The 72089-nt window shown below is 39.9% G+C and overlaps 2 protein-coding genes across 4 annotated transcripts in view; both read left to right on the forward strand.

Annotated features, from left to right (window-relative positions):
• The first annotated feature begins 3090 nt into the window (after nt 1–3090).
• si:ch211-248a14.8 (uncharacterized) lies at nt 3091–32177 on the forward strand. The gene is made up of 5 exons (XM_062059096.1): nt 3091–3156; nt 4040–4081; nt 6502–6688; nt 22257–22557; nt 28339–32177. Exons 2-5 carry the CDS (start codon nt 4056–4058, stop codon nt 28725–28727), a joined length of 903 nt encoding a protein of 300 aa, XP_061915080.1. The 5' UTR covers nt 3091–3156; nt 4040–4055; the 3' UTR covers nt 28728–32177.
• A 23276-nt stretch (nt 32178–55453) lies between these two features.
• Nucleotides 55454–72089, forward strand: part of LOC133657600 (prolyl 4-hydroxylase subunit alpha-1-like) — a 28447-nt gene continuing 11811 nt past the window's right edge. For 2 of the 3 annotated variants that reach the window (XM_062059103.1, XM_062059102.1), the window contains exons 1-8: nt 55454–55812; nt 65127–65206; nt 66274–66370; nt 66436–66587; nt 66658–66795; nt 68239–68478; nt 68840–69060; nt 69127–69303. In XM_062059103.1, coding sequence (XP_061915087.1) covers nt 55799–55812; nt 65127–65206; nt 66274–66370; nt 66436–66587; nt 66658–66795; nt 68239–68478; nt 68840–69060; nt 69127–69303 — 1119 coding nt within the window. In that variant the 5' untranslated portion in view covers nt 55454–55798. The remainder of the gene's footprint in view (nt 55813–65126; nt 65207–66273; nt 66371–66435; nt 66588–66657; nt 66796–68238; nt 68479–68839; nt 69061–69126; nt 69304–72089) is intronic. The other variant, XM_062059101.1, reaches the window with a different exon arrangement.

Here is a 72089-nt window from a genome sequence, read left to right on the forward strand (position 1 = left end):
CCGTAACACAACATAAACACAACAGAACAAATACCCAGAACCCCTTGCAGCACTAACTTTTCCGGGACGCTACAATATACCGCTACCACCAAACCCTCCCCCATCTCCCGAATTCGGAGGTCTCAAGGTTGGCAAGTATGCTCTAGCTTACGGACTGTATCCCTGCAGACTGTATTGATCTATATTGATGTATAATATATATATTGTGTTTTTTATGTTGATTTATTAAAAAAACAAAACAAAAACAAAAAATGTTTTCCATTGTTTTTGTAGCTGTTGTTTGGAGGCATGTTTAAAAATTTTTTTTAAATAATGCACTTTGTGAAAGTCAAAGTATAGTATTTCCCATAGTTGTAGTGGGTATTAGGATTATCTCAGGGTGAGCATGTCCCAAATTCCAAGCTGCTGTTTTGAGGCATGTTAAAAAAAATAATGCACTTTGTGACTTCAATAATAAATATGGCAGTGCCATGTTGGCATTTTTTTCCATAACTGGAGCTGAAGTGGTCCCTTGTTTTTGATTGATTGATTGAAACTTGTATTAGTAGATTGCACAGTACAGTACATATTCCGTACAATTGACCGCTAAATGGTAACACCCGAATAAGTTTTTCAACTTGTTTAAGTCGTGGTCCACGTTAATCAATTCATAAAATATTTTCTGATACAGAATAAAAAAACAATGCAAATAAAATTAACCTTTGTTATAAGTTGATCTATATTTTGCAGAAAGGGAGTTGACGGCTCAGACACCAGGGGGCAGTAATGTTCAATAATTTATATATCCATCCATCCATCCATTTTCTACCACTTATTCCCTTCGGGGTCGCCGGGGCCGCTGGAGCCTATCTCAGCTACAATCGGGCGGAAGGCGGGGTACACCCTGGACAAGTCGCCACCTCATCACAGGGCCAACACAGATGGACAAAAAACATTCACACTCACATTCACACACTAAGGACCATTTAGTGTTGCCAATCAACCTATCCCCAGGTGCATGCTGGCCGAAGAAGTGGGGGAGGAGCCATGAACATGCTGGCCAAAGAAGTGGGGGAGGAGCCATGAACATGCTGGCCGAAGAAGTGGGGGAGGAGCCATGAACATGCTGGCCAAAGAAGTGGGGGAGGAGCCATGAACATGCTGGCCGAAGAAGTGGGGGAGGAGCCATGAACATGCTGGCCAAAGAAGTGGGGGAGGAGCCATGAACATGCTGGCCAAAGAAGTGGGGGAGGAGCCATGAACATGCTGGCCGAAGAAGTGGGGGAGGAGCCATGAACATGCTGGCCAAAGAAGTGGGGGAGGAGTCATGAACATGCTGGCCAAAGAAGTGGGGGAGGAGCCATGAACATGCTGGCCGAAGAAGTGGGGGAGGAGCCATGAACATGCTGGCCAAAGAAGTGGGGGAGGAGTCATGAACATGCTGGCCGAAGAAGTGGGGGAGGAGTCATGAACATGCTGGCCGAAGAAGTGGGGGAGGAGCCATGAACATGCTGGCCAAAGAAGTGGGGGAGGAGCCATGAACATGCTGGCCAAAGAAGTGGGGGAGGAGTCATGAACATGCTGGCCAAAGAAGTGGGGGAGGAGCCATGAACATGCTGGCCAAAGAAGTGGGGGAGGAGCCATGAACATGCTGGCCGAAAAGTGGGGGAGGAGCCATGAACATGCTGGCCAAAGAAGTGGGGGAGGAGCCATGAACATGCTGGCCGAAGAAGTGGGGGAGGAGCCATGAACATGCTGGCCAAAGAAGTGGGGGAGGAGCCATGAACATGCTGGCCGAAGAAGTGGGGGAGGAGCCATGAACATGCTGGCCGAAGAAGTGGGGGAGGAGCCATGAACATGCTGGCCAAAGAAGTGGGGGAGGAGCCATGAACATGCTGGCCAAAGAAGTGGGGGAGGAGCCATGAACATGCTGGCCGAAGAAGTGGGGGAGGAGCCATGAACATGCTGGCCAAAGAAGTGGGGGAGGAGCCATGAACATGCTGGCCAAAGAAGTGGGGGAGGAGTCATGAACATGCTGGCCGAAAAGTGGGGGAGGAGCCATGAACATGCTGGCCAAAGAAGTGGGGGAGGAGCCATGAACATGCTGGCCAAAGAAGTGGGGGAGGAGCCATGAACATGCTGGCCAAAGAAGTGGGGGAGGAGCCATGAACATGCTGGCCGAAGAAGTGGGGGAGGAGCCATGAACATGCTGGCCAAAGAAGTGGGGGAGGAGCCATGAACATGCTGGCCGAAGAAGTGGGGGAGGAGCCATGAACATGCTGGCCGGAGAAGTGGGGGAGGAGCCATGAACATGCTGGCCAAAGAAGTGGGGGAGGAGCCATGAACATGCTGGCCGAAGAAGTGGGGGAGGAGCCATGAACATGCTGGCCGGAGAAGTGGGGGAGGAGCCATGAACATGCTGGCCGAAGAAGTGGGGGAGGAGCCATGAACATGCTGGCCGAAGAAGTGGGGGAGGAGCCATGAACATGCTGGCCGGAGAAGTGGGGGAGGAGCCATGAACATGCTGGCCAAAGAAGTGGGGGAGGAGCCATGAACATGCTGGCCGAAGAAGTGGGGGAGGAGTCATGAACATGCTGGCCAAAGAAGTGGGGGAGGAGTCATGAACATGCTGGCCGAAAAGTGGGGGAGGAGCCATGAACATGCTGGCCAAAGAAGTGGGGGAGGAGCCATGAACATGCTGGCCAAAGAAGTGGGGGAGGAGCCATGAACATGCTGGCCAAAGAAGTGGGGGAGGAGCCATGAACATGCTGGCCAAAGAAGTGGGGGAGGAGCCATGAACATGCTGGCCAAAGAAATGGGGGAGGTGTCATGAACATGCTGGCCGAAGAAGTGGGGGAGGAGCCATGAACATGCTGGCCGAAGAAGTGGGGGAGGAGTCATGAACATGCTGGCCGAAGAAGTGGGGGAGGAGCCATGAACATGCTGGCCAAAGAAGTGGGGGAGGAGCCATGAACATGCTGGCCAAAGAAGTGGGGGAGGAGTCATGAACATGCTGGCCAAAGAAGTGGGGGAGGAGCCATGAACATGCTGGCCAAAGAAGTGGGGGAGGAGCCATGAACATGCTGGCCAAAGTCCATCTGGACAATTGAAGAGTGCAAACGTGCCCTTGGCAGCAGAGCATGTGAGCGGGGAGGAACATTCTGGACCCACATTCAGGTTTTTCATCATTATATACAGGATTTATTTTCAATATGTCCAGTACATGATTTCTTATCATTAATATGCATGATTTCTTATTATATACATGATTTCTTATTATATACATGATTTTTTATCATCATATGCATGATTTCTTATCATTATATGCATTATTTCTTATAATATTCATTATTACTTATCATTAATACATGACTTTGATTTCTTATCATAATATGCATGATTTTTTATCATTATATAGATGATTTCTTATCATTATGTGCATCATTTATTTTCATAAAATACACGATTTCTTATTATATACATGATGTATCATCATTAATTTTTAATTTTCCTGAGGGAACTCTCCTGAAGGAATAAATAAAGTACTATCTATCTAGCTATCTATTATATACAGTACATGATTTCTTATCATTATATACATGATTTCTTATAATATACATGATTTCTTATCATTATATGCATGATTTCTTATCATAATATACATAATTTATTATTATATACATGATTCATCATCGTTACATACAGTACATGATTGTTATCATTATATACATGACATCTTATCATTACATAGATGATTTCTTATCGTTACATACATCATTTCTTATCATAATACTACGACCAGACAAACTGTCGGTGAACTGCCTTAAAAGAGACCGATTGATTTCACTGTATTGATCTTCTGCCTTCTCCTTTTCATGCCAGCAACAGTTTATTCCACGTGTGAGTTCAATGAAAGCCAAAGTTAATCAATGACAGCTGAGCACAAGGAGAGGACAGAATATGCCTCACATGGCGGAGGTACTTGTACACGCCAAATGCTTTCAACCAGCGTGTTTCTTTGTTTTCCTGCTCTGAGATGATTATCTTTTTACACCTGCAGAGAACAAAAGGACAGAATGACAGCACGTCTCTGGGCTGAAAGGTAAACATTGCACGCTTTCTTTTATTCCTGCTTCCTGGCCTGACGGCGCTAGCGCACGCATGTAGTACAGTATGTGTTGAGTACACAGCTGCCGGGTGCACAACCTGCATGCAGTACAGTATGTGTTGAGTACACAGCTGCCAGGTGCACAACCTGCATACAGTACAGTATGTGTTGAGTACACAGCTGCCGGGTGCACAACCTGCATGCAGTACAGTATGTGTTGAGTACACAGTTGCCGGGTGCACAACCTGCATGCAGTACAGTATGTGTTGAGTACACAGCTGCCGGGTGCACAACCTGCATGCAGTACAGTATGTGTTGAGTACACAGCTGCCGGGTGCACAACCTGCATGCAGTACAGTATGTGTTGAGTACACAGCTGCCGGGTGCACAACCTGCATGCAGTACAGTATGTGTTGAGTACACAGCTGCCGGGTGCACAACCTGCATGCAGTACAGTATGTGTTGAGTACACAGCTGCCGGGTGCACAACCTGCATACAGTACAGTATGTGTTGAGTACACAGCTGCCGGGTGCACAACCTGCATACAGTACAGTATGTGTTGAGTACACAGCTGCCGGGTGCACAACCTGCATGCAGTACAGTATGTGTTGAGTACACAGCTGCCGGGTGCACAACCTGCATGCAGTACAGTATGTGTTGAGTACACAGCTGCCGGGTGCACAACCTGCATGCAGTACAGTATGTGTTGAGTACACAGCTGCCGGGTGCACAACCTGCATACAGTACAGTATGTGTTGAGTACACAGCTGCCGGGTGCACAACCTGCATACAGTACAGTATGTGTTGAGTACACAGCTGCCGGGTGCACAACCTGCATGCAGTACAGTATGTGTTGAGTACACAGCTGCCGGGTGCACAACCTGCATACAGTACAGTATGTGTTGAGTACACAGCTGCCGGGTGCACAACCTGCATACAGTACAGTATGTGTTGAGTACACAGCTGCCGGGTGCACAACCTGCATGCAGTACAGTATGTGTTGAGTACACAGCTGCCGGGTGCACAACATGCATACAGTACAGTATGTGTTGAGTACACAGCTGCCGGGTGCACAATCTGTGGACTAAATAAGCTAAATATGTTGACCTGCACCTCAGTAATGACATCATAGTCAGTGAGACACTACATTGCAGTCAGTAATGACATCATAGTCAGTGAGACACTACATTGCAGTCAGTAATGACATCATAGTCAGTGAGACACTACATTGCAGTCAGTAATGACATCGTAGTCAGTGAGACACTACATTGCAGTCAGTAATGACATCATAGTCAGTGAGACACTACATTGCACCTCAGTAATGACATCATAGTCAGTGAGACACTACATTGCAGTCAGTAATGACATCATAGTCAGTGAGACACTACATTGCAGTCAGTAATGACATCATAGTCAGTGAGACACTACATTGCAGTCAGTAATGACATCATAGTCAGTGAGACACTACATTGCACCTCAGTAATGACATCATAGTCAGTGAGACACTACATTGCAGTCAGTAATGACATCATAGTCAGTGAGACACTACATTGCACCTCAGTAATGACATCATAGTCAGTGAGACACTACATTGCAGTCAGTAATGACATCATAGTCAGTGAGACACTACATTGCAGTCAGTAATGACATCATAGTCAGTGAGACACTACATTGCACCTCAGTAATGACATCATAGTCAGTGAGACACTACATTGCAGTCAGTAATGACATCATAGTCAGTGAGACACTACATTGCAGTCAGTAATGACATCATAGTCAGTGAGACACTACATTGCAGTCAGTAATGACATCATAGTCAGGGAGACACTACATTGCAGTCAGTAATGACATCATAGTCAGTGAGACACTACATTGCAGTCAGTAATGACATCATAGTCAGTGAGACACTACATTGCAGTCAGTAATGACATCATAGTCAGTGAGACACTACATTGCACCTCAGTAATGACATCATAGTCAGTGAGACACTACATTGCAGTCAGTAATGACATCATAGTCAGTGAGACACTACATTGCAGTCAGTAATGACATCATAGTCAGTGAGACACTACATTGCAGTCAGTAATGACATCATAGTCAGTGAGACACTACATTGCAGTCAGTAATGACATCATAGTCAGTGAGACACTACATTGCAGTCAGTAATGACATCGTAGTCAGTGAGACACTACATTGCAGTCAGTAATGACATCGTAGTCAGTGAGACACTACATTGCACCTCAGTAATGACATCATAGTCAGTGAGACACTACATTGCACCTCAGTAATGACATCATAGTCAGTGAGACACTGGCCATGAGGTCCATCTGATATTTGCAGTATGTACAGTAAATATGTAGTGTATGCTGCAGTGTGAAGAAGTTTTAATCTGCGTTCAATCTCGTCCTGGAAGGCCTTGGACACGCAGATGCTGCGCCTCGAGTCTCGCCTGGAACCACACCTTGAAGCCGCTGATGCCCACCCTCTGCCTGGTGGTGGTCTTTGTGTATGGCCTGGCCGACAAGCTCCGCGCCTTTGTGGCCGGCATCTTCATCCCCCAGTACCACTACCCGTACGTTGTGGGTCTCTGCTTCGGACAGGTGTGTGCTGATGTCAGCTCCTTCTTCAGACAAAAATGTTGACTTCGTAGCTGCCAGGTGAGGCGTATTGAAGGCCATTGTCCATGAGGGTGGGGCTTGTATGTTTAAGCAAGTACGTCCAAAGGTTGACTTGTGTGAAGGAAGAACATTGGAGCAGACCTTGAATGATGTAGCGCAGGGGTCACCAACGCGGTGCCCGCGGGCACCAGGTAGCCCGTAAGGACCAGATGAGTAGCCCGCTGGCCTGTTCTAAAAATAGCTCAAATAGCAGCACTTACCAGTGAGCTGCCTCTATTTTTTTAAATTGTATTTATTTACTAGCAAGCTGGTCTCGCTTTGCTCGACATTTTTAATTCTAAGAGAGACAAAACTCAAATAGAATTTGAAAATCCAACAAAATATTTTAAAGACTTGGTCTTCACTTGTTTAAATAAATTCATTATTTTTGTACTTTGCTTCTTATCACTTTCAGAAAGACAATTTTAGAGAAAAAATACAACCTTAAAAATGATTTTAGGATTTTTAAACACATATACCTTTTTACCTTTTAAATTCCTTCCTCTTCTTTCCTGACAATTTAAATCAATGTTCAAGTAAATTTATTTTTTATTGTAAAGAATAATAAATACATTTTAATTTAATTCTTCATTTTAGCTTCTGTTTTTTCGACGAAGAATATTTGTGAAATATTTCTTCAAACTTATTATGATTAAAATTCAAAAAAAAATTATTCTGGCAAATCTAGAAAATCTTTGGAATCAAATTTAAATCTTATTTCAAAGTCTTTTGAATTTCTTTGAAAAAATTTTGTTCTGGAAAATCTCGAAGAAATAATGATTTGTCTTTGTTAGAAATATAGCTTGGTCCAATTTGTTATATATTCTAACAAAGCGCAGATTGGATTTTAACCTATTTAAAACATGTCATCAAAATTCTAAAATTAATCTTAATCAGGAAAAATTACTAATGATGTTCCATAAATTATTTTTTTTTATTTTTTCAAAAAGATTCGAATTAGCTAGTTTTTCTCTTCTTTTTTTCGGTTGAATTTTGAATTTTAAAGAGTCGAAATTGAAGATAAACTATGTTTCAAAATGTAATTGTCATTTTTTTGTGTTTTCTCCTCTTTTAAACCATTCAATTAAGTGTAAATATCATTAATTATTAATAATAACATAGAGTTAAAGGTAAATTGAGCAAATTGGCTATTTCTGGCAATTTATTTAAGTGTGTATCAAACTGGTAGCCCTTCGCATTAATCAGTACCCAAGAAGTAGCTCTTGGTTTCAAAAAGGTTGGTGACCCCTGATGTAGCGCTTCATGTAGCCTTGAGCACGCAGTGGAACATTGGACATGAAGGTCACTTCTTCAACCACACAGGATGTTGGGGCGCCACATTTGGAGTGAAGGAAATGATTGTATTGTACACAACATTGTGGAGCTGATTGTTTTACGTGCGACTGTTAGCTGGCAGGCTAACTTTTGAAAAAACCAAAAGGTGTCATTTCTGCTTCCGCGGTGAGCCGCTAGTGTTTTCTACGGCGTTCTGGCGAGAAGTTACAACTCATGCACCTCCTGAATCCTTGGAATGCAGGAATGTCATTGTGCATTGGAGGACTCTTTCACGCGAGTACAATCGTTACACTAATTTACGCTATATTTTTGTATTTCCTCCTTCAATATAATGTCTGACTTACCATATTTTTTTGGACTGTAGATATAGTATATAAGCCACACTCACAATATTTGATTAAAAAAATACTAGAAATTCTATATTCAAGCCGAATATATATACGTTGTGAAATGAGTTATTTACACAAAAATACTTTGTAAATATATTTTTTACATACCTTAATTGTTTCCAAATGGTGTCTGTTACACGGCAGTAAAACGGTTGGACAAACAAAACAGAAGTCACGGTCATGGACCTACTAGCTGCGCAAGCTAGCTCTCCAATCAGCTAAACAGACTTAATAACTCCACGCTGACGTTTTGGTGAATTTACTGAGGAATTTGTGAAAGTGAAACAACACAAAAAGAACGTCATTGTAAGTTAATAATACTAACACAGACACTCGTAAACATGTTAGCATATTAGCTAACGACGCTAGCTTAATTACATTACAATAGCAGGTAAGAATATGCATGAAAACACAACTATCAAACATGTGACGGTTTAGTACATTAGCACGGTTTAGTTATGTTGTCTTATAATCTTCAAATATTGCTTTGAGTGATGAATGAAGAAACCATAGGAGTGGGACCGCTATGGATGACGAGTACGGTAGATGGTATGGCACTCAACAGAAGGAAATACTGGAGACGTTCAACTCGCAGCACCCGCAGTGAGCCAACTCATCTAAAAGATGGCACCATAGCACAAACAATAACACACCCTTTAGAATGTATCTGTGGGTGTTTTATGGAAACTTTTTGTTGAATACAAAACATTATGGTCGTTAGCAAAGAAAAATCCAGTAATTAGCCACACCGTATTATAGGCTGCAGAGATCAAAGTGTTGAAAAAAAATGAGCGGTTTATAGTCCAGAATATACGATATAGTTGGGTTGCAGTCACATGACCTAGAGCAGGGGTGTCAAACTCAAATACAGAGTGGGCCAAAATGTCAAACTGAACAAAGCTGCGGGCCAAGATTGAACAAATGAACCTTTTAATAGGGACCCAAACAAGTTTTAATAGGGACCCAAACAAGTTTTAATAGGGACCCAAACCAGTTTTAATAGGGACCCAAACAAGTTTTAATAGGGACCCAAACAAGTTTTAATAGGGACCCAAACAAGTTTTAATAGGGACCCAAACCTGTTTTAATAGGGACCCAAACAAGTTTTAATAGGGACCCAAACAAGTTTTAATAGGGACCCAAACCAGTTTTAATAGGGATCCAAACAAGTTTTAATAGGGACCCAAACAAGTTTTAATAGGGACCCAAACAAGTTTTAATAGGGACCCAAACCAGTTTTAATAGGGACACAAACAAGTTTTAATAGGGACCCAAACAAGTTTTAATAGGGACCCAAACCAGTTTTAATAGGGACCCAAACCAGTTTTAATAGGGACCCAAACCAGTTTTAATAGGGACCCAAACAAGTTTTAATAGGGACCCAAACAAGTTTTAATAGGGACCCAAACCAGTTTTAATAGGGACCCAAACAAGTTTTAATAGGGACCGAAACCAGTTTTAATAGGGACCCAAACAAGTTTTAATAGGGACCCAAACCAGTTTTAATAGGGACCCGAACAAGTTTTAATAGGGACCCAAACAAGTTTTAATAGGGACCCAAACAAGTTTTAATAGGGACCCAAACCAGTTTTAATAGGGACCCAAACCAGTTTTAATAGGGACCCAAACAAGTTTTAATAGGGACCCAAACAAGTTTTAATAGGGACCCAAACAAGTTTTAATAGGGACCCAAACCAGTTTTAATAGGGACCCAAACAAGTTTTAATAGGGACCCAAACAAGTTTTAATAGGGACCCAAACCAGTTTTAATAGGGACCCAAACAAGTTTTAATAGGGACCCAAACCAGTTTTAATAGGGACCCAAACAAGTTTTAATAGGGACCCAAACAAGTTTTAATAGGGACCCAAACCAGTTTTAATAGGGACCCAAACAAGTTTTAATAGGGACCCAAACCAGTTTTAATAGGGACCCAAACAAGTTTTAATAGGGACCCAAACAAGTTTTAATAGGGACCCAAACCAGTTTTAATAGGGACCCAGACAAGTTTTGATACGGACCCAAACAAGTTTTAATAGGGACCCAAACCAGTTTTAATAGGTACCCAAACAAGTTTTAATAGGGACCCAAACCAGTTTTAATAGGGACCCAAACAAGTTTTAATAGGGACCCAAACAAGTTTTAATAGGGACCCAAACCAGTTTTAATAGGGACACAAACAAGTTTTAATAGGGACCAAACCAGTTTTAATAGGGACCCAAACAAGTTTTAATAGGGACCCAAACCAGTTTTAATAGGGACCCAAACAAGTTTTAATAGGGACCCAAACAAGTTTTAATAGGGACCCAAACCAGTTTTAATAGGGACCCAAACAAGTTTTAATAGGGACCCAAACAAGTTTTAATAGGGACCCAAACCAGTTTTAATAGGGACCCAAACCAGTTTTAATAGGGACCCAAACAAGTTTTAATAGGGACCCAGACAAGTTTTGATACGGACCCAAACAAGTTTTAATAGGGACCCAAACCAGTTTTAATAGGGACCCAAACCAGTTTTAATAGGGACCCAAACAAGTTTTAATAGGGACCCAAACCAGTTTTAATAGGGACCCAAACAAGTTTTAATAGGGACCCAAACCAGTTTTAATAGGGACCCAAACAAGTTTTAATAGGGACCCAAACCAGTTTTAATAGGGACCAAACCAGTTTTAATAGGGACCCAAACAAGTTTTAATAGGGACCCAAACAAGTTTTAATAGGGACCCAAACCAGTTTTAATAGGGACCCAAACAAGTTTTAATAGGGACCCAAACAAGTTTTAATAGGGACCCAAACAAGTTTTAATAGGGACCCAAACAAGTTTTAATAGTGACCCAAACAAGTTTTAATAGGGACCCAAACCTGTTTTAATAGGGACCCAAACAAGTTTTAATAGGGACCCAAACCAGTTTTAATAGGGACCCAAACAAGTTTTAATAGGGACCCAAACAAGTTTTAATAGGGACCCAAACCAGTTTTAATAGGGACCCAAACAAGTTTTAATAGGGACCCAAACCAGTTTTAATAGGGACCCAAACAAGTTTTAATAGGGACCCAAACAAGTTTTAATAGGGACCCAAACAAGTTTTAATAGGGACCCAAACCAGTTTTAATAGGGACCCAAACAAGTTTTAATAGGAACCCAAACCAGTTTTAATAGGGACCCAGACAAGTTTTGATACGGACCCAAACAAGTTTTAATAGGGACCCAGACAAGTTTTAATAGGGACCCAAACAAGTTTTAATAGGGACCCAGACAAGTTTTGATACGGACCCAAACAAGTTTTAATAGGGACCCAGCCAAGTTTTAATAGGGACCCAGACAAGTTTTAATAGGGACCCAAACAAGTTTTAATAGGGACCCAAACCAGTTTTAATAGGGACCCAAACAAGTTTTAATAGGGACCCAAACAAGTTTTAATAGGGACCCAAACCAGTTTTAATAGGGACCCAAACCAGTTTTGCATTGAATATTGAACAAGCAAGGCTTATATAACTTTATAGTGACATGCAAAATCCAGTTTCAAATAATAATAATAATCATTAGAAAATATCAATGGCATATCAAATAAAATTTAAATACAAATTGTAGCCTTCTGAGGTAAATATCAAAATAAACTTTTTCCACAAGCTAATAATATATTTGAAAGTAAAATAACAATAACGAATGAATCAAACATTCAAGCCTTGAAGTAGCAAGAGAAAGTGCATGAATAAAATGTTAATTATTGCTCAGTTTGCTACACTGATTTGCTTTGACACTGAATATGAAACAAGCAACGCTTATATAACTTAATACTGCAAAATCATCTTTCAAAAAACAAACGAAAACACATCAATGGCATATTAAATTAAATTTAAATACAAATGGAATGCCTCTTTTCTATTTGCAGCTGTCTGAGGTAAATATCAACATGAACTTTTTCCACAGGCTAATACATTTAAAATAAAATAATGAATAAATCAACCATTCAGGCCTTTTCACCGCTCAGTTTGCAACACACTGATCTAATCTGATGTGCCCAAGCCAGATAGCTGCCATCTTTTCTTGGATGCTAGTTCATTCATGTCGGGGCTCAGGCTTTGAGCTGAGGCAACCTTCATTATCCAACCAAGGTGTTCATCAGTCAGACGTATCCTGGGAGACCTTTTCCTCATCTTCATTGGGGAGAAAAGTTGCTGACATAGATAAGTGCTGGCGAACATGGAGAGCAATTGAGCAGCTTGGGTGCGCAGCTGAGGCAGTGTGCTAGGGATGAGGCAGTGTGCTAGGGATGAGGCAGTGTGCTAGGGATGAGGCAGTGTGCTAGGGATGAGGCAGTGTGCTAGGGATGAGGCAGTGTGCTAGGGATGAGTCATTGTGCTAGGGATGAATTGTGGCGCCAACAGCATCATACTTTGACTTCAGCGTGTCATCACACTGGACTTCAATCAGCTCCATTTGGAGGTTACTTGCGCTCAGCTATTGTGTTCCTGCTCAGGCTTACCTTTGAAAAGGCCTGCTTTTTCTCTGGGCACACTTGGTCACAAACTTTCAGCATTCACTTTTGAACTAACTCTCCCTCATTCAAGGGTCGGCTCGATTTGGCCATTTCTTCTGCCACGATATAACTTACCTTTACAGCAGCCTCATTTGGTCAACATATTCTGTTGTGAAAGCAGACCTCTTTTCATCTCCTCTGTTTCTGGCTCCTTTGAGTCGTGTCCGGGTCCTTGTACTTGTCCCGCTGTTTCCTTGCATAGTGTCGCCTAATGTTGTACTCCTTACTTACCGACACGTTGGCTCCACAAACAGGTCTGTCTTTTACATATATCAACAGATATTCTGTCCCCCACCTGTCCAGAAAACTTCTGTTTTCTCCCTTCCTTTTCGCCATTTTTGGTAGGGTTAGGGCAGGGGTCGGCAACCCAAAATGTTGAAAGAGCCATATTGGACCAAAAATACAAAAACAAATCTGTCTGGAGCCGCAAAAAATTAAAAGCCATATTACATACAGATAGTGTCATGAGATATACATTGAATTAAGAGGACTTAAAGGAAACTAATTGAACTCAAATATAGCTAGAAATGAGGCATAATGATGCAATATGTACATACAGCTAGCCTAAATAGCATGTTAGCATTGATTAGCTTGCAGTCATGCAGTGACCAAATATGTCTGATTAGCACTCCACACAAGTCAATAACATCAACAAAACTCACCTTTGTGCATTCATGCCCAACGTTAAAAGTTTGGTGGACAAAATGAGACGGAAAAAGAAGTGGCATAAAACACGTCCTAGAAAGTCGGAGAAAGTTATACATGTAAACAAACTACGGTGAGTTCAAGGACCGCCAAAATTAGTAGGACAAAACAGCGCTCGCCAAATACTCGAATCAGTGAAGCATGTTTAATATAAACAGTGTGCTTTATAACAATTAGGGAGGTTTGCGTCATGTTTGTCCTCATACACAAACCATATTAACACTAAAAATAGATTTTTTTCCCCTCATCTTTTTCCATTTTTCATACATTTTTGAGAGCCACTAGGGCGGCGCTAAAGAGCCGCATGCGGTTGCCGACCCCTGGGTTTTATGGTAACACAGTGACACTGACAGTTGTAGTATGACGTCTGGGAGAGGCACGGGGAGGTTAGGGTTAGGGTAACACAGTGACACTGACAGTTGTAGTATGACGTCTGGGAGAGGCACGGGGAGGTTAGGGTTAGGGTTAGGGTAACACAGTGACACTGACAGTTGTAGTATGACGTCTGGGAGAGGCACGGGGAGGTTAGGGTTAGGGTTAGGGTAACACAGTGACACTGACAGTTGTAGTATGACGTCTGGGAGAGGCACGGGGAGGTTAGGGTTAGGGTAACACAGTGACACTGACAGTTGTAGTATGACGTCTGGGAGAGGCACGGGGAGGTTAGGGTTAGGGTTAGGGTAACACCGTGACACTGACAGTTGTAGTATGACGTCTGGGAGAGGCACGGGGAGGTTAGGGTTAGGGTTAGGGTAACACAGTGACACTGACAGTTGTAGTATGACGTCTGGGAGAGGCACGGGGAGGTTAGGGTTAGGGTAACACAGTGACACTGACAGTTGTAGTATGACGTCTGGGAGAGGCACGGGGAGGTTAGGGTTAGGGTTAGGGTAACACAGTGACACTGACAGTTGTAGTATGACGTCTGGGAGAGGCACGGGGAGGTTAGGGTTAGGGTTAGGGTAACACAGTGACACTGACAGTTGTAGTATGACGTCTGGGAGAGGCACGGGGAGGTTAGGGTTAGGGTTAGGGTAACACAGTGACACTGACAGTTGTAGTATGACGTCTGGGAGAGGCACGGGGAGGTTAGGGTTAGGGTTAGGGTAACACAGTGACACTGACAGTTGTAGGATAATGTCTGGGAGAGGCACGGGGAGGTTAGGGTTAGGGTAACACAGTGACACTGACAGTTGTAGTATGACGTCTGGGAGAGGCACGGGGAGGTTAGGGTTAGGGTTAGGGTAACACAGTGACACTGACAGTTGTAGTATGACGTCTGGGAGAGGCACGGGGAGGTTAGGGTTAGGGTAACACAGTGACACTGACAGTTGTAGTATGACGTCTGGGAGAGGCACGGGGAGGTTAGGGTTAGGGTAACACAGTGACACTGACAGTTGTAGTATGACGTCTGGGAGAGGCACGGGGAGGTTAGGGTTAGGGTTAGGGTAACACAGTGACACTGACAGTTGTAGTATGACGTCTGGGAGAGGCACGGGGAGGTTAGGGTTAGGGTAACACAGTGACACTGACAGTTGTAGTATGACGTCTGGGAGAGGCACGGGGAGGTTAGGGTTAGGGTAACACAGTGACACTGACAGTTGTAGTATGACGTCTGGGAGAGGCACGGGGAGGCTAGGGTTAGGGTTAGGGTAACAGTGACACTGACAGTTGTAGTATGACGTCTGGGAGAGGCACGGGGAGGTTAGGGTTAGGGTAACACAGTGACACTGACAGTTGTAGTATGACGTCTGGGAGAGGCACGGGGAGGTTAGGGTTAGGGTAACACAGTGACACTGACAGTTGTAGTATGACGTCTGGGAGAGGCACGGGGAGGTTAGGGTTAGGGTAACACAGTGACACTGACAGTTGTAGTATGACGTCTGGGAGAGGCACGGGGAGGTTAGGGTTAGGGTAACACAGTGACACTGACAGTTGTAGTATGACGTCTGGGAGAGGCACGGGGAGGTTAGGGTTAGGGTAACACAGTGACACTGACAGTTGTAGTATGACGTCTGGGAGAGGCACGGGGAGGTTAGGGTTAGGGTAACACAGTGACACTGACAGTTGTAGTATGACGTCTGGGAGAGGCACGGGGAGGTTAGGGTTAGGGTAACACAGTGACACTGACAGTTGTAGTATGACGTCTGGGAGAGGCACGGGGAGGTTAGGGTTAGGGTAACACAGTGACACTGACAGTTGTAGTATGACGTCTGGGAGAGGCACGGGGAGGTTAGGGTTAGGGTAACACAGTGACACTGACAGTTGTAGTATGACGTCTGGGAGAGGCACGGGGAGGTTAGGGTTAGGGTAACACAGTGACACTGACAGTTGTAGTATGACGTCTGGGAGAGGCACGGGGAGGTTAGGGTTAGGGTAACACAGTGACACTGACAGTTGTAGTATGACGTCTGGGAGAGGCACGGGGAGGTTAGGGTTAGGGTTAGGGTAACACAGTGACACTGACAGTTGTAGTATGACGTCTGGGAGAGGCACGGGGAGGTTAGGGTTAGGGTTAGGGTAACACAGTGACACTGACAGTTGTAGTATGACGTCTGGGAGAGGCACGGGGAGGTTAGGGTTAGGGTTAGGGTAACACAGTGACACTGACAGTTGTAGGATAATGTCTGGGAGAGGCACGGGGAGGTTAGGGTTAGGGTAACACAGTGACACTGACAGTTGTAGTATGACGTCTGGGAGAGGCACGGGGAGGTTAGGGTTAGGGTTAGGGTAACACAGTGACACTGACAGTTGTAGTATGACGTCTGGGAGAGGCACGGGGAGGTTAGGGTTAGGGTAACACAGTGACACTGACAGTTGTAGTATGACGTCTGGGAGAGGCACGGGGAGGTTAGGGTTAGGGTAACACAGTGACACTGACAGTTGTAGTATGACGTCTGGGAGAGGCACGGGGAGGTTAGGGTTAGGGTTAGGGTAACACAGTGACACTGACAGTTGTAGTATGACGTCTGGGAGAGGCACGGGGAGGTTAGGGTTAGGGTAACACAGTGACACTGACAGTTGTAGTATGACGTCTGGGAGAGGCACGGGGAGGTTAGGGTTAGGGTAACACAGTGACACTGACAGTTGTAGTATGACGTCTGGGAGAGGCACGGGGAGGCTAGGGTTAGGGTTAGGGTAACAGTGACACTGACAGTTGTAGTATGACGTCTGGGAGAGGCACGGGGAGGTTAGGGTTAGGGTAACACAGTGACACTGACAGTTGTAGTATGACGTCTGGGAGAGGCACGGGGAGGTTAGGGTTAGGGTAACACAGTGACACTGACAGTTGTAGTATGACGTCTGGGAGAGGCACGGGGAGGTTAGGGTTAGGGTAACACAGTGACACTGACAGTTGTAGTATGACGTCTGGGAGAGGCACGGGGAGGTTAGGGTTAGGGTAACACAGTGACACTGACAGTTGTAGTATGACGTCTGGGAGAGGCACGGGGAGGTTAGGGTTAGGGTTAGGGTAACACAGTGACACTGAAAGTTGTAGTATGACGTCTGGGAGAGGCACGGGGAGGTTAGGGTTAGGGTAACACAGTGACACTGACAGTTGTAGTATGACGTCTGGGAGAGGCACGGGGAGGTTAGGGTTAGGGTTAGGGTAACACAGTGACACTGAAAGTTGTAGTATGACGTCTGGGAGAGGCACGGGGAGGTTAGGGTTAGGGTAACACAGTGACACTGACAGTTGTAGTATGACGTCTGGGAGAGGCACGGGGAGGTTAGGGTTAGGGTTAGGGTAACACAGTGACACTGAAAGTTGTAGTATGACGTCTGGGAGAGGCACGGGGAGGTTAGGGTTAGGGTAACACAGTGACACTGACAGTTGTAGTATGACGTCTGGGAGAGGCACGGGGAGGTTAGGGTTAGGGTTAGGGTAACACAGTGACACTGAAAGTTGTAGTATGACGTCTGGGAGAGGCACGGGGAGGTTAGGGTTAGGGTAACACAGTGACACTGACAGTTGTAGTATGACGTCTGGGAGAGGCACGGGGAGGTTAGGGTTAGGGTAACACAGTGACACTGACAGTTGTAGTATGACGTCTGGGAGAGGCACGGGGAGGTTAGGGTTAGGGTTAGGGTAACACAGTGACACTGACAGTTGTAGTATGACGTCTGGGAGAGGCACGGGGAGGTTAGGGTTAGGGTTAGGGTAACACAGTGACACTGACAGTTGTAGTATGACGTCTGGGAGAGGCACGGGGAGGTTAGGGTTAGGGTTAGGGTAACAGTGACACTGACAGTTGTAGTATGACGTCTGGGAGAGGCACGGGGAGGTTAGGGTTAGGGTTAGGGTAACACAGTGACACTGACAGTTGTAGTATGACGTCTGGGAGAGGCACGGGGAGGTTAGGGTTAGGGTTAGGGTAACACAGTGACACTGACAGTTGTAGTATGACGTCTGGGAGAGGCACGGGGAGGTTAGGGTTAGGGTAACACAGTGACACTGACAGTTGTAGTATGACATCTGGGAGAGGCACGGGGAGGTTAGGGTTAGGGTAACACAGTGACACTGACAGTTGTAGTATGACGTCTGGGAGAGGCACGGGGAGGTTAGGGTTAGGGTTAGGGTAACACAGTGACACTGACAGTTGTAGTATGACGTCTGGGAGAGGCACGGGGAGGTTAGGGTTAGGGTAACACAGTGACACTGACAGTTGTAGTATGACGTCTGGGAGAGGCACGGGGAGGTTAGGGTTAGGGTAACACAGTGACACTGACAGTTGTAGTATGACATCTGGGAGAGGCACGGGGAGGTTAGGGTTAGGGTAACACAGTGACACTGACAGTTGTAGTATGAGGTCTGGGAGAGGCACGGGGAGGTTAGGGTTAGGGTAACACAGTGACACTGACAGTTGTAGTATGAGGTCTGGGAGAGGCACGGGGAGGCGGGGTGAGACAAGTGTTGTGCAAGAACACTACTGACCCAGAGGAGAGAGCATGGCTGGCCCGCCAAAACAACAGCAGAGCATTATGGGATTTGTAGTATTAGCGGTGAATAATACCGGCGGGCCAGCTCTAATGTTACTTTGATATTGCCTCAGGGGCCAAATGAAATGACACGGCGGGCCAGAGTTTGACACCCATGACGTAGAGCAGGGGTGCCCACACTTTGTCAGCAGGCGGGCTACTTTTTAAATGACCAAGTCGAGGTGATCTGCCTCATATATACACACACACACACACACACACACACACACACACACACACACACACACACACACACACACACACACACACACACATATATATATATATATATATATATATATATATATATATATATATATATATAATTTATATTTATTTATTTTGCCGTTTTTGTTGACATGTTAAAGGTGTTTTAATGAATATACATGCATGTTTAACATGTAGATTCCTTTCTTTCATGAAGACAAGAATATAAGTTGGTGTGATTGTGATGACTAGGAATCAGACAGCAGTGATGAGAACGTCCACATTTTCAAACAGAGGAGAAAAAAAGTTCCTCCTTTCTGTCTAATACCACATGAAAGTGGTTGCTTTTTGCCATCTTATTTGTCCAGCTTCCAGAATCGTTTTTGTACACTTTACAAGAAATACATTGGCGGCAAACTCCGTAGCTTGCTAGCTTGTTTGCGCTGGCTTTCGGAGACTCTTATTTTGTTAGCGCAGGCGCGATGGAGCGGCACTTTTATTGTGAAGACAGGAACTGTGCGGTCAGTCTTTAGGCTTTTGACGGGAGGTACGGTTGAAATAAAAAATGTTTCTGGCCTTCCTGACGGTCTTTTTTCCTTCCCACTGAGCTGGCAGCAGCCGGCATCATCTCACAAGACCCTCGGGTGCCTTGAATGTCAATCAAGTGACCAAAGTCACGTCGTAGTGAAGATTTAGGATCGCTCATTTTTAGCTCTATTTTTTGTCATGCCTGGCTGGCGTTCGACTGACACACCCTCCGCGATGGACCGGTAGCTCGCGATGGACGTGATGGGCACCCCTGACCTGGAGGCACTTCTGGGTTTCAGGCCACGGTCTAAGCCCCACTAGACTAGACTACTGCTTATTTACATCAATCGCTGCAGATTTAGGCTTATTTTCAAATGTTTGGAGGCAAATATAAAAGCGATTATAAAAAAATATTTGAAATGGGATGGAGTGGATTTTTACACCCTTAAGAAGAATATTATCAAACATTTTTAAAGCATCACCAAGATGTTACTGCTACCTCGCTGCACTTAACACTCACAAGTATTTACAGAAGAAAAGTTTGGAGGCACATCACGTCTTTCTGCTCCACACCTTCAAGGCCCACTGAAAGCCACTACTAGCGACCACGCAGTCTGATAGTTTATATAACAATGATGACATCTTAACATTGCAACACATGCCAATACGGCCGGGTTAACTTATAAAGTGACATTTTACATTTCCCGCTAAACTTCCGCTTGAAAAAGCCTTTGGAGGATGACGTATGCGCGTGACGTAGCCCGGAGAACAGAGGTATGGCTTCCCCATAGAATACAAAACAAAAAAGCTCTGTTTTCATCTCAAAATTCCACAGTATTCTGGACATCTGTGTTGGTGAATCTTTTGCAATTTGTTTAATGAACAATGGAGACTGCAAAGAAGAAAGTTGTAGGTGGGATCGGTGTATTAGCGGCTGGCTGTAGCAACACAACAAGAAGGACTTTGAGGATAGCAGACGCGCTAGCCGAACGACCTCACCTTGACTTCCTCCGTCTCCGGGCCGCCAAACGCATCGGTGATCGGGTGAAGTCCTTCGTCGTACCGTTGATCACTGGATAAGAATAGACTAAGAGGAGAAGTATTGCGGAAAGAGATTATTCTAGATTGTACCTAATGTCATGACTGTTTTTATTGACTATTTTATTGATTATGGGATAAGCAGTAGAAAATGGTGGATGAAACTTTTTTCGTCACTTATTGTTTGTCTTTGGTACACTAATGTATATATTTTAGGCCATTGGTTCTTTGTTTTATTTTTTTTTTGCAAAAATATATATATATCTATTTTTATATTGCTCTTTTTATCTTTGTTATGAACAATATTATGTAAACTCGAAGTTATTATTATTATTTTTGGTTCTTTGTTGTTGCTATTTTTGTATTACAACATTTTATTATTTGATCATGTTGTACTGCATTTTAATCTTTTGTTTTGTGATTGTGTGATGTTTTTGCCTGGACCCCAGGAAGAATAGTCTCCACTGCGGTGTAGACTAATGGGGATCCTTAATAAACTAAACTAAACTAAACTGGAACGCAGGTGAGCACGGGTGTTGATGAGCTGGGCAGATGAGGGCTGGCTGGCGTAGGTGGATAGCTAATGTTTTTATCATAGCTCTGTGAGGTCCGGTTGCTAAGTTGCTAAGTTAGCCTTAGCGTCGTTAGCAACAGCATTGTTAAGCTTTGCCAGGCTGAAAATTATTAAGCGTGTAGTTACATGTCCATGGTTTAATAGTATTGTTGATCTTCTATCTATCCTTCCAGTCAGGGATTTATTTATTTTGTTTCTATCTGCATTTGAAACAGATGCTATCACGTTAGCTCATGCTAATTAGCATGAGCTTCGCCGATGTATTGTCGTGGAGATAAAAGTCACTGTGAATGTCCATTTCGCGTTCTGGACTCTCATTTTCAAGAGGATATAGTACCCCAGGTGGTTTAAAATACAAATCCGTGATCCACAATAGAAAAAGGAGAGAGTGTGGAATCCAATGAGCCAACTTGTACCTAAGTTACGGTCAGAGCGAAAAAAGATATGTCTTGCACTGCATTCTAGTCCGTCACTCTAACGTTCCTCATCCACGAATCTTTCATCCTCGCTCAAATTAATGGGGTAATCGTCGCTTTCTCGGTCCGAATAGCTCTAGCTGCGTTGAAAACAATAGGACAATATGAGGAAGTGAACAACTGACTACGTCACGCTACTTCCGGTACAGGCAAGGCTTTTCTTTATCAGAGACCAAAACTTGCGAACTTTATCGACGTTGTTCTCTACTAAATCCTTTCAGCAAAAATATGGCAATATCGCAAAATGATCAAGTATGACACATAGAATGGATCTGCTATCCCCGTTTGAATAAATAAAATTCATTTCAGTAGGCCTTTAAACATTCATCGCTGAAAGACAAAGTAAATAGGTGATAAAAAGTATCAATAATTATGGATATTGATGGATATAAAAAAAAAGGACAGCACAGGCCTTCTCTTTATTTGCACGACTGTTTACATTGTAGATTGTCACATGGAAACTAGGAATGAACACATGTGGAGTTATGTACTTCACAAAAAAAGGTGAAATAACTGAAAAGATGTTTTATATTCTAGTTTCTTCAAATTTGTGGAAACAGAAAAGTGAAAACAAAGAAAAGAAACACCCTTGAAAAGTGAAAACAAAGAAAAGAAACACCCTTGAAAAGTGAAAACACCCTAGAGATGGAGACGGGGTTGTTCTCATCTCTTTTCTCGCGCAGTAAAGCATTAAAGACTCCATCTGTGATTAGAGATCTCTAATTAGGCAAGGTATGTGCAACAATAACCCTAACCTTCTACAATGGCTTCTTTTTGCAGGCTCTATTGTCCGTGTCCTTCTGCAATCTGCTGCACGTCCTGGGTGTGGCGCCGCTGAGGCGGTACAGTCGACCCCTGGGCGAGCGACTCCTGGTGTCCTCCATCTGCAGCAGCGTCCACGCCGTGCTGACCACGTGGGCCCAGGTCAGCAGCTCGCACGGCGTCCTCTTCCCCCTCGCCCGGCGACTGCTGCCCGTAGTCACCGTGGGCCTGAGCTTTGCGCTGAAGGTAACGGCGCCACCTTCAGGCCACGCCTCCGTGCCGCTCTCCATCCTGACCGGGTGCTCGCTTGTCCTCACTGGTAAGCCCCACTGCCATACGAGTGTGACAAGAACACTTTGGGTTACGTCAAAGATGAATGAAAACCAGTTGCTCTGAACGTTAGGCTTTTCAAGTGTAAAAAGAAGTTAACCCCCGTAAAAACACAACTTTTTCCCCCCCTAAAAGCGCAATGAAGTGATTGTCAAACTGGGCTCCAGCTAGTGCACGGGTGTCCAACTCAGGGCCCGGGGGCCAGATGAGGTCCGTCCCTTCATTTGATGTGGCCCTGGAAAGAACATGTATCAATAAAGTACCCTAACTTTTATTACTAAATGTCATCTTTTTCTATTTTGGGAGAAATATATATATATATATATATATGTACTCCATGTAATCACAAATGATGTTCACTTAAATATGATCTAATTATGCAAAAATATACAATCAAACATTTAAAGCATTTTTAAATGGAAATAAATACTAATGCTCAAAGCAAGTTGTCCATCAAAGTAAGAGTAGTAATAGATTTCATGCTCAATTGGGAAATTTACTGTACTTTTTACAGCATTTTTCTCGAAATGAAAAAAAACCTACTTTATTTTACTGTAATAAACTGTGGTACTGTTTCGACATTTACAGTAATACACCAACAAATCTACACTTGTTGATTTGCGGTAAAAAAAAACAAAAACAAACTGGCAGCTCAGGTGCCAAAATTTTACTGTGAAATTGCATGTTTTCTTATTTACAGTAAAAAAAAACAAATGTACATTTTACAGTAACATTCTGGCAACTGAGCTGCCTTTTTTTCTACCATAAAAACAGCAGTACTGTTTTTCCATTTACAGTAATATACACCACATTTACAGTAATATACACCACATTTACAGTAGTATACACTACATTTACAGTAATATACACCACATTTACAGTAATATACACTACATTTACAGTAATATACACCACATTTACAGTAATTTAAACTACATTTACAGTAATATACACCACATTTACAGTAATATACACCACATTTACAGTAATTTAAACTACATTTACAGTAATATACACCACATTTACACTAATTTAAACTACATTTACAGTAATATACACTACATTTACACTAATTTAAACTACATTTACAGTAATATACACTACATTTACAGTAATATACACCACATTTACACTAATTTAAACTACATTTACAGTAATATACACTACATTTACAGTAATATACACCACATTTACAATAATATACACCACATTTACAGTAATATACACTACATTTAAAGTAATATACACTACATTTACAGTAATTTAAACTACATTTACAGTAATATACACTACATTTACAGTAATGTACACTACATTTACAGTAATATACCACACATTTACAATAATATACACTACATTTACAGTAATATACACCATATTTACAGTAATATACACTACATTTACAGTAATATACACTACATTTACAGTAATTTAAACTACATTTACAGTAATATACACTACATTTACAGTAATATACACCACATTTACAGTAATATACACTACAGTATTGCACTAAGAAAATATCCTAGTTTGTGAACCCGTTGTCAAACAATGGCAATAAAACTATTCTGATTCTGATTCTGAGTTTCAAGTGAAATAATGGCAACTTACCATGTTTTTTTTTACATTTTAGTTTTTTAAAATATCTGCTCCTAAAATGCATAATAAAATAGTGTAATAATAGTATTCACTGTTAGACGCGGCCCTCTGGGGACAAACATAACTGCCATGTGGCCCTCGGTGAAAAGCACTTTGACACCTCTGATCTAGTGGTACGCCAATGAATCTCTTGGTTAAAGTACACTGTTTTATTTTCCTATATTACAACAGTGTTACTGTGGCCAAAAATATTGAATACGCTTGATAAGTAAAACCTCTGCCTTGTTTTTAAAGAATACTTACACCTACTACATTACTGTATATTAATGTTACTCATTATTGTGGTACTTAAAGAATACTTAGGTCTACTACACTACTGTATTTAATGATGTCATTATGGTGGTACTTAATGAATACTTAGGTCTACTACACTACTGTATTTAATGTTGTCATTATGGTGGTACTTAATGAATACTTAGGTCTACTACGCTACTGTATTTAATGTTGTCATTATGGTGGTACTTAATGAATACTTAGGTCTACTACACTACTGTATTTAATGATGTCATTATGGTGGTACTTAATGAATACTTAGGTCTACTACACTACTGTATTTAATGATGTCATTATGGTGGTACTTAATGAATACTTAGGTCTACTACACTACTGTATTTAATGTTGTCATGATGGTGGTACTTAATGAATACTTAGGTCTACTACACTACTGTATTTAATGTTGTCATTATGGTGGTACTTAATGAATACTTAGGTCTACTACACTACTGTATTTAATGTTGTCATTATGGTGGTACTTAATGAATACTTAGGTCTACTACACTACTGTATTTAATGTTGTCATGGTGGTACTTAATGAATACTTAGGTCTACTACACTACTGTATTTAATGATGTCATTATGGTGGTACTTAATGAATACTTAGGTCTACTACACTACTGTATTTAATGTTGTCATTATGGTGGTACTTAATGAATACTTAGGTCTACTACACTACTGTATTTAATGTTGTCATGATGGTGGTACTTAATGAATACTTAGGTCTACTACACTACTGTATTTAATGTTGTCATTATGGTGGTACTTAATGAATACTTAGGTCTACTACACTACTGTATTTAATGTTGTCATTATGGTGGTACTTAATGAATACTTAGGTCTACTACACTACTGTATTTAATGTTGTCATTATGGTGGTACTTAATGAATACTTAGGTCTACTACGCTACTGTATTTAATGATGTCATTATGGTGGTACTTAATGAATACTTAGGTCTACTACACTACTGTATTTAATGTTGTCATTATGGTGGTACTTAATGAATACTTAGGTCTACTACACTACTGTATTTAATGTTGTCATTATGGTGGTACTTAATGAATACTTAGGTCTACTACACTACTGTATTTAATGTTGTCATGGTGGTACTTAATGAATACTTAGGTCTACTACACTACTGTATTTAATGATGTCATTATGGTGGTACTTAATGAATACTTAGGTCTACTACACTACTGTATTTAATGTTGTCATTATGGTGGTACTTAATGAATACTTAGGTCTACTACACTACTGTATTTAATGTTGTCATGATGGTGGTACTTAATGAATACTTAGGTCTACTACACTACTGTATTTAATGATGTCATTATGGTGGTACTTAATGAATACTTAGGTCTACTACACTACTGTATTTAATGTTGTCATTATGGTGGTACTTAATGAATACTTAGGTCTACTACACTACTGTATTTAATGTTGTCATTATGGTGGTACTTAATGAATACTTAGGTCTACTACACTACTGTATTTAATGATGTCATTATGGTGGTACTTAATGAATACTTAGGTCTACTACACTACTGTATTTAATGTTGTCATTATGGTGGTACTTAATGAATACTTAGGTCTACTACACTACTGTATTTAATGTTGTCATTATGGTGGTACTTAATGAATACTTAGGTCTACTACACTACTGTATTTAATGTTGTCATTATGGTGGTACTTAATGAATACTTAGGTCTACTACACTACTGTATTTAATGTTGTCATGGTGGTACTTAATGAATACTTAGGTCTACTACACTACTGTATTTAATGTTGTCATGGTGGTACTTAATGAATACTTAGGTCTACTACACTACTGTATTTAATGTTGTCATGGTGGTACTTAATGAATACTTAGGTCTACTACACTACTGTATTTAATGTTGTCATGGTGGTACTTAATGAATACTTAGGTCTACTACACTACTGTATTTAATGTTGTCATTATGGTGGTACTTAATGAATACTTAGGTCTACTACACTACTGTATTTAATGTTGTCATTATGGTGGTACTTAATGAATACTTAGGTCTACTACACTACTGTATTTAATGTTGTCATTATGGTGGTACTTAATGAATACTTAGGTCTACTACACTACTGTATTTAATGTTGTCATTATGGTGGTACTTAATGAATACTTAGGTCTACTACACTACTGTATTTAATGTTGTCATTATGGTGGTACTTAATGAATACTTAGGTCTACTACGCTACTGTATTTAATGATGTCATTATGGTGGTACTTAATGAATACTTAGGTCTACTACACTACTGTATTTAATGATGTCATTATGGTGGTACTTAAGGAATACTTAGGTCTACTACACTACTGTATTTAATGTTGTCATTATGGTGGTACTTAATGAATACTTAGGTCTACTACACTACTGTATTTAATGTTGTCATGGTGGTACTTAATGAATACTTAGGTCTACTACACTACTGTATTTAATGTTGTCATTATGGTGGTACTTAATGAATACTTAGGTCTACTACACTACTGTATTTAATGTTGTCATGGTGGTACTTAATGAATACTTAGGTCTACTACACTACTGTATTTAATGATGTCATTATGGTGGTACTTAATGAATACTTAGGTCTACTACACTACTGTATTTAATGTTGTCATTATGGTGGTACTTAATGAATACTTAGGTCTACTACACTACTGTATTTAATGTTGTCATTATGGTGGTACTTAATGAATACTTAGGTCTACTACACTACTGTATTTAATGATGTCATTATGGTGGTACTTAATGAATACTTAGGTCTACTACACTACTGTATTTAATGTTGTCATTATGGTGGTACTTAATGAATACTTAGGTCTACTACACTACTTTATTTAATGTTGTCATTATGGTGGTACTTAATGAATACTTAGGTCTACTACACTACTGTATTTAATGTTGTCATTATGGTGGTACTTAATGAATACTTAGGTCTACTACACTACTGTATTTAATGTTGTCATGGTGGTACTTAATGAATACTTAGGTCTACTACACTACTGTATTTAATGTTGTCATGGTGGTACTTAATGAATACTTAGGTCTACTACACTACTGTATTTAATGTTGTCATTATGGTGGTACTTAATGAATACTTAGGTCTACTACACTACTGTATTTAATGTTGTCATTATGGTGGTACTTAATGAATACTTAGGTCTACTACACTACTGTATTTAATGTTGTCATTATGGTGGTACTTAATGAATACTTAGGTCTACTACACTACTGTATTTAATGTTGTCATGATGGTGGTCAGATTGAAGGGTGCTGGGTTTGAATCCCAGTCTGTTTGACAGTACTTTGTTCCACTTCCATCATACTTTACTGAGCCCGGAGTCCTGGATTACATTTGTGTATAGAACATAATCCTTCTTCACAAGACTCAGGATAGCTCAGTGTTTAGGACTGTTGAAGAGGAATGAAGGGTGCTGCTTTTAAATTCCGGAAGGGTTGATATGTAACTTATAAAAGTGTGGCTGCAGGCATCAAGGTGACATTTATTGTGTTTGTGTTATGTTTTTGAAATACAATTCCAATTAACCTATCTTATTTTAATGTAACCCAGTAGAGTTCATTGGTCGACGCTCTTTATCATCAACTTTGTAAATGTGCTGAAACTCGTTAGAAAGCAAACCTAAAGACATTCCTGTGTATTTTGGGGGGAATTGAACCTGTAGACATGATAGTTGGGTCTGGAACTATGAAGTACGTTTTGATTAAAAAGTGACGCTGATGTCTCATATTCCGCCGTATGTGTGGAATGCTATGATTTGCTATGATGTGTTGAAATGTCTCCTCGCAGCCCGCCATGGTCCATTGATTGAGGAAGCCCTGGAGTACATGTACGCCCCTCTGGCCGTCATCGTCCTCAGCCTTTCCCTCACCTGGCTGTCCAAAGTGTCCCACTGTGAGCGCCGGGCGTCCTCTCTGGACATCTACTACACCCAGCTGGTCAACCAGTGCTGGCTGCTGGGCCTCCTGTGGACGCTGCACCCGGACGGCCCCCTGCTGGTGCTAAGTCGGGCCAGCTGGCACAGCCTCCTCTTCCACGGGTACCTGCTCGCTATCCTCCTGTTGGGGACGCTGCTCAACTTGGCGCTCGCCATGACGGCGCTGTGCAAGTCGCCTCTGGCTGCAGGTGTGTTACATGCAGCTGCAGAACTGATGCATCCTCTGGTGGAGCTACTCTGACCTCATATAGTGATGGTAAATACCTTAGGTCAGGGGTCACCAACCTTTTTGAAAGCAAGAGCTACTTCTTGGGTACTGATTAATGCGAAGGGCTACCAGTTTGATACACACTTAAATAAATTGCCAGAAATAGCCAATTTGCTCAATTTACCTTTAACTCTATGTTATTATTAATAATGAATGATATTTACACTTAATTGAACGGTTTAAAAGAGGAGGAAACACGAAAAAAATGACAAATTTTGAAACATAGTTTATCTTCAATTTCGACTCTTTAAAATTCTAAATTCAACCGAAAAAAAAAGAAAAGAAAAACTAGCTAATTCGAATCTTTTTGAAAAAAAATTTAAAATAATTTATGGAACATCATTAGTAATTTTTCCTGATTAAGATTAATTTTAGAATGTTGATGACATGTTTTAAATAGGTTAAAATCCAATCTGCACTTTGTTAGAATATATAACAAATTGGACCAAGCTATATTTCTAACAAAGACAAATCATTATTTCTTCTAGATTTTCCAGAACAAAAATTTTAAAAGAAATTCAAAAGACTTTGAAATAAGATTTAAATTTGATTCTACAGATTTTCTAGATTTGCCAGAATAATTTTTTTGCATTTTAATCATGATAAGTTTGAAGAAATATTTCACAAATATTCTTCCGCGAAAAAACAGAAGCTAAAATGAAGAATTAAATTAAAATTGATTTATTTTTCTTTACAATTAAAAACGTTTTTTACTTGAACATTGATTTAAATTGTCAGGAAATAAGAGGAAGGAATTTAAAAGGTAAAAAGGTATATGTGTTTAAAAATCCTGAAATCATTTTTAAGGTTGTATTTTTTTCTCTAAAATTGTCTTTCTGAAAGTTATAAGAAGCAAAGTAAAAAAAATAATGAATTTATTTAAACAAGTGAAGACCAAGTCTTTAAAATATTTTCTTGGATTTTCAAATTCTATTTGAGTTTTGTCTCTCTTAGAATTAAAAATGTCGGGCAAAGCGAGACCAGCTTGCTAGTAAAGAAATAACATTTAAAAAATAGAGGCAGCTCACTGGTAAGTGCTGCTATTTGAGCTATTTTTAGAACAGGCCAGCGGGCTACTCATCTGGTCCTTACGGGCTACCTGGTGCCCGCGGGCACCGCGTTGGTGACCCCTGCCTTAGGTGGTGCTGCAAACGCTTTGTAATGATGGCATATATGTACTGTAAAGTTGCATCATGTTTTTTTTACATCAAGTACCACCTCAGGAAACATAATGACAACTTTAAAATACAAGAATGTCGTACGCCCAAGCTGAGGTTTTAATTAACAAGTATATTTATTTATTTTGGGCCACTGTAACAATACAGACCGTTTGAACAGTAACACTGTTTAAATATAGGAAAATGAAACGCTGTCCTTTAATCAAGTGATACTTTGACGTGCCACCAGATGGCGCCTGTTCCACGGTTTAGGACAGACCTGGGCATTCTGCGGCCCGCGGGCCGCATCCGGCCCTTTGTGCGTCCCTGTCCGGCCCGCGTGAGGCCAATCATAAATTACAAAATACATTTAAAAAAGTATCTATGTCGAGTGTGCAATACAACGGTGCTGCTTTTGTTTTGAAAAGCGTTATTTGTATTACTTCCGTGTGGACGTATGCTCGTGCGCGATTGTGAGTGAATGTGAACAGCGGCAATCACAAAGAGGGGCACATTTGAGAACGTGTCACTCTCCCGACGCACTGTAACGAGGCGGGTTGAGACCATCGCTGGAAACTTGGAGCTTCAGCTGAAGAGCAGAACGGCCGACTTTGACTGTTTTTCGCCGGCTTTGGATGAGAGCTGCGATGTACGTGACACCGCCCAGCTGCTCATCTTCTTAGTTGGGATAACTGCAGACTTTCAAATCACGGAGTAGTTGGCAGCCAAACAGTCAATTAAAGAGACAACCGCAGGTAATGACTTGTTCACATAGGTAAATGGGTGTTTGGACATGTTAGGACTGAAATGGGACAAGCTGGCAGGTGTGACAACAGGTGGTTGTCCAAATCTGACGGGGAAAAATGTTGGACTTTTAAAGACGATGCAGTATAAAGTGACAGAAATTGACATTTTTGCATTGTATTATACATCAGGAAGTGTCGTGTAAGACAGTGTTAAAATAAAACCATCAAAAGCAATCTGCTTTTGTATAAAGTTAAGTTAGGTTAAATGAAATTATTATTATTATTATTTATCTTACGGTATATCAAAAATAATTTGATCAAAATTTAATTGAAATATTGTCGGTGTGGCCCTCCAGCAGGGCTCGGGTTGCTCATGCGGCCCCCGGTAAAAATTAATTGCCCACCCCTGGTTTAGGACTGCGTGTACACTGCTGGTCAAGTGGCCCAAATCAGACTTTTTTAAACCAGATTTTTTCCAGCTGACTTTTTATATTGCAAGTTGTTGTTGTTTTTTTAAAATCAAACTCCAGTGTAAAAGTGCACGTCAGAAACAAGACAAGATGTACTTGATGAAATAGTTCAGGCAATCTGCAGAATAAATAAAGCGGGAGGTGTGGTAACATTTCTTTGAGTTCCTGTTCATGTAGGAGTTGAGGGGAACCAATTAGCTGATAAGTACGCAAAACAAGCAAGCACTAAAACAGAAGTAAACATGGAGATGAAGCACAGTAAAGAAGAAGTGAAGAACATCATTCAGATAGAAGACAATAAAAAGATAATTGGAATAAGGAAAGAAAAGGTAGAGAGTATTACAAAGTCCAGAGGAGAGTAGGTGTAATGAGAGGAGGAATAAGAATAGTTCATTGAAATTGATAAGGAAACATGCTACAGGACTGTGTGACCATTGCCATCAGATAGAAAGTGTAGGACATGTTTTAAATAGTAGCTGTGGCTACAAATGTAGCTTACCACCACCAGGTGTGAATGAATGATGGGTTCCCACTTCTCTGTGAGCGCTTTGAGTATCTAACAATAGAAAAGCGCGATATAAATCTAATCCATTATTATTATTATTATTATTATTATTAAATAATACATTGTAGGAAATACAATCGAGAAAGGGAAATACTGGAAAGTAAGTTAGCAAAAGAGAAGATTAGGTTAGCACTCAGAACACATAAATGATAAAGCATTATATACATATTTAAAAAACACTGGGCTAAAAATAAAAGAATATAGACTGGGATCCACCTCAGTCCACACTCCATTTCAGTAGGTGGCGGTAATGCACACCACAAGGTTGCTTGCCAACCGCCATTAAAGGCCTACTGAAATGAATTTTTTTTTTTTAAACGGGGATAGCAGATCCATTCTATGTGTCATACTTAATCATTTCGCCATATTGCCATATTTTTGCTGAAAGGATTTAGTAGAGAACAACGACGATAAAGTTCGCAACTTTTGGTATCTGATTAAAAAAGCCTTGCCTGTACCGGAAGTAGCGTGACGTAGTCAGTCGTTCGCCTCCTCATATTTTCCTATTGTTTTCAATGCAGCTAGAATGATTCGGACCGAGAAAGCGACGATTAACCCATTAATTTAAGCGAGGATGAAAGATTCGTGGATGAGGAACGTTAGAGTGAAGTACTAGAATGCAGTGCAAGACATATCTTTTTTCACTCTGACTGTAACTTAGGTACAAGTTGGCTCATTGGATTCCACACTCTCTCCTTTTTCTATTGTGGATCACGGATTTGTATTTTAAACCACCTGGGATACTATATCCTCTTAAAAATGAGAGTCCAGAACGCCAAATGGACATTCACAGTGACTTTTATCTCCACGACAATACATCGACGAAACACTTTAGCTACGGAGCTAACATGATAGCATCGTGCTTAACTGCAGATAGAAACAAAATAAATAAACCCCTGACTGGAAGGATAGACAGAAGATCAACAATACTATTAAACCATGGACATGTAACTACACGGTTAATGCTTTCCAGGCTGGCGAAGCTTAACAATGCTGTTGCTAACGACGCCATTGAAGCTAACTTAGTAACGGGACCTCACAGAGCTATGCTAAAAACATTAGCTATCCACCTACGCCAGCCAGCCCTCATCTGCTCATCAACACCCGTGCTCACCTGCGTTCCAGCGATTGACGGAAGGACGAAGGACTTCACCACGATCATCCGTGCGGTCAGTGGCTAGTAGGGATGATACTCGAAACCGGTTTTCCCGGTTGTTTGATAAGAAAAGAACGAGTCCTTTTGAGAACCGGTACCCGTTATCGAGACCACTATAGTAAAGGAAAAGAGTTGATTCTTTATTCGAATCCCGTCCCGACCAGTAATGCTCCGTGGGACATCACAAGAAATGACGTCACGTAGCTCAGTCATTAGGCTCAGATAGCGAAAGCAGGAAAACAATGGACAGGAAAAAGTGCTCCAAGGTGTAATAAAGTTTAAAAAAAAAGCTATAATCCATCGAATAACTTTACTGAGAGATTTGAGCAGGGTACAAACACATGACCAACACTTTTACCACCAAGCGGAAACATAGCAACCAGGCTAGCAACGCACCTCCTTTACGGCAGCTGTCACAACCTTCTTAAAGCAACCGCAGCACATACATATATATACAACACTGCAGCACATACATATATATACAACACTGCAGCACATACATATATATACAACACTGCAGCACATACATATATATACAACACTGCAGCACATACATATATATACAACACTGCAGCACATACATATATATACAACACTGCAGCACATACATATATATACAACACTGCAGCACATACATATATATACAACACTGCAGCACATACAAATATATACAACACTGCAGCACATACATATATACAACACTGCAGCACATACATATATATACAAAACTGCAGCACATACATATATATACACAACACTGCAGCACATACATATATATACAACACTGCAGCACATACATATATATACAACAATGCAGCACATACATATATATACAACATATATGACACCGCAGCACATACATATATATACAACACTGCAGCACATACATATATATACAACACTGCAGCACATACATATATATACAACACTGCAGCACATACATATATATATACAACACTGCAGCACATACATATATATACAACACTGCAGCACATACATATATATACAACAATGCAGCACATACATATATATACAACATATAGGACACCGCAGCACATACATATATATACAACACTGCAGCACATACATATATATACAACACTGCAGCACATACATATATATACAACACTGCAGCACATACATATATATACAACACTGCAGCACATACATATATATACAACACTGCAGCACATACATATATATATACAACACTGCAGCACATACATATATATACAACACTGCAGCACATACATATATATACAACAATGCAGCACATACATATATATACAACATATATGACACCGCAGCACATACATATATATACAACACTGCAGCACATACATATATATACAACACTGCAGCACATACATATATATACAACACTGCAGCACATACATATATATACAACATATATGACATCGCAGCACATACATATATATACAACACTGCAGCACATACATATATATACAACATATACAACACCGCAGCACATACATATATATACAACACCGCAGCACATACATATATATACAACACTGCAGCACATACATATATATTCAACACTGCAGCACATACATATGTATACAACACTGCAGCACATACATATATATACAACATATCTCCCTTTTTTAACTTTTGTTTTTCTTTCCTTGTAAACGTTCCAAAATCACACTGTATATGTGTTGTCTGTCTAATTATAAATAATGCAGACGAGGCGTGTTGGCTGAGTTCTTGACGTTTACTTTCACAGCGTGGCAACATGCAACACTTTTCGGGGCTACCGCGCATGCTCGTAACTCCCGTTGCATGCTGGGTAGTGTAGTTGTTATATTCTCTCGCTCATAAAATTTTTCCCCCTATAAAGAAATAATGTTAACTCAATAAAGTGTATTTCTTTTTTTAGCTTTAACTTTTCATTTTTTAGCATTGTAACCACATTTGCAAACAACTTTTCTCTTCATAGAATGTTCTTTCAATAAAGAAATAAGGTGCAAAAATGTCAAAGCATCATAACAAACAGTTATGTCAAATAGCAGCAGAAGTGCACTTTTTGGAGAGCTGTATTATTTTCAGTTTTGTGCCCAAGGAACTGATTTTATTTAACACTATATTATTATTTATATACCTATAGTGATCACAGAGACAGCTTGTTTTTGTGTTACTGTATATATTTGTTTCTCTGAAAAATCCCACTTAATATACTTTGGGTAACAACAGTCAATATTTATTTATTTTATTTTATTTTATTTTTTTAGGTGGGTAACAGTCAATATTTATTTATTTATTAGATTTTATTTTTTATTATATAATAAAAGTGAGCTTTTGTTAAACCAAATATTGTGTGTTTTTTTCCATGTACAACAACCTATCTGGACTCCATAAGAGAATCGATAAGGAATCGCTTCGATAAGAGGATTCGATAATAGACTCGAACTCGATAATAGACTCGAATTTGATAATTTCTTATCAAACATCATCCCTAGTGGCTAGCGTCGGCTAGCGCGTCTGCTATCCAAGTCAAAGTCTTCCTGGTTGTGTTGCTGTAGTCCGCCGCTAATACACCGATCCCACCTACAGCTTTCTTCTTTGCAGTCTTCATTGTTCATTAAACAAATTGCAAAAGATTCACCAACACAGATGTCCAGAATACTGTGGAATTATGAGATGAAAACAGAGCTATTTTGTATTGGATACAATGGGGTACCAATACTTCTGTTTCACTGGTTACGTCACGCGCATACGTCATCCTCCAAAGACAGGGGTCTCCATCTCAATTTACCTGGGGGCCCCTGGATGCAGAAACTGGGTGAGGCTGGGCCGCAAGAAAAGATTTCTTTAAAAAATCTAGCATGCATTTTGTAACGAATTCCCCTTCTTTGAATGGTTTTCCCGCCATAGCAACATACTTGCCAACCCTCCCGATTTTTCCGGGAAACTCCCGAATTTCAGTGCCCCTCCCGACAATCTCCCGGGGCAACAATTCTCCCGAATTCCTCCCGATTTTCACCCGGACAACAATATTAAGGGCGTGCCTTTAGCGTCCTCTACAACCTGTCGTCGCATCCGCTTTTTCTCCATACAAACAGCGTGCTGGACAAGTCACATGTTGTATGAGGCTTCTGCAGACTCACGTAAGTGACTGCAAGGCATACTTGGTCAACAGCCATACAGGTCACACTGAGGGTTGCCGTATCAACAACTTTAAAGGCCTACTGAAACCCACTACTACCGACCACGCAGTCTGATAGTTTATATATCAATGATGAAATCTTAACATTATAACACATGCCAATACGGCCGGGTTAACTTATAAAGTGACATTTTAAATTTGCCGCTAAACTTCCGGTTCGAAACGCCTCTGAGGATGACGTATGCGCGTGACGTAGCCCGACGAACACGGGTATGCCTTCCACATTGAAGCCGATACGAAAACGCTCTGTTTTCATTTCATAATTCCACAGTATTCTGGACATCTGTGTTCGTGAATCTGTTTCAATCATGTTCATTGCATTATGGAGAAGGAAGCCAAGCAAGCAAAGAAGAAAGTTGTCGGTGCGAAATGGACGTATTTTTCGAACGTAGTCAGCCACAACAGTACACAGCCGGCGCTTCTTTGTTTACATTCCCGAAAGATGCAGTCAAGATGGAAGAACTCGGATAACAGAGACTCTAACCAGGAGGACTTTTGATTTGGATACACAGACGCCTGTAGAGAACTGGGACAACACAGACTCTTACCAGGATTACTTTGATTTGGATGACAAAGACGCAGACGTGCTACTGTGAGTATGCAGCTTTGGCTTTTTTTTGCGTATGTACGTAACTTTTTTAAAATATATAAGCTTTATGAACCTTGGGTTAGGTGAACGGTCTTTTGGGCTGAGTGATTGTGTGTGTTGATCATGTGTTTGAATTGTATTGGCGTGTTCTATGGAGCTAGGAGCTAGCAGAGGAGCTAGGAGCTAGCATAACACGTACCGTACCGTAAGTGCGCGTCACGTACGTAACTTTTTAAAAATATATAAGCTTTATGAACCTTGGGTTAGGTGAACGGTCTTTTGGGCTGAGTGATTGTGTGTGTTGATCGGGTGTTTGAATTGTATTGGCGTGTTCTATGGAGCTAGGAGCTAGCAGAGGAGCTAGGAGCTAGCATAACAAACACGCAGGTGTTATTATGCAGGATTAATTTGTGGCATATTAAATATAAGCCTGGTTGTGTTGTGGCTAATAGAGTATATATATGTCTTGTGTTTATTTACTGTTGTAGTCATTCCCAGCTGAATATCAGGTACCGTGAGTATGCAGCCTTGGCTGCTAAACATTCGATAACTTGACCGTATGTGCGCGTCACGTACGTAACTTTTTAAAAATATATAAGCTTTATGAACCTTGGGTTAGGTAAACGGTCTTTTGGGCTGAGTGATTGTGTGTGTTGATCAGGTGTTTGAATTGTATTGGCGTGTTCTATGGAGCTAGGAGCTAGCAGAGGAGCTAGGAGCTAGCATAACAAACACGCAGGTGTTTTTATGCAGGATTAATTTGTGGCATATTAAATATAAGCCTGGTTGTGTTGTGGCTAATAGAGTATATATATGTCTTGTGTTTATTTACTGTTGTAGTCATTCCCAGCTGAATATCAGGTCACCCCCGGCTCTCACAGCATCTTCCCTATCTGAATAGCTTCAACTCCCCACTAGTCCTTCACTTGCACTTTACTCATCCACAAATCTTTCATCCTCGCTCAAATTAATGGGGAAATTGTCGCTTTCTCGGTCCGAATCTCTCTCACTTCATGCGGCCATCATTGTAAACAATAGGGAACTTTGCGTATATGTTCAACTGACTACGTCACGCTACTTCCGGTAGGGGCAAGCCTTTTTTTTATCAGATACCAAAAGTTGCAATCTTTATCGTCGTTGTTCTATACTAAATCCTTTCAGCAAAAATATGGCAATATCGCGAAATGATCAAGTATGACACATAGAATAGATCTGCTATCCCCGTTTAAATAAAAAAAATTCATTTCAGTAGGCCTTTAACACTGTTACAAATATGCGCCACACTGTGAACCCACACCAAACAAGAATGACAAACACATTTGGGGGAGAACATCCGCACCGTAACACAACATAAACACAACAGAACAAATACCCAGAACACCTTGCAGCCTTAACTCGGGGCGGGGCAGGGTTTGGTGGTAGCGGGGGGTGTATATTGTAGCCCGGAAGAGTTAGGGCTGCATGGGATTCTGGGTATTTGTTCTGTTGTGTTTATGTTGTGTTACGGTGCGGAAAGTTGTTTATACGGTCACCCTCAGTGTGACCTGTGTGGCTGTTGACCAAGTATGTCTTGCAGTCGCTTACGTGAGTCTGCAGAGGCCAAATACAACATGTGACTGTGCTGGCACGCTGTTTGTACAGGCTGTACAGGACGCTAAAGGCACGCCCTTAATATTGTTGTCCGGGTGAAAATCGGCAGAAATTCGTGAGAATGGTTGCCCCTGGAGAATTCCGGGAGGGGCACTGAAATTCATGAGTTTCCTGGAAAAATCGGGAGGGTTTACAAGTATAACGCTGTCAAGCGCCATTCATATAAAACTCGCGGGCCGCACTAACATTACATTTTCATATTAAGGTGCGGGCCGCAAAATAACCTCTCGCAGGCCGCGTGTTTGAGACCCCTGGTGTACATGAAACATATGTTTATTATTGTCATTTAGTCCTTCAATAAAATAGTCAACATACTAGACAACTTGTCTTTTAGTAGTAAGTAAACAAAGACTCCTAATTAGTTGTATACAGTAACATATTGTGTCATTTATACACCTATTATTTTGTACACATTATGAGGGACAAACTGTAAAAAATTGATTATTAATCCACTTGTTCATTTACTGTTAATATCTGCTTATTTTCTCTTTTGACATGTTCTATCTACACTTCTGTTCAAATGTAATAATCACTTATTCTTCTCTTCTTTGATACCCTACATTAGTTTTGGATGATACCACACATTTAGGTATGGATGTGATACCAAGTAGTTACAGGATCATACATTGGTCATATTCAAAGCCCTCATGTGTCCAGGGACATATTTACTGACTGTATAAACATAATATACATTTTTAAAAAAGGAAGAAAGATTTTGTGATGATAAAAAATATCGATGTAATCATAGTAGTATCGGCTAGATACGCTCCTGTACTTGGTATCATTACAGTGGATGTCAGGTGTAGATCCACCCATGGCATTTGTTTACATTGTGAGCTATTGTATCCTCCTACGGTGTGTACTGAAGCATGTTTAGCTATTCCTCATCCTCCAGTGATAATGGTACTTGTAAGCAACTTACTTTATTTGTCATGGACACACGGTGACTCCTGCAAGTGATCCGTGCTTTGAAGCAAGTCTTTGGGACAGAGATCTGCTGCCTTCTACTGGCGAGTCTTAGACTTCCTTTTTATTGTCATTCAAATTTGAACTCTACAGCACAGATAAGAACGACATTTCGTTACATAAGCTCATGGTAGTGCAGGATAAAAGAGCAATAAGGTGCATATATAAATATAAATAATATATAATAAATATATATAAATAGATTACAGATAAATATATTGCACTTTTTCACATGCGTCCACGTTTATGGATGTATGTTATATTGTCTTTTTTATTCCAGCGAGTTAGTCCATTTTGGGGGTTATTTAATTATGATGCGTTCAAGAGTCTTATCCAGTATTAGTATTGTCATTTTAAAAAAACTACACATTTTTACTTTCAGGTCACTTTTCCTCCTAAGGTGTTGGTAGTTTAAAGATGAAACCTGCCTCTGCGGTTCTTCTACAAACATGTTAAGTCTCCAAAAACTGGGGGCGGTATAGCTCGGGTGGTAGAGCGGCCGTGCCAGCAACCTGAGGGCTCCAGGTTCGATCCCCACTTCCACCATCCTAGTCACTGCCGTCGTGTCCTTGGGCAAGACAGGTGCATGTCTTCGCAGGTGGGAGGGGCCAATCCCCATAAAAGCATAGAATTGATAAAAAGCAACCAAGCATTTGTCAATCATTTTTCATTTAGCACTCAACCCATGGTACCACATGGTACCACTCGGCAGCGCTGAGCCCATGGTACCGCCTGGAAAAAAGAGTCAGAATGAGTGAGATGTACACAAATATGTGTATGCGTCTAAGTAGAGTTGTGTGTGTTAATCCTGCTACCTTATATGGCCGCCGGTGCATCACCACCACCACCATCGACCTGGTTGTCCCCACGGGCGGCTGTCGGCATTTTCCAAGTTGTGTTTGGTAAGACACAGATTACAGTGAAGGTAAGATACAGGTTACAAATGAAACAGTTCATTGTCAGGCTACTCAAGGAGCTGATGTTGACTTTTCATACCTCTTCTCTTCAGATCTCTGACCTCAACCTGAAGGGCTTGGATCTTGTCCAGGGAGTCCACTGCAAGAAAGGGCTTGAATTAAAAAAACAATATTATAATGTTAGATGGTAGAATCTACCTTCCTTACATTTGGTCTCGGCAAGCTCGACTTTGGCATCTGCGACATCCAATTTTTTGAGGAGTAGGGCCCTTTGCTTCTTCAAGATGTACTCCTCCACTACTTCCCGCTTGTCTGAAGGCAAAATCTCCAGCACTTGTTGAATGTTCTGTTCAACACACACACACACACACACACACACACACACACACACACACACACACACACACACACACACACACACACACACACACACACACACACACACACACACACACACACACACACACACACACACACACACACACACACACACACACACACACACAGTATAGGCGACTTATATAAACCCTGGGTTACATTAGGCTGACCATATTGTGAAATCCCAAAAAGAGGACACATATATGCATACCGGTACTTGCCAACCTTGAGACCTCCGATACCGGGAGGTGGGGGCGTGGTCGGGGGTGGGGCGTGGTTAAGAGGGGAATATATTTAAGCTAGAATTCACCAACTAAAGTATTTGATACATATATATGTAACATTCACTGTTCTGCGTTGTGTATCTTCTTAGTGAGGCGCACACACCGGAGTCGAATCATGGGGATTTATCAGGCATGTGATTTGACCACAATGAAAAAGACTGAAAACATTTCCGGAGGGTCTGGGGGACGACATGCATTATACTGACGAAGCCAGGTCCAGGGCGGTGCCCTGGTGGGGGGACAAGGGGGGCAACGCCCCCCCGAAGCTCCTGGTTTTTCACCAATTTAACATGCTAAAATTAACAAAGACATCACCATTTGAAGAAAATATTTTAGTGTTTAAAGACATAAAAACATAATTAATAGAACATACATAACCCAATTATCTTAATGAATCACTATATGGTTCAGTCCCAACAGTATTTAGTCACTAATATTTACATCTTGTGTTCATTTCACATCCACAGGTGTCACATTGATCGGTGTTATTATCTACACTTTATTTACAGTATTACCACATTACTTCAGTTCATGTAATGTAAACATTTCATTCTTTTCGCCAAAATAGGATATACATTTATGAAAATAATTAAACATGTTTAGTATTGTTTACTCATATTTGAAAATAGGAAATAATAATAATGTGAGAACACTGACATATTGCATGAAACAAGTGTGAAAATATTTACCTTCAAGATTGTTACACCACTGACAATAGTTTCAACAGACTACATAAGAACTTAATATTACAAAATAGTATTATATGTAAATTTATTTCAAATAAATTGTTAACTGGAATCAATAATGAGACTCTTTGAATTTCTGTAATTTCATAATATATTTTCACGTTGCTTTTTATTTTTAGAAAAACCCATTTATATTTCGCAAAGCAATAATTGGTTAATATTTAAAACAAACATGCGTATTTCGCAAGCAAATATTTTTTAGCTTACCTCATTATTAACAACCCTGTGTGCAACTGAAGTGGGTGGATCTTTCCTCTCAATGTCTACGGCAGTTGTCGATGTAAACAAAAGATGAAGTCCGTAAGGTTTGCTCACTTTCGGTTGACATCCAAAAGTAGCAGCTAGTGAAAAGTTTGTTTTCCTTGCTTCAAGTTGTTTCGTATGTTTTTGGCGTTTCGCATGTACTTCCAAAGCCTTGAAACCTCGTGATCCATAGTCAATATTATCATGACACCACGTGCACAAAACCTTTCCGGGACGATCGATTTTCCGAATAAAATCACCGAACAAAGTCGTAACTTTCTTCTTCCCAACAGTATCAGTGATTTCCCTTTCCATCCAGTCCCATCCGAACTTATTTTTGACATGTTTATCAATTTCTTTTACTCGTAAAGCGTCCTTTCTCTCGAGAACCGACATCGTTTACATATGGAAAATGGCCGTAATAACCATTATGAATGATGACGTTATTAACGTCATCATTCATAACAGATGTCCTGATTGGTCACAAGGAACATATCGACCAATCAACTACAGCGTAATATAAACTACGTCTCGAATCTTGATTTAGGGTCGGGGAAAAAAAACGGAAAACGGGAGATAATTATTTTTTTTCCCCCGAGATTAAAAAAGACGGAATTCCGACTTTAGACGGAAAAATCACATGCCTGATTTATTCACCTTTTTTTGAAAAAAAACAAAAACAGGGCGTCACACACAGTCCACGGCGAACAGAATCTCTCTCCACAGCTCCGAGCGTCAGTGCTCACTTAATTCAATTATATATGTTTAAATGTGGAAATGGAAATAATAATAATAATAATAAAGGTAAATAAAGCATAAAATAGTCTGAAATAAATTAATTAAATAAAGCATAAAATAGTCTGAAATAAATTAATTAAATAAAACACAGTATATAAAATATATACTTCAGCAAATAACAATATGTATTAAAAAAAAGATCCTAAATATGTGCAGCAATACACCTCATCTTTCCCACCCACATCAATTCTTTTTATATTTTTCATACAATAAACTATGCCAAAAAAACTCACAACCGACATACCTTTTCTTGGAAAAAAACAAAAACAGGGCGTCACACACAGTCCACGGCAAACACAATCTCTCTCCACTAAAGAATAAAGAAAAAAAAAATACATTCATACTAATGCTACAGCGGCACACAAGATGTATTATATATATATATATATATATATATATATATATATATATATATATATATATATATATATATATATATATATATATATATATATATATATATATATATTAATGCTAGAGCGGCACACAAGGTGTATTATATATATATACATATACATATATATATATATATATATATACATATATATATATATATATATATATTAATGCTAGAGCGGCACACAAGGTGTATTATATATATATACATATACATATATATATATATATATACATACATATATATATATATATATATATATATATATATATATATATATATATATATATATATATATATATATATATATATATATATATATATATATATATATATATATATATATATATATATATATATTAATGCTAGAGCGGCACACAAGATGTCCACACAGCAAAGCCCCTGACCCGTGCACAAACTCACGGGACAGGAAACCCCGCAACAACTGCAGCTAGCAGTAAGCTAATCAAGCTAATCCACACATCTTTTAGCATACAAAAGTCCGTTTTTTTCAACAATTCAACAACCATCATTCGGGAATTCAACACGCATGCCCACCAACAAGTCACAAGACAATGCACATTCCCACAAAACACTTTTAAAAGCGACAACCAAAAAGTTTGTAAAAAACCAAAGGGAGAGAGACATAAACGTGACTTACCAGCTCCGAGCGTCAGTGCTCACTGACTGGAGCTGCTCACGTCAGGTGCGACGCCAAATCACCCCCCAAGAGGGATGGGCGATACCACACTTTTAGGATTCGATACGATACCGACACTTTTTCTTGCATTTTCATCGACACCGATACCATTCATTTCTTATTGGCAATTTTTGTCAGTCAAAAATATTATTACTATTGTTATTATTTAAGACAAATCACAAGACAAATACAGACCATTTATACCACATTCATTATGGCCAATATATAATAAAAGTACAATTAAAATAAATAACATAAATATGAAAAATAAATTAAATATAAACAAAAATATACACATTTTCACTTTTCTTATTTCTCAAAAAAAAAGTCTTGGTAGAAAAAGCTTAAAAAAAACATTTATTCATAACAATGTTATGTTTCAAACCTCTTTGTGGAAGTAAACTTATAACACTTCTCTGAAGCAAAGTCAATCATTTCCTTATCACAATCAACTAGGATTTCCTTGTCCTATAAACCTGCATACCAAAGACAGTTCCCTGAGAAAATGAACTTGGAAAAAAAATGTCTGACACCTTTAGTGTACTCGAGATATGTCGTCACACGTCACACTTTACTGAAGTCTCAGATTGCTGTTGAGGAAAAGTAACAACGCTGTGGGCTGGCTGTGTGTGTGTGTGTGTGTGTGTGTGTGTGCGTGTGTGTGTGTGTGTGTGTGTGTGTGTGTGTGTTGCACGTTGACGACGCTCATTCGCTGTCTCTAGCTGTCACGTGACTCTATACCAGGGGTCACCAACCTTTTTGAAAGCAAGAGCTACTTCTTGGGTAGTGATTAATGCGAAGGGCTACCAGTTTGATACACACTTCAATAAATTGCCAGAAATAGCCAATTTGCTCAATTTACCTTTAACTCTATGTTATTATTAATAATTAATGATATTTACACTTAATTGAACGATTTAAAAGAGGAGAAAACACGAAAAAAAATGACTATTAAATTTTGAAACAGTTTATTTTCAATTTCGACTCTTTAAAATTCAAAATTCAACCGATAAAAAGAAGAGAAAAACTAGCTAATTCGAATCTTTTTCAAAAAATTAAAAAAAGAATTTATGGAACAGCATTAGTAATTTTTCCTGATTAAGATTAATTTTAGAACTTTGATGACATGTTTTAAATAGGTTAAAATCCAGTCTCCACTTTGTTAGAATAAATAACAAATTGGACCAAGCTATATTTCTAACAAAGATAAATCATTATTTCTTCTAGATTTTCCAGAACAAAATTTTTAAAAGAAATTCAAAAGACTTTGAAATAAGATTTAAATTTGATTCTACAGATTTTCTAGATTTGAATTTTAATCATAATAAGTTTGAAGAAATATTTCACAAATATTCTTCGTCGAAAAAAAAGAAGCTAAAATGAAGAATTAAATTAAAATATATTTATTATTCTTTACAATAAAAAAAATAAATTTACTTGAACATTAATTTAAATTGTCAGGAAAGAAGAGGAAGTAATTTAAAAAGTAAAAAGGTATATGTGTTTAAAAATCCTAAAATAATTTTTAGGTTGTATTTTTTCTCTAAAATTGTCTTTCTAAAAGTTATAAGAAGCAAAGTAAAAAAATGTATACATTTATTTAAACAAGTGAAGACCAAGTCTTTAAAATATTTTCTTGGATTTTCAAATTCTATTTGAGTTTTGTCTCTCTTAGAACTAAAAATGTCAGGCAAAGCGAGACCAGCTTGCTAGTAAATAAATACAATTTAAAAAATATTTGAGCTACTTTTAGAACAGGCCAGCGGGCTACTCATCTGGTCCTTACGGGCTACCTGGTGCCCGCGGGCACCGCGTTGGTGACCCCTGCTCTATACTCTGCCAGGTACAGGGGTGTCCCAGCACATAGTAAGTAAGTCATCAAAAACATCTGAAAGTGATGCTTGCACCCCCCACACGCTGTTTTTTGGTTTATATCGATACTTTTTTCAGAAAAGTGATGCCAAATGAGTAGCGTGTGAGTATCGATATATCGATACCACAGGATCGATACGCACATCCCTACCCCCCCAGGGAAACTTCTTCTTCTTCTTCTTTTGATTTTTATGGCGGTTGGCAAGCAACCTTGTGGTGTGCATTACCGCCGCCTACTGTAAAGGAGTGTGGATCGAGGTGGATTCCTACTACTCTATATTCTTTTATTTAACCCAGTGTTTTTAAAAAATGTGTGTATTGCTTTATAACCTGTGTGTTCTGAGTGCATATCTTCCACTGCTAACCTAATATTCTCTTTCGCTAACTTATTTTCCAGTATTTCCCTTTCTCTATTATATTTTCTACAATGTATTAAAACATGTCTTACACTTTCTATCTGATGGCAATGGTCACACAGTCCTGTAGCATGTTTCCTTATCAATTTCAATGAACTCTTTAGATATGTATGTCCTAATCTCATTCTAGTAATAATGTCTTCTTCCTTCCTATTTCTATTGCCTCCTCCTCTCATTACACCTACTCTCCTCTGGACTTTGTAATACTCTCTACCTTTTCTTTCCTTATTCCAATTATCTTTTTATTGTCTTCTATCTTAATGATGTTCTTCACTTCTTCTTTACTGTGCTTCATCTCCATGTTTACTTCTGTTTTAGTGCTTGCTTGTTTTGCGTACTTATCAGCTAATTGGTTCCCCTCAACTCCTACATGAGCAGGAACTCAAAGAAATGTTACCACACCTCCCGCTTTATTTATTCTGCAGATTGCCTGAACTATTTAATCAAGTACATCTTGTCTTGTTTCTGACGTGCACTTTTATGATAAATAATGCATCCATAATCAATAACAGATCGTATTAAAGTGATGTATATTGCTTTCAATGTCTGCCTATCAGCCCCCCAGTCTTTACCCCTCAACGCCCTCATTATATTTAACACCTTTTTACTTGTCTCCACTATTTTGCTGATGTGGGTTGACCAGTTCATATTTTTATCTAACCATATACCCAAATATTTAAATACTTGTACCTCTTCTATATTTCTCCATAGAGTTTAATTTGGATCTTGTTTTGTACTTTCCTCTTTGTAAAATTTATGACTTTTGTCTTTCCAACAGAGAATCTTAAACCCCACGCCGTTCCCCATTCTTGAACTTTATTTACCGCTTTTTGAATCTTCTTTTCTATATGATTAGTATTTCTACCTCTCTTCCACATCACTCCATCATCAGCAAACAGTGCCACATCCACTAACCCTTCCACTTCACTAAAAACTTCATTTATCATTATTGAAAATAATACTGGACTTATTATAGTCCCTTGCGGGGTCCCATTTTCCACTTCATATACTCTGCTGTATTCATTCTCTATTTTTACTAATATTTTTGTACTTGTTAAGAAGTCTTTTATCCATCTATACATTTTCCCTCTAATCCCAATTATATTTAGTTTTATCAGCAAGCCCTGTTTCCACAACATATCATAAGCTTTCTCTATATCAAAAAATACTGCAATTATACTTTCTTTCTTTATTTGTCCCTTTCTAATTTCCTCTTCCAGCTGCACTGCTGGCTCGTTTGTGTTTCTTGCTTTGCCACTTTGGTTCTTTTTTATTATTTCTTTTGACACTAAATAATATACTAGTCTTTCATTAATCATTTTTTCCATTACTTTACCCAAATTTGAGGTCAATGCTATCGGCCTATAATTACCTGCCTCTTCCGAGTCTTTCCCTGGTTTGCATATCGGAATTATTACAGCTTCTTTCCACTCTGCTGGTAATTTCCCTTCTTCATATATCCTATTATACAATTTCAAGACCACTTCTTTGCCAATGCTGCTTAAGTTTTTGATCATCTGATAACTCACCTGGTCTTTTCTTGGTGTTGTATTTTTAACCTTTTTCAATATTCGAACCATTTAATTCAAAGAAAATGTCATATCTATAGTGTTGGTTAAACTATTATCATTGTCTTCCACCATTTCCCCAATATTTAAACTAATTGTTTCTTCTCTCTTTTGTTTTTCTACATTTCTCAAATGATCATTACTGTGCACTTTAACAAAAGTCTTTGCTAAAAGTTCTGCTTTTTCTTTATTTTCTACCACACACCGTGTCCCATCTTTCATCACATGATTTGTATGTTCACTTCTGATCCCTGACATTTTCTTGATCATTCCCCACACTTGGCCTGAAGGAGTAGTTATATTTAATGATTCACAAAACATTCTCCAATAGTGTTTTCTTGTCTTTTTAATAACGTACCTTACTTTAGCTTGGTGCCTTTTATATTGAATCATATCTTGGAAATTATGTGTTCTTCTCAATATTCTAAATGCTCTATTCCGTTCTTTTATTGCGTCTGTGCACGCTTGTGTCCACCATCTTCCTTCTTTTCCCTATACTACTCCTTGGTATGCTCTTTTTGGCTGCTTCTATTATGCACTTTGTAATATCTGTATTCAGTTGTTCAATATCTTGATTTATATCCACTTCCTTTAATGTCATGTCGGTACTTTCCCTAAATTGTCCCCAATCACCGTGATTATACTTCCATCTTCCTTCAATTTTAGTGCTTTCTGTCCTTTGGTTTATGTTTATGTGAATGAAGATTGGGTAGTGGTCACTTCCTATAGTGCTGTCTTTATTTACTTCCCACTCTACCTTTCCTGCTAACCCTTGTGACACCAGTGTTAAATCTATTGCTCTTTCTTTACCCGTAACTACATCTAATCTTGTTCCCCACCCATCATTCACACACACCACTTCTTTTTCTTCCAAAAATGCTTCCAATGTTTCCCCATTCCAGTCATCCTTTCACCCCACATTGTGCTATGTGCATTAAAGTCACCATGAAGTCATCCTTTCACCCCACATTGTGCTATGTGCATTAAAGTCACCATGAAGTCATCCTTTCACCCCACATTGTGCTATGTGCATTAAAGTCACCATGAAGTCATCCTTTCACCCCACATTGTGCTATGTGCATTAAAGGCCTACTGAAATGAATTTTTTTTATTTAAACGGGGATAGCAGATCTATTCTATGTGTCATACTTGATCATTTCGCGATATTGCCATATTTTTGCTGAAAGGATTTAGTATAGAACAACGACGATAAAGATTGCAACTTTTGGTATCTGATAAAAAAAAGGCTTGCCCCTACCGGAAGTAGCGTGACGTAGTCAGTTGAACATATACGCAAAGTTCCCTATTGTTTACAATGATGGCCGCATGAAGTGAGAGAGATTCGGACCGAGAAAGCGACAATTTCCCCATTAATTTGAGCGAGGATGAAAGATTTGTGGATGAGTAAAGTGCAAGTGAAGGACTAGTGGGGAGTTGAAGCTATTCAGATAGGGAAGATGCTGTGAGAGCCGGGGGTGACCTGATATTCAGCTGGGAATGACTACAACAGTAAATAAACACAAGACATATATATACTCTATTAGCCACAACACAACCAGGCTTATATTTAATATGCCACAAATTAATCCTACATAAAAACACCTGCGTGTTTGTTATGCTAGCTCCTAGCTCCTCTGCTAGCTCCTAGCTCCATAGAACATGCCAATACAATTCAAACACCTGATCAACACACACAATCACTCAGCCCAAAAGACCGTTCACCTAACCCAAGGTTCATAAAGTTTATATATTTTTAAAAAGTTACGTACGTGACGCGCACATACGGTCAAGCTCTCAAATGTTTAGCAGCCAAGGCTGCATACTCACGGTACCTGATATTCAGCTGGGAATGACTACAACAGTAAATAAACACAAGACATATATATACTCTATTAGCCACAACACAACCAGGCTTATATTTAATATGCCACAAATTAATCCTGCATAAAAACACCTGCGTGTTTGTTATGCTAGCTCCTAGCTCCTATGCTAGCTCCTAGCTCCATAGAACACGCCAATACAATTCAAACACCTGATCAACACACACAATCACTCAGCCCAAAAGACCGTTCACCTAACCCAAGGTTCATAAAGCTTATATATTTTAAAAAAGTTACGTACATACGCAAAAAAAAGTTGCGCACATACGGTCAAGCGATCAAATGTTTAGAAGCCAAAGCTGCATACTCACAGTAGCACGTCTGCGTCTTTGTCATCCAAATCAAAGTAATCCTGGTAAGAGTCTGTGTTGTCCCAGTTCTCTACAGGCGTCTGTGTATCGAAGTCAAAAGTCCTCCTGGTTAGAGTCTCTGTTATCCGAGTTCTTCCATCTTGACTGCATCTTTCGGGAATGTAAACAAAGAAGCGCCGGCTGTGTACTGTTGTGGCTGACTACGTTCGAAAAATACGTCCATTTCGCACCGACAACTTTCTTCTTTGCTTGCTCAGCTTCCTTCTCCATAATGCAATGAACATGATTGAAACAGATTCACGAACACAGATGTCCAGAATACTGTGGAATTATGAAATGAAAACAGAGCTTTTTCGTATTGGCTTCAATGTGGAAGGCATACCCGTGTTCGCCGGTCTACGTCACGCGCATACGTCATCCTCAGAGGCGTTTCGAACCGGAAGTTTAGCGGCAAATTTAAAATGTCACTTTATAAGTTAACCCGGCCGTATTGGCATGTGTTATAATGTTAAGATTTCATCATTGATATATAAACTATCAGACTGCGTGGTCGGTAGTAGTGGGTTTCAGTAGGCCTTTAAAGTCACCACACCAAATGATATTGCCACTCCAGTGCTCGACTATTTTTTCTAGTTGATGAATTTGTAATTTCTTGCACGGATTATAGAAGTTTAGCACTTTGTATCTTTCTTTATTATTCCATACTTCTACCCCTACTATTTCTAGTTCTTGTTTTTCTTTTAATATTGTATAATGCATGTCTTCTTTAATAAATATGGCCCATCCTTCTCCTTGACCATCATTCCTATCTTTACGTATTGTTACGTATCCTTTTATTATAAAGCTCAATTTTGGCTTCAGCCAAGTTTCTTGAATACCTATTATATGTGCTTTATTTTCCATATTATTAATATATCCCTTTAGTTCCTGTCCGTTTGCTACTAAACTTCTGGCATTCCACTGAACAATGAACATGGCGTTGGATTGTGGTCACATGACTCTGTCTCGTCTACTCTCTGTAGTTCACCTTGTACCTGTTCCCAAGATAGTTCTTTTAAATTTAAGAACTTTGCTGCTGCTTTGACAATTATTTTGATCTTCTCAGTTTTATTTCTTGCCTGTTCTGTGCAGTTTATGACATATGCCAGGAACACAACTATGCCTGACTTTGAGTTGTACAATATTCAGGAGAAGCTGCTTATGTCGACTATCTCTTGCAGTCAGTTTATGTGGCATGTTGTAGTATTGTTAACTTCATCGTCACCACTAAGCTGCGTGAAACTACAGCAGCATAATTAGTCGAGTGGTACAGTGATACAACAGTTTATGTGGCATGTTGTAGTATTGTTAACTTCATCGTCACCACTAAGCTGCGTGAAACTACAGCAGCATAATTAGTCGAGTGGTACAGCAATACAACAGTTTATGTGGCATGTTGTAGTATTGTTAACTTCATCGTCACCACTAAGCTGCGTGAAACTACAGCAACATAATTAGTCGAGTGGTACAGCGATACAACAGTTTATGTGGCATGTTGTAGTATTGTTAACTTCATCGTCACCACTAAGCTGCGTGAAACTACAGCAACATAATTAGTCGAGTGGTACAGCGATACAACAGTTTATGTGGCATGTTGTAGTATTGTTAACTTCATCGTCACCACTAAGCTGCGTGAAACTACAGCAGCATAATTAGTCGAGTGGTACAGCGATACAACAGTTTATGTGGCATGTTGTAGTATTGTTAACTTCATCGTCACCACTAAGCTGCGTGAAACTACAGCAGCATAATTAGTCGAGTGGTACAGCGATACAACAGTTTATGTGGCATGTTGTAGTATTGTTAACTTCATCGTCACCACTAAGCTGCGTGAAACTACAGCAGCATAATTAGTCGAGTGGTACAGCGATACAACAGTTTATGTGGCATGTTGTAGTATTGTTAACTTCATCGTCACCACTAAGCTGCGTGAAACTACAGCAACATAATTAGTCGAGTGGTACAGCAATACAACAGTTTATGTGGCATGTTGTAGTATTGTTAACTTCATCGTCACCACTAAGCTGCGTGAAACTACAGCAGCATAATTAGTCGAGTGGTACAGCAATACAACAGTTTATGTGGCATGTTGTAGTATTGTTAACTTCATCGTCACCACTAAGCTGCGTGAAACTACAGCAACATAATTAGTCGAGTGGTACAGTGATACAACAGTTTATGTGGCATGTTGTAGTATTGTTAACTTCATCGTCACCACTAAGCTGTGTGAAACTACAGCAGCATAATTAGTCGAGTGGTACAGCAATACAACAGTTTATGTGGCATGTTGTAGTATTGTTAACTTCATCGTCACCACTAAGCTGCGTGAAACTACAGCAACATAATTAGTCGAGTGGTACAGCGATACAACAGTTTATGTGGCATGTTGTAGTATTGTTAACTTCATCGTCACCACTAAGCTGCGTGAAACTACAGCAACATAATTAGTCGAGTGGTACAGCAATACAACAGTTTATGTGGCATGTTGTAGTATTGTTAACTTCATCGTCACCACTAAGCTGCGTGAAACTACAGCAGCATAATTAGTCGAGTGGTACAGCAATACAACAGTTTATGTGGCATGTTGTAGTATTGTTAACTTCATCGTCACCACTAAGCTGCGTGAAACTACAGCAACATAATTAGTCGAGTGGTACAGTGATACAACAGTTTATGTGGCATGTTGTAGTATTGTTAACTTCATCGTCACCACTAAGCTGTGTGAAACTACAGCAGCATAATTAGTCGAGTGGTACAGCAATACAACAGTTTATGTGGCATGTTGTAGTATTGTTAACTTCATCGTCACCACTAAGCTGCGTGAAACTACAGTAGCATAATTAGTCGAGTGGTACAGCGATACAACAGTTTATGTGGCATGTTGTAGTATTGTTAACTTCATCGTCACCACTAAGCTGCGTGAAACTACAGCAACATAATTAGTCGAGTGGTACAGCAATACAACAGTTTATGTGGCATGTTGTAGTATTGTTAACTTCATCGTCACTACTAAGCTGCGTGAAACTACAGCAACATAATTAGTCGAGTGGTACAGCAATACAACAGTTTATGTGGCATGTTGTAGTATTGTTAACTTCATCGTCACCACTAAGCTGCGTGAAACTACAGCAACATAATTAGTCGAGTGGTACAGCAATACAACAGTTTATGTGGCATGTTGTAGTATTGTTAACTTCATCGTCACCACTAAGCTGCGTGAAACTACAGCAACATAATTAGTCGAGTGGTACAGCAATACAACAGTTTATGTGGCATGTTGTAGTATTGTTAACTTCATCGTCACCACTAAGCTGCGTGAAACTACAGCAACATAATTAGTCGAGTGGTACAGCAATACAACAGTTTATGTGGCATGTTGTAGTATTGTTAACTTCATCGTCACCACTAAGCTGCGTGAAACTACAGCAGCATAATTAGTCGAGTGGTACAGCAATACAACAGTTTATGTGGCATGTTGTAGTATTGTTAACTTCATCGTCACCACTAAGCTGCGTGAAACTACAGCAACATAATTAGTCGAGTGGTACAGCAATACAACAGTTTATGTGGCATGTTGTAGTATTGTTAACTTCATCGTCACCACTAAGCTGCGTGAAACTACAGCAACATAATTAGTCGAGTTGTACAGCAATACAACAGGGGCGGTATAGCTCGGTTGGTAGAGTGGCCGTGCCAGCAACCTGAGGGTTCCAGGTTCGATCCCCGCTTCCGCCATCCTAGTCACTGCCGTTGTGTCCTTGGGCAAGACACTTTATCCACCTGCTCCCAGTGCCACCCACACTGCTTTAAATGGAACTTACATATTGGCTTTCACTATGTAAAAAAGCGCTTTGAGTCACTAGAGAAAAGCGCTACATAAATATAATTGACTTCACTTCACAACATGCACACAGTGACTTCCTGTTCTGTGCAAAGTAGGGCTTTCTTAAAATAATGTAGTCTACTATTTCACCATTCGATTTGGAGGAGTCGGATTGGCTTCCGTCGGACGGAGGCAAATTGACTACCCTAGGGCGGGGGTTTGGATTGATGTTCTGAGATGTGTGATGCGTCACAACTCACAACTCACAACTGACATTGGGACCATGTTCATCTTAGAAATCTATTCAAATATATTGCAATATTTTCAAAATGTATAGATATTACATACAGGGCATATTTTAACTACAGTAGACTGTGGGGAAAAAGTTGTTCTGTACTAGGGATGGGTACTTCTTTTTGGCACAGAACGGATCCCGCCAATCTTTCTGGCCACCGAATTACGTGAAATCCAACAATGCCATTTTAAGGTAGTATTACTATTAGTAGTACTCAGTGATACACATGACCATCCTGCAGTATATTGTAGTATTACTCAGTGATACACATGACCATCCTGCAGTATATTGTAGTATTACTCAGTGATACACATGACCATCCTGCAGTATATTGTAGTATTACTCAGTGATACACATGACCATCCTGCAGTATATTGTAGTATTGCTCAGTGATACACATGACCATCCTGCAGTATATTGTAGTATTACTCAGTGATACACATGACCATCCTGCAGTATATTGTAGTATTACTCAGTGATACACATGACCATCCTGCAGTATATTGTAGTATTACTCAGTGATACACATGACCATCCTGCAGTATATTGTAGTATTACTCAGTGATACACATGACCATCCTGCAGTATATTGTAGTATTACTCAGTGATACACATGACCATCCTGCAGTATATTGTAGTATTACTCAGTGATACACATGACCATCCTGCAGTGTAGTATTACTCAGTGATACACATGACCATCCTGCAGTATATTGTAGTATTACTCAGTGATACACATGACCATCCTGCAGTATATTGTAGTATTACTCAGTGATACACATGACCATCCTGCAGTGTAGTATTACTCAGTGATACACATGACCATCCTGCAGTATATTGTAGTATTACTCAGTGATACACATGACCATCCTGCAGTATATTGTAGTATTACTCAGTGATACACATGACCATCCTGCAGTATATTGTAGTATTACTCAGTGATACACATGACCATCCTGCAGTATATTGTAGTATTACTCAGTGATACACATGACCATCCTGCAGTATATTGTAGTATTACTCAGTGATACACATGACCATCCTGCAGTATATTGTAGTATTACTCAGTGATACACATGACCATCCTGCAGTATATTGTAGTATTACTCAGTGATACACATGACCATCCTGCAGTATATTGTAGTACTACTCAGTGATACACATGACACAGAAGGCTGCTACATCTTGACTGCTGTGTTTACGTGGGACATTCCAGCAAAAATACTGCATCTAAAACACACAAGTAATCTTAACAGAACACACACACACACACACACACACACACACACACAACACACAGACACACAACACACACACACACGCACGCACACACGCAGACACACAACACGCACGCACACACACACACACACCCACACACAGACGCACACACACACACACGCACGCACACACACACACACACACACACACACACACACACACACACACACACACACACACACACACACACACACACACACACCGTAACTCCACCCCTCACCCTGTCGAAGTGAGGAATGTCCCCCCAGCAGACACGTTGTGGTTGGAAGGATTTTCCTGGAATGTGGGAGAAACAGGACGAAATGGATGAGTAAAATAAATGTTAAATGAAGCATAATGTGGAAAAAACAACAGACATTAGGACTTGTGAGATAAGTAATAAAGTCGAGTTAAAAAAATGAAGGCAACCTCCCTCTAAGACTGGCCCCTCCTGGCCGAGGAGACATGTGCGAGTCTGCACGTAGCACACTTCTAGTCTTGTAGTCATACTGCATACCTCTAGTCCTCTAGTCCTCTAGTCCATGTCCTCCAGCCCTGCAGGACAGGAGACGTCCATCAGTGCAGCCAGACATCTCATCTAATAACACTGGCACACTTGCCCACTGCCACGATGCTCTTTTTCAGGTAAATAACAACACACGTCACTATTTTGCAGCTAAATAACAACATACGTCACTATTTTGCAGCTAAATAACAACATACGTCACTATTTTGCAGCTAAATAACAACATACGTCACTATTTTTCAGCTAAATAACAACACAATCACTGCCTGTTTGTCGCTAGCCGACTTTAGCAAGTCAAACTAAGTAACTTTCCGCAGCCTGCTATGCTAGCTTAGCTTGCTATCTGCAAACTAAACTCCACTTTCGAAACAATTAAACTCTTTACTGAGAGTCAGTATTTTTTTTAGGGAAATGACGAATGTTTATTTAGTTTGTTGAAGCAGAAAGTGGTAACCAAGACAACAGCGACTATGTATATATTTTTATATATATATGTGTGTGTGTGTCACTGCTCTTATCTTACAACTACTGTTTAGCCACTAGCATTTAAATGTCATTATAAATCACCATATAATGTCATTTATATCACAATTTGTGTCAATAGTGAGCTTAGCGACGGATGCTAGCCGAAGCTACATGCTAACTACAGCTTTAATACACATTTCCATACATAGCGCAAGTAGCTAACGCCAAATTAAAGCCTTCTCACAAACTACCGCTCATTTAACAGTATATTTGTGAAATATCACCACCTATAATTCATTTAGTTTATCCAGCAAAGCTTGAGTCTCTCCGGCGGGGAGGGGCGAAGACGTGGCAGTTCTTTCATGCACTTGCATGCAGGGTGATGTTATTTGTCCATAATACTTTGTTTTTATGTCCTTTCATTCACTTGCATGCAGGGTGATGTTATTTGTCCATAATACTTTGTTTTTATGTCCTTTCATGCACTTGCATGCAGGGTGATGTTATTTGTCCATAATACTTTGTTTTTATGTCCTTTCATGCACTTGCATGCAGGGTGATGTTATTTGTCCATAATACTTTGTTTTTATGTCCTTTCATGCACTTGCATGCAGGGTGATGTTATTTGTCCATAATACTTTGTTTTTATGTCCTTTCATTCACTTGCATGCAGGGTGATGCTATTTGTCCATAATACTTTGTTTTATATATCCTTTCATTCACTTGCATGCAGGGTGATGTTATTTGTCCATAATACTTTGTTTTTATGTCCTTTCATTCACTTGCATGCAGGGTGATGTTATTTGTCCATAATACTTAGTTTTTATGTCCTTTCATGCACTTGCATGCAGGGTGATGTTATTTGTCCATAATACTTTGTTTTTATGTCCTTTCATTCACTTGTATGCAGGGTGATGTTATTTGTCCATAATACTTTGTTTTTATGTCCTTTCATGCACTTGCATGCAGGGTGATGCTATTTGTCCATAATACTTTGTTTTTATGTCCTTTCATGCACTTGCATGCAGGGTGATGTTATTTGTCCATAATACTTTGTTTTTATGTCCTTTCATGCACTTGCATGCAGGGTGATACTATTTGTCCATAATACTTTGTTTTTATGTCCTTTCATGCACTTGCATGCAGGGTGATGTTATTTGTCCATAATACTTTGTTTTATATATATTTTCATGCACTTGCATGCAGGGTGATGTTATTTGTCCATAATACTTTGTTTTTATGTCCTTTCATGCACTTGCATGCAGGGTGATGTTATTTGTCCATAATACTTTGTTTTCTGTGTCCTTTCATTCACTTGCATGCAGGGTGATGTTATTTGTCCATAATACTTTGTTTTATATATATTTTCATGCACTTGCATGCAGGGTGATGTTATTTGTCCATAATACTTTGTTTTCTATGTCCTTTCATGCACTTGCATGCAGGGTGATGTTATATATAATACTTTGTTTTCTAAGTCCTTTCATTCACTTGCATGCAGGGTGACACTATATATAATACTTTTTTTTTATGTCCTTTCATTCACTTGCATGCAGGGTGACACTATATATAATAATTAGTTTTCTATGTCCTTTCATGCACTTGCATGCAGGGTGACACTATATATAATACTTTGTTTTTTATGTCCTTTCATTCACTTGCATGCAGGGTGACACTATATATAATAATTCGTTTTCTATGTCCTTTCATGCACTTGCATGCAGGGTGACACTATATATAATACTTTGTTTTATATGTCCTTTCATGCACTTTCACATTCATTTTTGGTTTTCTATTTACAAAATACTTGAGAGAAACAGTTTAATAGGTAAATAAAAGACATATTAAGGATTGGAGCTTTAAATGGATTTAATTGTAGAACATATATATTGTCCCTGCGATGAAGAGGCGACTTGTCCACGGTGTACCCCGCCTACCACCTGAATGTAGCTGAGATAGGCTCCAGCACCCCCCGCGTCTCCGAAAAGGACAAGCGGTAGACAATGGATGGATGGAACATATCTATTATGATTTTTAATGCATTTTTCTAGTAAGGTGACGCCAAACTGTATTATAATTTTTTTCAATCATCATGATGCCAATTGTCAAGAAACGCTGCATCTAGTTTTGGGTAAATGTTTGTTTTGGTTATTGGATGGTATTTCAATCAATGGAAATGGAAAAACAAAAAACGGTTGGTTTATTTTAATTTTATTTTTAAATTCAAAAAAATCAAATGAATTAAAAGCGAGGATAATTACTATGGTGACGCTGTCTAAAATGTCTTTGGACCTTGACACATAAATGATTTTAAAAATGGCAAACAAAGACTGACATCCACAGAAATCGCTACGCACATATCAACAATAACTGAAAATCAGACCAAACTGGCCTGTAAGAAAAAATACTGTACACGAGTGCCAGAGGTGGGGAGAGTAGCCAGAAATTGTACTCAAGTAAGAGTACTGTTATTTTAGAGATTTATTACACAAGTAAAAGTAAGGAGTAGTCACCCAAATATTTACTTGATAAAAGTAAAAAGTATGTTGTGAAAAAACTATTCAAGTACTGAGTAACTGATGAGTAACCTGTTCGTTTAATGATGACGGCAACAAATAATGCACAAAAACATAAAAATAGCAATGAGCAAATTCAGAGCCAGGAATATCTCTTCAGCAACTAAAACAATAATATATATTAAATAATAATACCTAAAAATAAAAATAAAATTAAGGCAAATTGAGCCACAATAACTTAACAGCACCATAGGCTCAGTAGGCATTGATTGATTGATTGATTGATTGAAACTTGTATTAGTAGATTGCACAGTACAGTACATATTCCGTACAATTGACCACTAAATGGTAACACCCCAATAAGTTTTTCAACTTGTTTAAGTCGGCGTTCACGTTAATCAATTCATGGTAAACACACTGTGCACTTCTGATTGGTGTTTCTATGCATGCGTGTGTGTGTGTGTGTGTGTGTGTGTCTGTGTGTGTCTGTGAGGCTGCAGTGCGTTAATAAATGTCCCCACACAATGTACATTTGACAGTGATTCATAGCAGGGAAGCTAACATCAGCCTACGGTGACAGCCAAAATATCTACTAACGTTACTTACCGCCATGTGCTTCCTCAAATTTGATGTTGAGTCCTCGGGGATTAATAAAGTATTTCTGATCTGATCTGATGTAAGCTTAAGCTTGTTGCCGCTGAAACTTTATGTGCAGTTGATCATGTGACCACCTGGCTCTGTTTGATTGGTGAAACGGAGTCAAACGTCACCAGTGACTGCATTTGATTGGTGAAACGCAGGCATGCATAGATCCTACTTTGAAGGTCTGTCTGACAAAGCAAAACAAACAAAGCGTGCATTAACAGATGGATAAAAATCAGTAGCGAGTAGCGAGCTGAATGTAGATAAATGGAGCGGAGTAAAAGTAGCGTTTCTTTATAAATATACTCAAGTAAAAGTAAAAGTATGTTGCATTAAAACTACTCTTAGAAGTACAATTTATTCCAAAAGTTATTAAAGTAGATGTAACGGAGTAAATGTAGTGTGTTACTACCCACCTCTGACTAGTGCTGTATCGTGTGATCACATCCAATATGTGCCTAGAAATTTCTGTAGAAGTCATTCCTCGATGTGTCATGTCTAAAATCATTTCTGTGTGGGCCTCCAAAGACATCTTAGCCAGGCACACGGGTACTTTTACCTTGAATATAAAACTTCCGGTGTCAGAATATGACAAAATATTTCTTTTGGTCTGTTTTTCCGTTTCTGTTTAGTAGGGATTAAAATGTTTGTTTCCGTATATGAAATGTAAAATGAAAATCAAACCGTTTTTTAGATGTTATTGCTCTTTGACACCAAAAAAGAAAAACATTTAGTTTTTAAATGTTGTTTTTTTTTTTTTAATTAAATTGAAAAATTCCAGTCCTTTTTTGTTTTTAAATGTCCTTTCATGAAAAGAAAATGAAATGACCACTGGCCGTTTTAATACTGGTACTTAAAAATCCTGTTGGATAGGAATGCTGACGTCTTCAATGTCACCATGGAACGTTCTGGAAAGTTTCTTTGAATTTTAATCCAAAATAAAATGAAGCTAAATTTCGTTGTGCTTGTGCAGTGACAATAAAGATCCATCCATCCATCCAAATGACAGAACAACATACTTTATCCTGGCTGCCATACAAGGGGTAGCTTCAGTCATCATTTTGGAACATTTAGCTTTCTTGTCTCTCATTGATCAGGGAAGTGTAGTTTGTGTCTTCATGTAATGGTGGAAATACTGGGCTACTAGTGACCACTAGTGACCCTTAAAGGGGCTCTTTTATGCATAACCAACTTGTCTTACCAGTTGGTACTGGCTGTTGTGTATTTGGGATCTGCATATGTCTTGAAAATGTGAAATCAAACCGTAGAGGAATGGCGGAGATATTTATAAACCAATCTTGCCTTCCTTCATACTTGCTTCAAACGAGCTGTTTAGAATTTGCTCTATCCTGTGATGTCAGAGAATTATCTATATATGGTACTGATTTACCCAAAGTGCTTTGCGCCATTGTAGACCGCGCTGTAGTCAATAAAAAGTTTCTTATTTTCGCTATCCTCTTGTTGTGGGGCAGACTGACTCTTAGATGCACATGCATCCTCCGCTGTTGCCATTTCTAATACAATTTCTAGTATGATACATTTTAACAAAAAAAGTAGTGCATAGTTCAAACTTATATCTGTGAGTAGACTCTGAGACTGTAAAAGCACTAAAAACTACAACAAAGCTGGTGGGGAGAAGACGCTGTTGAAGTGGAGGCACGTAAATAAGACTGGCCACAAAACAGCACATTTGAGAAGACAGAAAACAGTTTGAAAACATCATCTATGCAACATTTTGACCAAAGAAACAATGTGACATGTTATGTAGACTTGAAGGAAGTGTTTTTAAAAATCATAATCTGACCCCTTTAAGTGATGTCAAAGTAAGATAAATGGATTGGTTGTTAAAAATGTGTGTCTGCATGGGCCAAATGGTGGCCTGCTGGTTTGCACGTTAACAAGTTTTGTGTTTTGGGTCTGAATCGCCTTAGGAAAATCTCAGTTTTCCCTGGGCTTACCGCCACATTTCTGTTCTATAAGTGAGCTAGAGCCTATCTCCGGTGACATTTGGGCACAGGTACACCCATCTTTACTCAAGGACTCGCTGTTGTTGTCACGACGGTCAACACTTCTTCCTCATGTTCTCCGGCCAGGGCGAGTTGACTCCCTTGTTCTGGCCGGCAAAAGCACATGCGGTGTGTCGGGCAATTTGTTATTTTGCACTTAGAAAAATAACAATTTCTTTTTGCTTTAGTAAAAAACATGCATCAAATTAGATTACAGTTTAATTTAAAGAAGTATAAAAAATGGTATCACTGGAAGTGTAAAAAAAATCTGTAATGGGGAAGCGCAAAATAAAATTCTGCCTCGGGCCCCAACTTAGCTAGGCTGTGATGGCTATGATTCACCAGCTTGCAGGAAGAAGTCATCACATTATTGAATAGATTATATTTATTACTTGTCTTCATCATGTGAAGGAATGTACTCTGCAATGTTTTTCGCTAAATTTATAATTTTGTCTTCCTGTTTGTTTTATGTATTTTTTTAAGTCCCCCATCAACTGTCCTTCCGGGACCTCCCATGGTGAATGACAGAAATACCATTGGGGTTAATTTGAAGCAGAACAAGATACTAATAATAATACAATAATAAAAAAAAACATTGAATGAAAAAAAATGCCCCACAGAATCCTGATCTCAATTATAAGCATTTTTTCAGCCTCCTGCAGTTGTAGTATCCAATCACAGCATGCACATGTGCACACACTTTCCTTACTCACAATTGTAAGACTAACACGCTGTGTTTAATCACTTTTTATTGACATCTTTCTGAGTTCAGCCAGCAACCACTACCATTATGCAAACCAGAGCATTTTGATCACCAACATAAGGCAGCAGGTTTTTTCTATGACATGACTGGAGCTAAGCCAACCACAGTAATACCTAAAGAAGTACTGCGTCATTTACAGCCACACCTTGTGAAACTGACGCAGGAATGACAACCTTGATGTGTTTAATAATGCCAGGTAATCATGATATAATTAGTTCAACAAGCTTTGTTAAGTTGCCTTCTACTTTCAGGTTTTGCAAAGTATAAATTACATAACACCGCTGTTTTCGTGTCGGCCTGTGAACGGATAACCTAAATGAAAATGTTTTCATTTGATCTGTGAGATTGTCCATGCAGCAAAACCTGTCTGAGCCTGCATCTTGCTACCAGAGCAACAAACCTGTGTCTGATTCCAAAACTTGTTGAAATCCAAACAATCTCACGCTCTCAGTGATAAACATGGAGTTTTAACCAGCGTGACTGCTTGAGGTCCTTTCAGCGTCAGTGGGCTAAGTGGTCGGCCACAGGAAATCCCAGCCCCGGCCATTCACCTACAGGACCTTTGGGAGTTGCCACACACACTCAAACCTTTTCATTCCATAAACTACCAGTTTAGACTGGCTTGTTAGAGATAAACTGCAGCCAGAACCAGTCGTTTTTATGAAGCAGGTGTGAGGTCTTTATTTGTACAGATGGATGCACAACTGCACAATTATTACGTCCATGTTAATAATGGACTAGATTTACATAGCGCTTTTCTAGACACTCAAAGAGAAGTGAGAAGCCATCATTCATTCACACCTGCTGGTGGTAAACTACTTTCATCATTCATTCACACCTGCTGGTGGTAAACTACTTTCATCATTCATTCACACCTGCTGGTGGTAAACTACTTTCATCGTTCATTCACACCTGCTGGTGGTAAACTACTTTCATCATTCATTCACACCTGCTGGTGGTAAACTACTTTCATCATTCATTCACACCTGCTGGTGGTAAACTACTTTCATCATTCACCTGCTGGTGGTAAACTACTTTCATCATTCACCTGCTGGTGGTAAACTACTTTCATCATTTAGTCACACCTGCTGGTGGTAAACTACTTTCATCATTCACCTGCTGGTGGTAAACTACTTTCATCATTCACCTGCTGGTGGTAAACTACTTTCATTATTCATTCACACATGGTGGTGGTAAGCTACATTTGTAGCCACAGCTGCCCTGGGGTAGACTGGCTGCCAGTTTGCGCCTAAGGCCCCTCCGCCCACCACCCATCATTCACCAGTGTGAGCGGCACTGGGGGCAAGGGTGAAGTGTCCTGCTCAAGGACACAGCGGCAGCGATTTGGATGTCAAGAGGCAGGGAGCGAACCTGCAACCCTCAGGTTTCTGGCACAGCCGCTCTACCCACTACGCCATGCCGCCCCAATTACAATGGCATCTTTTACACAGAGATCCTGAAAAATCAGCAATCAATCATTCTGGAATTTGTGATTTTTGATACATTTTTGTTAAATAAAGGGGACCAATAAAAATATCATTATTGGCTTAATTTGAACAGAAAAGCTTATGATACATTAAACATACCTTTTATTGCGATCAAAGAACAATTTTGGCATTAGATAAGAGGGTAAACATTCTATACGACTTGTCTTTTAGTAGTAAGTAAGCAAACGGATTACAAAGGCTCATACTTTGGCCACTGACGTATGCAGTAACATATTGTGTCATTTCCAATTCTATTATTTTGTCAAAATGATGAGGGACAAGCAGTAGAAAATGGATGAAATATTACTCCGCTTGTTCATTTACTGTTAATATCTTAGCCAATAGAACTAAGACTAAATCACTTTCAGTGAACCATAAGAAATACAAAACATGCGAAAATAGTGAGTTTTCTAACCATGTTTCTATTCATTTTAGTTATTTGAAAACACAACTTGGTCAAAAGATTTCAGAGTGTATGAATACTTGTTAAACACATTCAACAATGCTGTGATAATGATAACCGTAATAATTTTTGTCACAACAACCTTGATATGAATATTTTACATGGTTACATCCCTACTATCAACACGGGACTGGACAATCGGTGTGCTTTATGCAAATGTTTGTCGATTCTGTTTTAACAGATCAACATAAAATGGACACAAACATTCTTTTGCAGACACACACCCACACGCAAACAAACATACTCTCTCAGACATTCTTACCAATTATGACACATGATTACTTTAAAAACAAGTCTGCTATTAATGACAATGAAAACAAATACTTGGATGTGGGTGTTGCTGTCTTCATGACGGTCAGGCATGCGACTGTTTTGGGCGGCCCTTCGTACTTCACGATATTGATGGGTGGCAGATTTCAAATCTCCCAGCCATTTGGCAATTTGTTGGTTGAACTTGTCCTGTTGTGGGCTTAATGGCAAGCTCTTCCTCTGTCGGTAGGGGAGAGGCGAGGAGTTCTCTGCATCGACAGGTAGCTCACTGCTGACGGGCGGCATTCGACATTCGCCTCGCTCCGGTGACGTCTCTGCTCGCGGCCTTCAATGCGGATGGCTTCGGTATTGTCAGGCGAGCCACCTGCTGGGGCTTTTGGGCTCACTTTTCTCCATCCATTTCTCCTTGGTGCTCCCGCACTACTACTAGTGCAAAGTACTACTCAGCACTACGATGTGAGCGACGGTCACACATGACACATGCATCAAAAAAAATGGGTGTTATCGCGCTAACGTTGACACTCTCACTTTTAGCATACAGATGTGAGTCTTGGGTTTTAAAATTCACACCTGTGTTCTGTTTTTGTCCTGCCAATCCCATTTGCACGGTTATTATCCTGCCTGTTTCAACTGAAACATCCCCAGGTCGACTTTGAAACGCTTGTTTTCGAGTCACATCTCCTGATTCTAGGCGCAGAAATAACAACATGAGGCATGTTTAATGTCAGAGTGTTGTTTATGATATCATCTGTTGGAGACGATGTACCCATTCTTTGAGTGTAACTTCCATGTTCTTAATGCCTATCTGTCTCTATCTACAGGAAGTTGCTGCCCTGTTGGTGTCTCCTGTTGCTGAGCTGCCGGACAACGCTTTCAGCCCATGACTTCTTCACCTCCATAGGTAAAAGATCACATTTATAGATGCGTCGTATTCCGTCTTACCGGAAGTGAAAAAAAGTGGTGGTCAACCAAACAAGATGGCTGTTGTGCAGCAAGCAGCGCACAAGGGGCCTGAATCCTTCTGCAAAAAGCAGATAGGAGCAAAAAAATCCAACTATGTAATGGAATAGATGCCTCTACTTTATCACAATAAATTTGTCGAGTCATACCAAGGATTATCTGTCTGTGGAATTCCCAGACAGATAATCTTGTGCTCCAGACATCATTCTGCACTACAAAACAGCTGAAAACTTGGAAAAGCATGGAGGTCTACAACTTCTTTGTGTGTGGCTGGGTCAGGGACATTGCTATCAAGACTCTCCCATATAAGTATGCCTCCTTTTTGCTCAGGTATGGTTGTATTTCATGGCTCAACTTTGCGTATTGCGAGGACGCATCCATCTCAACAAACTACGACGACGAGCACTCGACAGCTGACACCCGTGATTGCATATTCATTTAACCAAAAACTGAAAATGACTGAATCATCACCATGTTTGGTTTTAGTCCTGTTGGCATATGTACTGTGTACAAAATAAACAAGAGCAGAGACGTAGTGGTACCTTTCCTGACAAGGTATCATTGACCCTGACTTTTTGGTTTCTGGTTGTTCAAAATTAAATACAATATTAAGATAATACTTCACTGGGAAAAGCTAAACGAGTTAAGTATACTAGAAATATATCAAACAATCCTTTAACAAAGTGGTCAGTGCAAACTTGTGCGTTCTTCGACTTGGCTCTCTTTTACTCGAGTGCATGCCACTTATCTTATCGTCTTTCGTATAATCTTGCACTCTTCCGCCTTTCTTGATTACTTCTCCAGGAACTCTGAGGAAACGTTTATCCTTTTCGCGATTTGAACGGTTCGTACAGCCGAAAACAACGCAAGCATTGGACATTTTTCTTGGGGAAAGGCGCCTACAACCCGCTGGGAACTGACGCTGGCTTGACCACCACACATATTTAATGAGCCGCACGTGACGTTATGTAAATCCAAGCAAAGGTGTTGTGGATGTGCTCTCCTCAGGCCAGATGACAGACCTGTTGCTCACCGAGAAAGACCTTGTCACCGCCCTCAAAGACTACATCAAAGCTGAGGAGAGCAAGCTGGAGCGGATCAAAAAGTAAGTTCGTCCAGTTGTGATTTGGACATAAAGTGCAACTTTACTCATGTTGTGGTCTTTGACAGGTGGGCTGAAAAGTTAGAAGCTCTGACGATCGCTGCAGCACAAGACCCAGAGGGCTTCCTGGGCCACCCCGTCAATGCCTTCAAGCTGATGAAGCGGCTGAACACTGAGTGGGGCGACCTGGAGAGCCTCGTACTCAGTGACACCACCGATGGTAGGGCCTATGCACATTGTGGTTAAAATATTGAGTTCACACATTTGATCCTTCCCTGTCTTTCTACCAGGTTTTATTTCCAACCTGACCATCCAGAGGCAGTACTTCCCCACGGACGACGACCAGACCGGGGCGGCCAAAGCTCTCCTTCGTTTGCAAGACACATATAAACTGGATTCCAACACCATCGCTACAGGAAACCTGCCTGGTAAATCTGGTTTTGCTTGATTGTGTGTGTGTATGGTTGAACGTGAAGTTTGTGAAGTATGTAATTGAAGAAAGACAATACATCAATGCATCTTGGTGACACACCTTGTCCAAAGTCTGACATTACTGTTTCCAAAGTGCTTTTAGTAAACACTCTTGGTAGCTTTAATGCTAATGAGCTGTGTTTGTTCACACCTGTCGCCCACAGTGTGTCTTTAAGATGTGCTATTGTGCGCTTTATCCAATACTGTATACAATACAAACTTTGCACTTGTCCAACGTGATAGAGGCCATATATGACAATCCACAACGTAACATTAGGATAGGATAGACTTTATTCATGATGTGGAAATGATGTGGTTGGAGTGTAGATTCAAAAAAATCTACAAAAATGTATTATAAGTAACGCAAAAGTGCCAGCCCTCATTACACAGTCCCAAAAGGGTTTAGACCAAAAGGTAAAAAACACATGAAAACAAAAAACATAAAAAAACACAAAGGAGGACGTAAAAGATAATAGAGCTGCTGCAACCAGCTTCCACTTCAGCGGCGCCACTTTTAAATACATGGACAAAATGTGTATTTATTTAATTAAGGACATAAATGTTAGCAACACTAGCATAGCTATGTTAGCTACTAGAGTGCTAATATTAAAGTCTCACCTTAACAGTGACGTAGTATGCTCAGTTAGCCTGTTTGCTGAAGAAAAAGTAAATTGTCAATCCTATGCCGTTCGTTTTTGTAACTACAGGATTTAATTTAGAATGTGTTACCAAAGCTTTTTTTGGACACTGCTGTTTATTTGTTTAAAATGGATCCCCAGTAGGGGTCCATCACACAAGACAATAACAAAGAAACAAGAACAAAGGATATGTATATCAAATGCTGACTCAAAAGCCACCTGTTTAAAATAGCATAATCACTGTAACTGCCTCTACTCTGTTATATGCTGATTTGATCATTTTCTTATAACTATTTTATCTGTACATGTTGATTGTATCCTTTGTTGTTTTTATCATTATTTGTCTGAATTATTTTATCTGTATATTGTAAAGTGTCCTTGGGTTTTTCGAAAGGCGCTTATAAATAAATGTATTATTATTATTATTATTAGTACCACAATACATCAAGTAGAAACAGGTCGTATATAAAATAAAGCATTAAAGGAAAATTTAAAAAGCGGAGTAGTACCTCTATAAGCTTGTTTTTAAAACACTTTACATTATTTGACTCCTTTTTGTCCTCTGTGAGATGGTGGCTGGGCGAGAAAGGAGGTTTTTCCCTTCATGGCATCATTGGCACATATTCAAATGTTGGCCCGTCATGTGAAATCCGGAAGTCATGCGGTTGCAACCCAGCAATAAATGTTGGAAAAGTCACTTTTGCACGATACACACCACATGGTCTCCTCTGCGTTACTTGACCATGCCTTTCTGCATTTAAGGAGCTACGCACAAGACTCTTATGACCGCGGAGGACTGTTACGAGCTGGGAAAGATCGCCTACACGGACGTTGACTATTACCACACGGAGCTGTGGATGGCACAGGCCCTGAAACAGCTGGACGGGGGAGAAGAGTCCACTGTGGATGCGGTGACGGTGCTGGACTACCTCAGCTACGCCATCTACCAGCAGGGGGAGATGGAGCGAGCTCTGGAGTACACCAAGAGGCTACTTGAACTGGGTAAGTCCCCTCCCCAAGTACTTTTTTAGCTTGGAAAAACACACAGGCAGACATCTGGGATTCTTTGGATTCTAAAATGTCAGCGCTCCAACCCTGATGACATTTTTTTGTATAGATACTAGACCATTCCAGTTTTGAGCAAGTAAAGACCAGACATTATTTTTTCTGTTTGGTTGGAGAAACCAAATGGGTTAAATTTTATGTTCCAGCAACATTGCTGCAGACATGCAACACTAGTCAAAAGTTTACAGACACTTTCCCATGCTATTGAATGAGAAGGTGTCTCCAGATTTTCAAAGTCGATACTGTACCTTTTTCCTTTTCTCTCTAACCTTTCTTGGTGATTATTTCCAATATTCAGATCCAGAGCATCAGCGAGCCAAAGGCAACGTGAAGTACTTTGAGTTCCAACTGGAGAAGCAGAGGAATGCGTCGAAAGATGACGCTAACAAACAGAAAGAGCCCGAGAAGAAAGAGACAGCAGAAAAGAAGCCAAAGGAGAAGAAGGACAAGAAGGCCTTCAGTCTGATCCCTGAGAGGAAGAAGTATGAAATGCTGTGTCGCGGAGAAGGCATCAAAATGGTGAGAAACACAAACTTTTCACTCCTACTCTCTACTTTGTTTGAACGTCTTGGTTGCTGCACTCAGACCCCACGTAGGGAGAGCCGGCTCTTCTGCCGTTACTATGACAACAATCACAACCCCTTCTATGTGGTGGGACCGGTCAAGCAGCAAGACGAGTGGGACCGTCCGTACATCGTCCGCTTCCTTGACATCATCTCTGCCAAAGAAATTGAGAAGGTCAAACAGCTGGCAAAGCCGAGGGTAAGTCGTCTTTTGTTTGACAATATTGAAAAATATTGTTGCTTCCTTTTTGTGCCATATATGCGATACATGATGCAAAACTTTGTCCTGTGGTTTAGCATGTTTCCACACATTTGAAAGAAGTCTCAGAGGTTCCACATTAGTTTATTAGAAGTGTGTTGATGCTGGAGTTTAGGTAGTTTAAAAGTGCTTTTTGTAAACCCTACTGGGAACTGTAGCTTTTATGCTAATGAGCTGTGGTTGTCCACGCTTGAGTCACAGTGTGTCTATAATGCACTTTATCCACTTGCTACATACGTATACACTGAAACAACATTACATTAGGGGGACGCAAAGATTAGCAACACTAGCATAGCTCTGTGAGCTACATTTGAACAGCAACATCATGCTAGGTAGGAGCAAGAGTCTTCAACCTTTTCCAGGCCAAGGACCGCGAAACTGAAGGAGAGATGTAACGGGCCCCCCCTACTTCTATACAGTATTTTGTACAAAATTGTGTTTTCAATGAATCCTTAAGGTACCTTGTTATTGTGCAATACTAAGATACTCAAAGAATATGGTATAGCGCCTCTAATAGCGAGCTGGCAACTAGAGCGCTAATCGCTAGCTTTCAATTTGAGCACTAATAGCTAGCTATGGTAAATGCTATGATTACTATACTAATACAGCTGTATAGTTATTTTTCCATGTTTTATTTTAAACCTGTAATGTACCGTGAGTAGGGGGGGTCATGTCACTGCCATTTGTAAATTAATTTTAAGTACTGTATCTATAAAGACATTTGGAAAATTTGCATTTGGAATAGAGGAAAAAATGTAAAATTAAATTTGAAAAAATTCGCCTGCAGTTCAACTGCGGATCCCACAGGGTCCACGGACCCCCGTGAAGACCTCTGGGTTAGACTATTGACTATCAACATAATAAAGCTCCCATGTCTGTAGCTAACAATAATAAATAATAATAATGAATTACATTTGTAACGCACTTTACATTTGTTAAAATCTCAAAGTGCTACAAAGTATTAAAAAAAAAGGTTAAAAATAGAAAGTTAGAATATATAATAGAACATTAAAATAGAAATAAAAATATGAAAAACACTAGTTAAAACATAGAAACATAGATAAAATACAAACAAAAACATGAAAGCACTGGATAAAACAGATAGGCAAGCAGTGCATTTAAAAACAAGAAGGTGGAGAAATTAGACGACAGATAATTGTCAGAGCTTTATTTCCAGATGTGTAGCAAAACCTCTCTTCTTTTTTCCCACCCAAACTACCCTCCGGGAATTGGTGGTTACATACATGAGCCGGGCTTATATACCTATGGGGGAGGGTCAGAAGGACCGTTTTCACTTTGAAGGAACTTCAAAAGTGACCATTTGAGCGCCGATTCTCTCAAAGTAGAACAGAGAAGTGTGATTTTCCTCATATTTGGGGCCTGCTTTACTAAGATCCAAACACCACGCGCTAGACAGCGTGTGCAAAAAATAAAATAGCATGTGCTATTAGTGGGGGTGTGTGTGATTCACTAACACTGTGTGTGCAATTGTGAATGTTATTTAAATGAGGATTTTGCGTCTACCACAGAGATGATCATTTACTGCCCATTCATGTTATCGTGCTCCTACCTGTGTGCCAGGTGTTGAACCAGCAGCACATATCTATAATCTGTAACCTTTTCTGAATGGCAATCTAGACAACAGAACCAAATGCCCACTGACACTTCATTCTGTGCGCGAGGCTGTGGATCGCATCACATTAGCGTGGAATGACTCAAACGCAATAAAATGCATAATGAAAGACATTTTCACATAGGAGATATATTTATAGTAATATATTTCCTAAATAAAAAACGAACAACATTCAAAAAAACGCCAGCTATTGAATTAATTTTAATCAGCCCCGTAAGTCATCCGGCAGCTCTAAAATTATAAAAGGAAATTGCTGAAGAGACGATAATACTACTATTTTTATTTCTGTCAGTCTAAAATGTTGACACACACACACACACACACACACACACACACACACACATAGGACGGAGGTGAATCGTCTGTGCAGCGCCAGCACGGATCCTGCAGCGGTGTGTGGAACGGTCAGTAATAAAACACTACATAGTCCTTACAAAACAATGATGAGTGTTGATAAATCACATCGTGCGTGCTAAATATTTATATTTGCATTTTCTCCTCTTGGGCGTTTTGATGATCAGCATGCATTTTGCATGTTAATAAAGACAGACGCAAAAGGAATTGCACACCTTATTCGGCTCACTTAACAGACGCAATCCACTCTGCACACGTTTAGTCGATCAGGTTTGCACATGTTTTAGTAAACAGACCCTCAACGCTGTTCATAACAGAACACATTCCTAATTCCTCATTAAAGTATTCATTCTGCATAATAGGCAACCCATAACTACCTTCTCGTGCACCATAACTACCTTCTCGTGCACCTTAACTACCTTCTCGTGCACCTTAACTACCTTCTTGTGCACCGTAACTACCTTCTTGTGAAATGTAACTACCTTCTCGTGCACCGTAACTACCCTCTCGTGAACCGTAACTACTATCTCGTGGACCGTAACTACCATCTCGTGCACCGCAACTACCTTCTCATGTACCGTAACTTCCTTCTCGTGCACCGTAACTACCTTCTCGTGAACCATAAGTACCTTCTCGTGAACCATAAGTACCTTCTCGTGAACCATAAGTACCTTCTCGTAAACCATAAGTAGCTTCTCGTGAACCATAAGTACCTTCTCGTGAACCATAAGTACCTTCT

Source organism: Entelurus aequoreus, linkage group LG09 (genome assembly GCF_033978785.1).
Source record: "Entelurus aequoreus isolate RoL-2023_Sb linkage group LG09, RoL_Eaeq_v1.1, whole genome shotgun sequence".
Taxonomy (NCBI): Eukaryota; Metazoa; Chordata; class Actinopteri; order Syngnathiformes; family Syngnathidae; genus Entelurus; species Entelurus aequoreus.

Bases quoted from the DNA above. Each gene is read 5' to 3' on its own strand.
- si:ch211-248a14.8 (XM_062059096.1), top strand. From the start codon at position 4,056: ATGACAGCACGTCTCTGGGCTGAAAG. The intron at 4,082-6,501 runs GTAAACATTGCA...TCGTCCTGGAAG, and splicing joins GCACGTCTCTGGGCTGAAAG to GCCTTGGACACGCAGATGCT. The intron at 6,689-22,256 runs GTGTGTGCTGAT...TTCTTTTTGCAG, and splicing joins TGGGTCTCTGCTTCGGACAG to GCTCTATTGTCCGTGTCCTT.